This window comes from Oncorhynchus nerka, linkage group LG14 (genome assembly GCF_034236695.1).
Source record: "Oncorhynchus nerka isolate Pitt River linkage group LG14, Oner_Uvic_2.0, whole genome shotgun sequence".
In the NCBI taxonomy this organism is placed as follows: Eukaryota; Metazoa; Chordata; class Actinopteri; order Salmoniformes; family Salmonidae; genus Oncorhynchus; species Oncorhynchus nerka.
The window spans coordinates 38,637,685-38,708,039 of record NC_088409.1 but is presented as its reverse complement, the minus strand read 5'-3'; the positions used below and the strand labels follow the sequence as shown (position 1 = coordinate 38,708,039).

Here is a 70,355-nt window from a genome sequence, read left to right as displayed (position 1 = left end):
TAGGACTATTCACACTGAGATTGAGCAGGTGGTAGGACTATTCACACGCTGAGATTGAGCAGGTGGTAGAACTATTCACACGCTGAGATTAATCAGGTGGTAGAACTATTCACACGCTGAGATTGAGCAGGTGGTAGGACTATTCACACGCTGAAATTAAGCAGGTGGTAGGACTATTCACACGCTGAGATTGAGCAGGTGGTAGGACTATTCACACGCCGAGATTGTTCTCTGAACATTACTGAAGTTTTCTTGTGGTTTTATGGAATTTTTCATAATGTTCTCAGAACAATTTGAGAACATGACTAAATAGAATCATGAGGAAACCTATAGGAAACATTATGCTGAACTACTGAAATTCACACAGAAGAACGTTGTATCTTTAACGTTCTCGGGAAACAATGTGAGAATATGACTTTAAATAGAACCATGAGAAAACCTAAAGGAAACGTTATGCTGAAGTTCTGACATTTCTTAACATTCTCTGAACTATTTGAGAACATTCCCAATTTCAAACGAGTTGGAGAGCATTCTTAGAACATTACCAAAATTGAAATGAAATGTAACCATGTTTGAACATTTAGGACACGTTTTGTTGAAGCAATTTTTTTTTGTCAAGTTCCTTAAATGTGCTGAGAATGTTACAAAGTCAAGCAACTATCCTGCACCATTCCAAGAAGTATGTGGGAAGGTTGTATGCAAAACAACCATAGGACAACCACGCTCTCACCAAGCTCTAAGAAACATATGGTTCTCAGAACGTTGTGTGCTAGCTGGGTCCTTTATTAGATTATATGGGTGCTTTCCAAGAGCACAAACAAGGAGGGTTCATAATAATAACACAGTCTCAAGGACAACGCCAGCTTTACCATCTCTCTGAGCTTCAGGTATCTGTTTTCATATTGCTTTTACATTATCTTTTTTCCCCTTTATCTAATCAGATTAGAAAGACACTCTGAGTGCTGTGTCCAGAGAGCTTCAGGAGCAGAGGAAAGAGTGATATTATATTCAAATAGGAGAGAAGTATAAAAAGGAGGCTGTAGTTTTTTTCCTCTAGCGGTCTGTAGAGCAAACTTATCTTTGTTTGCAAAATGATACAGTTATCGGGATGCAGCTTTGTTCAGGATATTGTTACAGACATATTGTCACACACATGGCAAGAACACTCCTGCTTTTATAGTTTGACTAAAGTCACTTTAGTCAGATCATGGGACTTAAACTGAGCAAATGTCATAGACTCCTCAAGGATATCAAGATGTGCCAACATGTAGACAAAGTGGAGAACAGGTCCTGTAAATTCACACTTTTCCCCTAAAAGCATCTGTTTTATGAATTGCCATCACCCAGAGGGAGAAATCTATTTTTCTCTCTTTCTTTTCCTGATGCTATACTTACCAATTTGTTGAAGTAGCATACTAGAGGGAATATGTCACAATCCCTCGCCAAAATCTGCAACATCCAAGCCATTCATGCGCACGGATGCAAATTTACACAGACACACACAACTGGACTCAGGAACATTCACCTGTCAGGCCACCCTTTCTCAATCCCCTGAGGAAATTTGTGAAATATGAATGAATATTTTTTTCTCCTTCTCCTAGCCTGTCATCGTTCCCTTTCTCACTCTTGCTATTTAGTTCTCTGTGAAGCATTTATTTGGGCTGCAATTTCTGAGGCTGGTAAGTCTAATGAACTTATCCTCTGCAGCAGAGGTAACTCTAGGTCTTCCTTTCCTGTGGTGGTTCTCCATCATAGGGCATGATGTTTTTTTGCGACTGCACTTGAGTTCTTGAAATTTTCCAGATTGACTGATCTTCATGTCCTAAAGTAATGATTGACTGACTGTCATTTTATTAGCTTATTTGAGCTGTTCTTGCCATATCGACTTGGTCTTTTACCAAATAGGGCTACCTTCTGTATACCACCCCTACCATGTCCCAACACAACTGATTGGCTCAAACGCATTAAGAAGGTAAGAAATTCTACAAATTAACTTTGAACAAGGCACACCTGTTAATTGAAATGCATTCCAGGTGACTACTACAAATGATTATACTGTATGTGTCACGCCCTGATCGGTTTCACCTGTCCTTGTGCTTGTCTCCACCCCCCTCCAGGTGTCACCCATATTCCCCATTATTCACTGTGTACTTATACCTGTGTTTTCTGTTTGTCTGTTGCCAGTTCTTCTAGTTTGTCAAGCTTACCAGCGTTCGTCCTGTCAGCTCCTGTCTTTTCCCAGCCTCTCTTTTTCTCGCCCTCGTGGTTTTTGACCCTTGCCTGTCCTGACCCTGTACATGCCCACCTGACCACTCTGCCTGACCCTGTACCTGCCCGCCTGACCACTCTGCCTGACCCTGAGTCTGCCTGCCGTCCTGTACCTTTGCTCCTACTCTGGATTATCCACCCCAGGTCTGCCTTGACCTGTTGTTTGCCTGCCCCTGTTGTCAAACATTGTTACTTCACATAGTCTGCACTTGGGTCTTACCTTGATAGTATGTATAGATAGATGACTACATTACCTGTGGAGTGGCGTCCCAGTTTGAGCATGCGCAGGGACCTCATGAGCCTGAGCAACTGCACCACGCGGCCCATGTTCTCCAGCTCAGTAGAGCCACCGTGCAGAATCTCAACTGCCAGAGTCACATAGAAGGGCAGGATGGCTAGCAGGTCGATCACATTGGGAACGCTACGGGTGAAGCGGCACTTGTTGCGTACGCAGATGAAGCGTAGCACCAGCTCGCCAGTGAACCACACCACGCACACATATTCCAGTGCGTCCACGAAGAAAGGTGTACCCCCGTCACTGCCCCCACTCTCGTCACCGATCCCGTTCCCACCCACATCCCCCAGGTCCAGCGAGATGAGCACAATGTTGACAATGGATACCGCCACGAAGATGATTGACAGCGTGCCGAAGGCGCGTGCCGCTCGTGAAGACTCTGGCTTCTCCAGCAGGTCCCACAGGCGCCGGCGGAGATCTGGGCACGCGGCGTCGTTGAAGTCTTCGTCCTGGCTTTCGTCAGCCTCAGCCTCGTTCCGCATGTCCAGGCTCTCCTTGAGCTCCTTGCGGCGGTAGTAGCGTCCCCGGCAGCAGGGATCGATGCAGAGCTCGTCGATGCCCCAGTACTCAATCTCCTGGAGGAAGGAGAGCACGCAAAGCTCCTCCCTGACATGCAGGTGGCCTGTGCGGTAGAAGTTTATCACATACTGGAAGGTCTGTGAGTTGCGGTCGAAGAAGAACTCATTCTCCAGGAAGTCAGTGTCGTCGCAGAGCTCTAGGGCAGAGTCCCGTGTGGACAGGGCCAGCTTGCCCAGCCGGGTTTCTGGGTGGGATGCCAGCAGCTCCTGGGAGAGAACGTAGCGGCTGCCACCCACATTGATGGTGAAGACGTCCAGTGGGTCGCCACAGACAGGAGGGGGCTCGCTGTAGAAGACGCTGGAGTCTATGGACAGGAGGGAGGTGCTGTCCCCGTAGAACTCAGCTGGGCTGGATGAGCTGCTCATCATGGCGGTCACAGGCCTGCCTGGGGTGGAGGGGAAAACCTGAAGGGCACCTGGAGTGCAGTTGGGTATCAAGGAAAAGGTAAAACACTGAGGTCAACAGTTGTTCAGGTTCAAAAGAGTGATTGGCACCAAAGCCAATTAAGACCACCTAGAGAACAGTTAACATGTAAGTCAGAATCTTCATAATAATTCCAAGAGGAATTCTCTACTCTGTCCCTGCTTGTTCCGTCCCCTGTGTAGCCTATTAGCCTTGTGGCAAGGGAATACATTTTACAGCTTGGCTAGAAGCAGCCATTAGTTATCCCTAATTCTCAGTTAAACTCCTTTTGCTCCCTGAATGAAGGAATCCACATTTCATTGGCTGCTCCTACCAAGAGCATCGTGTCAGACATCAAATGAGTGAGAGGGGGAGAGAGAACGCGAGAGAAAGAGAGGGGAGCGAGAGAGAGGGAAAGAGCCTCTGGCCGTGTCCTAGTTATTCAAAGCTCTTTGTGGAGATTTAAATATTTTAGCTGGCCTACCTAATTAATACAACTAATATTCCTATTCCCGTAATCATTAATTCCCTTTGTTAAGTCTATCTGCTATCTAACATCCTCATGGTGGTTATTAAGTCGCACATATTTAAAAGATAAATCTTGAAAAATTGATATCAGAGCAGTTGATCTGTTGGCAAGAACACAGACACTGTAGAATGTGCTCACCTGTCATGACCGAAAGGAACGACCATATAGTGAAAACATGCTCTGTGTGTAAAAGTGGTGAAGGTGATGATGATTTTCCTCCATTTTAAGTGAAAGGAGGAAGATAATACCTGATATTGTAACAAATCCAAAAGGGTTATGTAATGAACACGAGGGGAGACAGAGAGCTGGTTTCAAGCGCAGGGCGCAGCAGGTGTTTATTGCAAAGGACCACAGGAGGAGGCAGGTAGCTGGGTCCAGGGGCAGACAGAAGGTCATACACAGGGAGTCCAAAAGCGCAACGGTACAGGCAGGGAAAAGGCTAGTAACGTCGTCCGGGAGATCAGGCAATAGGTTGATAACAGGAAATCCGACAGGCTAAGGTACAGGCAGGGAATATGCAAAAGTCGTCGTTAGTGAGGCAGGCAAAAACTATCATACACGGGAGGAGTAAATCACGGGAAAAACAGAGCGTGTCACAAAACAAACAATACCTTACAGTGATAGGGTGCAAAGAACTGAACTAAATAGTGTATGATAATGACATACAGGTGATTATAATTCAGGTGCTTGGGATGTGGAGAGTGAGCTCCATTCAGGGGATCTACGTGTTTGAGAGTGTGAGTTGGAAGCAGACGTTACAGGGCAAACTGTCAATTGCAATTTAAATCAAAAACGTCTGATCCTACCAAACAAGTTACTGAGTATGGAGATATTCTGATTATGTTAACTACATGTTTCTAAGGTCTCTAAATGGCTGTGTGAACAAATACACATATAATGAGAAAATAAAATAAGACGCCAGAATCACGAGTAAATTGGATTTTAGTGCAGGCAATCACGTTAACGAATGTGGTCATTGCAGAAGATATTTGATGAGCATACTGTATCATAACTAGCCGTGATTGGTGCCATAGGGCGGCGCACAATTGGCCCAGCGTCGTCTGAGTTTGGCCGGTGTTGGCCGTCATTGTAAATAAGAATTTGTTCTTATTAACTGACTTGCCTAGTTTAAAAAAAAATACATGACAGAAAAGGCAGGATAAATGGGGGTGTCTAGACAATAACATTGTAAAATGGCATCCTATTATACAATAACTACAACAACATTATATTACTGGCTTAACATCATAATGAAAACGAAATGTACTCATGTTTTTAATTTCACTTGCAAATAAAATAACTACCTACATTTTGTAAGCCTAATGGGTGAGCAGTTTGTATTATGTAATAACAGAGCACCACATGTGTTTCTAATGACAAATAGCTGTAGATATTCTTGTTATTATATAAATCATGAATAAATATGCAATATAAGTTGCTGTCAATTATTTATTACATTGAAATAAAGTATTAATACGTTTTGCATTAAATAGTTATTTGTTGTCAGAGAAATTAGGTTACTGGAATGAACCATCTCTGAAAGATTAGGCTGTACTGTATCAAGAGGACCACCAAACTACAGTAGTAGTCACGAAACTAGCCCGACTAATATAATTTAGCCAATTTAACAACTTAACAAGGGGAAAAAGATTGGTCTTACCTGGCTATATATCGAGAGTTTTCATCTTGATAAAAGGGATGGTTGAGATTTCCATTCTCTCCATTAGCCAAGTTCTTTTTTATACTCTGCGTAAAACAGCCAGTTATGCGTTTTGACACTAGTGTTGGTCATGATTCTTATCTTCTTGCGAGCAGAAGTGAAAAAGAGCCCCACTTACTCGAAGAAAACATGACAAAACTCCGTGCGTTTCAGACAGCTCTATGACCTCAGATGCGCACCGCGCACTCGACCATCTTGGCTCTGTCCTTGTTATTGTGGATCCTTTGGACGTCCCTATCCCTTTAAAGTTGAAATACAAAAATGGTTTAAGGTTATGGTTAGGTAAGGGTTATGGTTAATGTTATGGTATGGAGGAACCAATGATTCCGGATTGTTCTAACCCTTTTAGCTCGCGGTGCTTTTTCAAAATGTTGAGTAGCAACGAGCACACGCAAGGAGTGGCGTTAGGAGCGAACTGTTTTTCTGAATATAGCGCATGCAAATGTCTTATGATGGATCTTTAAAAATCCAATTTAGCCTATTCATATTAGAAACCATTAAAATAAATATTTCATGAGTTTTGAACGCTGGCTTATCATTAATGATATTACGTTATGCAGATTGATATTTCCAGAGAAATGGCATTTTAAACAATTTCACAAAATTGTTCCATCAAAAAAATGTGACCCATCTCAAAGGTTTTCTAACTGCAACACATTTTTTTGTCCATTCAAACATGTCTCTGAAAAGGGGCTCATCTACATGCACCATTGTTAACATCAGCTCATATGCATTTGCAAAAGTCCCCCAATCATTTGCTTTGAATCAGACAAAGCCAGGGGCCCTCCATTAAAATTTCCCCTGCCATTTCAGTTCTTTAATGATATTTATTTTCCTTCCTTGTTTTATGAGAGGAAGCCAAGGAAGAGGAGAAACGTCAAAGTCATTTTTGTAGGATTTTGCTGCTTAAAATATCCACATCTATTTGTACAGATCCAGGACACTATTTTCAAAGGTAGGTTCATGAAATCCCATTTCGTCTCTACTTGTCACAGTTCACCTTCCGTTGACCCCAGAAAGCCCTGGGGTCTTTTCTTCACTTCCCATGACAATTATGGAAGCATTATAAAAGAGTTGCGACAGGCTTTGTCTGCCCCTCCACAGCTCTCCAGACATGCAATTACTGTCCATATATAGGTGGCGCTTCTCACATTGTTCACCCGTGTGCATGGAAAGAAAATGTATAAAACAGGATATAATGGGCCCTAAGTGACATGCAGGACATCAGGATCCAGGTTTATCTGTTCAGTGTCTACCAAATATGATGGTTTCAAGTTCATATGGCTACAGAGTTAATAAACCCAGCAAAGAAACGTCCCCTTTTCAGGACCCTGTCTTTCAAAGATAATTCGTAAAAATCTAAATAACTTCATTGTAAAGGGTTTAAACACTGTTTCCCATGCTTGTTCAATGAACCATAAACAATTAATTAACATGCACCTGTGGAACGGTCGTTAAGACACTAACAGCTTACAGAAGGTAGGCAATTAAGGTCACAGTTAAGAAAACTTAGGACACTAGAGGCCTTTCTACTGACTCTGAAAAACACCAAAAGAAAGATGCCCAGGGTCCCTGCTCATCTGTGTGAACGTGCCTTAGGCATGCTGCAAGGAGGCATGTGGACTGCAGATGTACCCATGGCAATAAATTGCAATGTTCGTACTGTGAAACGCCTAAGACAGCACTACAGGAAGACAGGACGGACAGCTGATCGTCCTTGCAGTGGCAGACCACGTGTAACAACACCTTCACAGGTTCGGTACATCCAAACATCACACCTGCGGGACAGGTACAGGATGGCAACAACAACTGCCCGAGTTACACCAGGAACTCATCATCCCTCCATCAGTGCTCAGACTGTCCGCAATAGGCTGAGAGAGGATGGACTGAAGGCTTGTAGGCCTGTTGTAAGGCAGGTCCTCACCAGACATCACCGGTAACAACGTTGCCTATGGGCACAAACCCACCATCGCTGGACCAGACAGCTGTCGAATCTTTGTTATGTTTATACAAATATTTACACATGTTAAGTTTGCTGAAAATAAACGCAATTGACAGTGAGAGGACGTTTCTTTTTTTGCTGAGTTTATATCAATAGTATACTATTGTGCTATTGAGACTTTTTAATTTATCTGCAGTCCCACTAACATTTATCTAAGCAATTTGAGGGCAGTTTCCAGAAGCACTGTAAACTCTGTACCGTTTCTCCCATTGAAAAGTTACTTGGCACCTTCTGCTGTTCATGAGAGGTATCACCAACAGGGGCGCTGCCAGGGATTTTGGGCCCCATCACCACAGGCCACACCAACCCTGTGCAATTGCTGTCACCACACACCTTCAGAACCCAATCGAAGCCATTCAAAGCTTTAAATAACTCCACCTTTTTGCAGGCTTGCAACTATCTTGTAGTCCAATATTTACTGTACGATATATACTGACAGTGAGCTGTGAAAATATAACACATTGCAGACATGCATGCAACATTCTGCATGCAGTGGAATTCAATATTTGTTCAAAGACTGATACCCTCTATAAGAAATGTACTAAAGGCCATCTTTTACAGTCTAAATTAAATTTTAATGGTACAATTCTTGAATGGAAAATTCTCTTAACATTAATGAATAACTTCAAATAAATAACTTAAATATACATTATCCTATGCAACTACAATAAATTAACATTATCATCTATAGAATGATAACAAACAAAATAATAAAATCAGCAGCAGATTTGTGAACTAAGTATTACATACCAACTGGAAAATAAGCAGCTGTAAAAGTGGAAACTGAAAATGGAAAATAAAAGGGAAATGAAAAGGCCTGATGGTGGCGCTAGAGGAAAGATCAAGTGGTCACCAAATCAATAAGTTTCTTTCACTTGGGGTCTTGATTGTGCACAACATATTTTATGGCAATCCAGCCATTACTTTGAGATACATCCTGTTCTGTCTGGTTCTCAGCCTGTGGGCATCATGTGTGTAGTGATCCAATATCCATGCCATTTAACAGTTATCACTGGCTCTTGCTCAGCCTTACTCACCAAGAGCCCAGCGCCGGGCCTTCTTAATAGCAAAGTCACTGATCAAGTCTTGAAGTCCAGCTTTCTAGCTAACAGACTTTCAATGGACAGCATGGCAAGACTGCAAAGCCTGTCCTGGGACATAATGGACCTCAAATAGTTTAGCAGTTTTAGCTTACTGAAAGCTCTCTCACCACCAGCAACAGTCACAGGCAGTGTGCAATATATAGGTAAAGCAATGCACACTTCTCCAACAATGCTTTGCAGCTGCATCTTCCAAATTGCATTCAGGAGACCAAGAGGGGACAAGATATGGGGGGAAAGTGGCAGCATATACAGTGTTCAGGTGTCTTACTTCATTTTGAAACTCAGGTGTAAGACCTCTGGAATACTTCATGATCAGTGGTTGGCACACAGAAGGGACTTTATCCTCACTAATCTGCCCAACTTTCAGAACAGCAGAAAAGTATTCTACAATTGTTTCAGTGGTGTGGAACCTAGTGTCAAAGTCACTTATGATGGTGTCCATAGCAGTAAAAAAAACACTGTGTTCCGAAACACCGTTGTTGCACTGTCCTGAGCTGTCTCCTCTTGAGAGGTCTCATCATGGAATCTCTTCCTTTTCCTATGGCAGCTGTGTTCCTTGCTAAATTGAGGTGCAACATCCATTTGCGTAGCAATCAGTGTTGCCTCAGACAGGAGAGACTCCCATCCATCTCTAAGAGCCTGCATCTCTTCCTTTAAGGCTCTGATATTGGCTGCCTCTGTGTCAGAGAAATTTTCCTGTCCTCAATGCATTGCAGTACCTGCAATTATGTCAATTGACATGTCATTCAACACAATGCTGCCCACCTCCTTTGGGAGGTTGGGTTGGGAGTAGGGCTGGTTCAGGGGTATGGGGATGGGGAGACAGGGCTGCTGGGCCTGAAGCTGCATCTGTTGGGCCTGGCACCAGGCAGGGGCAAGTGATTTAGTATGAATAGCTTGCTAAAAGTTTGCCTGTATTGATGTTGGCTAAAACATCTCTGGATGTTTACTTTTTGCCAAAAACAAGAAAATAAAAAGAAACCACAAGTTTTATTAGTACATTGTAAATCAAATATTATATTAATGACAATAGGTTAATCATTTAATATTGATTTTTTTAAACCTAATGTTCTAATAATTTTTTAGGGCCCCTCAGTCACAGGCCCTTAGAATCATCCACCCCACCCCCCATATGGCACCCCTGATCACCAAGATTCATATTGTGATGGGTCCATATTTTATACACAACATCAATCATTTTGTATTATTCATTCATTTAAACAAATAATTAGTCCCAAAAGGGTGGTATCATTTACAAAAAAACAAGAGATATTTTAGAGTAATAACTAACTCACACCTCCAGAGAGTATGGACCAGACAGTGATCAGAATTTTGAGCTCCTCAATTCAGTTGGTTTCTCCTCCTCATCGAGTCCGTTTTCAATAGTCCCGCTCTCTGATGTTCTAAGATCAACAAGTACAAATCAATGAGTATGGTGCTTGCTTCAATTCACATACTTCACAATTCAAATATAGACAGCTAAAATGTCTAAAACAGAGGGGTTACCCACATTGTCTTCTCCACGAGTGGGTCTATGTAGTCTTGGAGCTCAGTGTTGAGGGTCTCTGGCAGTAGAAAACACAGCCCCCCACCGATGAAGGGCAGGAGGCCACAGATGAGCATGGGCAGGGCCTGGTGGTACACCTCTAGCAGATGCATCAGAGGGACCAGGATGCCCGCCCCACGGGCACACATGGAGTTCAGACCCACACCATTCTGTCTGCAAGGACGACATGAAGAAGGACATTGCAATAAATGTATCCAAAAGTGGATGAGGATACATTTTGACATGTATACACAGTATGAAGAATGAGGATATCATTCTGCTGTAATAAACAGTATACATTGGGAACGTAACTAACCTTACAACGGTAGGATAGAGTTCAGCAGTATATACATAGACAATAGTGAAGGAGGCTGCTATAGCAAACTTTCCAGTCACTGCAATGACCGTCACCAATACTGGAAGGTCTAAGGGTCAAAATAAGACAGAAATAAGTACCACCAACAGGTATGTTTCAGAATATAACGCCAACTACACCAAGTTCAGGGAAATTGGACGAAGATAAAAATTTGAATGCTACACAGTATAAACACAGATAGGGTAGATGGTTGAGCATTTGCATAACTGGAAACAGCCTTCGGTAGTCACCTTCAGGAATAGCAAGAATTAGGAGACAAGCTGCTCCACCAAAGAAGAGAGTGCCTGCCTGACAGGGCCTCCTGCCCAGGCGCTCCAGGAGGGTGTAGCAGCCCAGGCGAGAAAGAATCTCTGCCAGGCCAAAGATGAACTGGGTCAGGTAGGTGTCCAGGCCAAAATGTCCCACGTTAAGACTCACACCGAAGTAGACCAGGCTGGTCACAAACCTGCCCCAAGGGAGAGTGGGAAAAACAGCTTGTATAAACAAGATGGGGCATGAAGAAATGCACTCCATGCTGGAATGCACTACAATTGTTCTGAATAAATGCATTTAAACAGTATTTTGAATATTGATCATAACAGATGTTGAGTTTGTATTTAGCTACATCATTGGTCACACGAACCAGATGAAGCTCATGGTGAGAGCACGTTTCCTCAGGTTGGGTATCTTGAAGAGGTCCATCATGCTGCCCGTTGTAGACGTGTTCTCAGCCTCCAGCTAGAAGAAGATGCAACTAAATAATCTACACCACAAATGCAACTTCATATATATATTTTTTTACATGTTTACATTCTGTATCCCCAAATGAAATGTATTCCAGTAAGGATGGTTAAATCACCATGTCGAGTAATGACTGGGGGACCTCTCTCCTGTTGACCGCAGCTGCCCTCCGGAGCTCCTGTCTGGCCTCATTCTGCCTGCCTTGAGTTAGTAGCCAACGGGCCGACTCTGGGAGAATCCTAGCGCGTACACACCCACACAATATTGGTCTACAAATCCCCCCAAAATGTGTGGTCATCCAAATATCCATTCCAAAGACATAAATAAGCCTTTGCTTTGATGAGAGGACAAACTCATCCACATAAAAATCTAACCTTACATGAGTATCTGGGGGCAATTTAATCGTTCCTTCCCTCCACCCACACAAGCCACCATAAGGTATGAAGGTCAGGCTCACCAGAAGGTATGAAAGCCACCATAAGGTATGAAGGTCAGGCTCACCAGAAGGTATGAAGGTCAGGCTCACCATAAGGTATGAAGGTCAGTCTCACCATAAGGTATGAAGGTCAGTCTCACCAGAAGGTATGAAATTCAGGCTCACCAGAAGTAGACAGCCAGTAGAAGGACGGGGCTGGAAAGCACCAGCTGCAGGACCCTCCAGTTGCGGACCCCGTAGGCGATCCACGGCAGCAACATCAGCCCCACGGCATAGAAACATTGTGAGAGGATGGTGAAGAGGGCCCGCTTAGATGTACTGGTCCACTCAGCCCCTTCCAAATAGGAAAATAACTATCACACACTACAATAGTTTGGGGCTGTCAGCTCACCCAATAGTCAAACACTGTTTGATGATTGTAGACAGTACAAGGTGTTATATTTTGGCTAATTGAGATTAGAGATTGGAGTTTATGTGGTAAGAGACAACCTGGGAGTATTGCCCCACCTAGCACAAATGTGTTCATGGCAATGCCTGATATTGTCATGCCGACCACGAACCGAAGGCTAATGTAGACATAGATGTTGGGGGAGAAGGCAGCGGCCACTCCAAACAGCAATTGGAAGAGCAGGGAAATGAGGATGGCGAAGCGACGACCAAACCTGCGGGGGTATTTCACATTTTTGGGGTGACCTCTTCACTAAACTTGTGACAATTTAAAAAGTGGGTTGTGTGTTTTACCTGTCTGCCATAGGTCCAAACACCAGGGACCCTATTAGGAGGCCGGTCATGTAGATGGACTGTGATGCCTCACTCACACCTTTGTTGTCACACACCAGGTTAAACTGATGAGAAGGAAAGGAAAGAGGAGAGAATTTAGTTGCCTTTGATGATAAGGAAATAGATGGCTTATTTTCATATTAAAAGCAACATACATGCCTAATCTCACAATATATCAGATACAGTGCATTCGGAAAGTATTCAGACCCAGACATTTTCCACATTTTGTTACGTTAAATCCTTATTCTAAAATTGATTAAATAGTTTTTCCCCCTCATCAATCTACACACAATACCCCATAATGACAAAGCGAAACAGGTTTTTATAAAAATACAACTGAAATATCACATCTACATAAGTATTCAGACCCGTTACTCAATAATTTGTTGAAGCACCTTAGGCAGCGATTACAGCCTTGAGTCTTTGTGGGGATGACGCTACAAGCTTGGCACACCTGTATTTACTCCCGTTCTTCTCTGCAGATCCTCTCAAGCTCTGTCAGGTTGGGATGGGGAGCGTCGCTGCAAAGCTATTTTCAGGTCTCTCCAGAGATGTTAGATCAGGTTCAAGTCCTGGCTCTGACTGAGACCACTCAAGGCAATTCAGAGACTTGTCCCAAAGCCACTCCTGCGTTGTCTTGGCTGTGTGCTTAGGGTCGTTGTCCTGTTGGAATGTGAACCTTCACCCCAGTATGAGGTCCTGAGCGCCCTGGAGCAGGTTTTCATCAATGATCTCTCTGTACTTTGCTCTGTTCATCTTCCCTTAATCCTGACCAGTCTTGCAGTCCCTGCCGCTGAAAAACATCCCCAAAACAGGATGCTAACACCACCATGCTTCACCGTCAGGATGGTGCCAGGTTTCCTCCAGATGTGACGCTTGGCATTCAGGTCAAATAGTTCAATCTTGGTTTCATCAGACTTAGAGAATCTTGTTTCTCATGGTCAGAGTCTTTAGGTGCCTTTTGGCAAACTCCAAGCGGGCTGTCATGCCTTTTACTGAAGAGTGGCTTCCATCTGGTCACTCTACCATAAAGGCCTGATTGTTGGAGTGCTGCAGAGATGGTTGTCCTTTAGGAGAGATATGAGAACCTTTCAGAAGGACAACCATCTCCACAGAGGAACTCTAGAGCTCTGTCAGAGTGACCATCGGGTTCTTGGTCACCTCCCAGACCAAGGCCCATCTCCCTCGATTGCTCAGTTTGGCCGGGCTGCCAGCTCTAGGAAGAGTCTTGGTGGTTCCAAACTTCTTCCATTAAGGAATGATGGAGGCCACTGTGTTCTTAGGGACCTTCAATGCTGCAGACATTTTTTGGTAACCTTCCCCAGATCTGTGCCTCGACACAATCCTGTCTCGGCGCTCTAAGGACAATTCCTTCGACCTCATGACTTGGTTTTTGCTCTGACATGCACTGTCAACTGTGGGACCTTATATAGACCGGTGTGTTCCTTTCCAAATCATGTCCAATCAATTGAATTTACCACAGGTGGACTCTAATTAAGTTGGGAGAAACATCACAAGGATGATCAATGGAAACAGGATGCATTTGAGCTCGATTTTGAGTCTCATAGCAAAGGGTCTGAATATTTATGTAAATAAGGTATCTGTTTTAAAAAATTATTTAAAAAATAAAAATAAAACTGTTTTCGCTTTGTCATTACCAGGTATTGTGTGTAGATTGATGAGGAATTATCTGATTTGATCAATTTTAGATTAAGGCTGTAATGTAACCATGTGGAAAAAGGTCAAGGGGTCTGAAAACTTTTGGAATGCACTGTATCTGTGGATAGAAAAGTGAATAGAGGTTGAAAACAAGACCTAAGCATTGACTTCATGAACAAGTCAAGGCCATTCTTACATAACTAAGGTATAACTCTGATATACAGTTGAAGTCGGAAGTTTACATAGACCTTAGCCAAATACATTTAAACTCAGTTTTTCCACAATTCTTGACATTTAATCAGAGTAAAAATTCCCTGTCTTAGACCAGTTAGGATCACCACTTTATTTTAAGAATGTGAAATGTCAAAATAATAGTAGAGATAATTATTTATTTCAGCTTTTATTTTTTCCATCACATTCCCAGTGGGTCAGAAGTTTACATACACTCAATTAGTATTTGGTAGCATTGCCTTTAAATTGTTTAACTTGGGTCAAACATTTCAGGTAGCCTTCCACAAGCTTCCCACAATAAGTTGGGTGAATTTTGGCCCATTCCTCCTGACAGAGCTGGTGTAACAGAGTCAGATTTGTAAGCCTCCTTGCTCGCACATGCTTTTTCAGTTCTGCCCACACATCTTCTATAGGATTGAGGTCAGGGCTTCGTGATGACCACTCCAATACCTTGACTTTGTTGTCCTTAAGCCATTTTTCCTCAACATTGGAAGTATGCTTGGGGTCATTGTCAATTTGGAAGACCCATTTGTGACCAAGCTTTAACTTCCTGACTGATGTCTTGAGATGTTGCTTCAATATATCCACATACTTTTCCTACCCCATGATGCCATCCATTTTGTGAAGTGCACCAGTCCCTCCTGCAGCAAAGCACCCTCACAACATGATGCTGCCACCCCTGTGCTTCACGGTTGGGATGGGGTTCTGCGGCTTCCACGCCTCCCCCTTTTTCCTCCAAACATAATGATGGTCATTATGGCCAAACAGTTCTATTTTCGTTTCATCAGACCAGAGGACATTTCTCCAAAAAGTACGATCTTTGTCCCCATGTGTAGTTGCAAACTGTAGTCTGGCTTTTATATGGCGGTTTTGGAGCAGTGGCTTCTTCCTTGCTGAGTGGCCTTTCAGGTTATGTCGATATAGGACTCGTTTTTACTGTGGATATAGATACTTTTATACCTGTTTCCTCCAGCATCTTCACAAGGTCCTTTGCTGTTGTTCTGGGATTGATTTGCACTTTTCGCACGAAAGTACGTTCACCTCTAGGAGACAGAACGTGTCTCCTTCCTGAGTGGTATGATGGCTGCATGGTCCCATGGTGTTTATACTTGCTTACTATTGTTTGTACAGATGAACGTGGTACTTTCAGGCATTTGGAAAATGCTCCCAAGGATGAACCAGACTTGTGGAGGTGTACAATTTTTTCTCTCTGAGGTCTTGGCTGATTTCTTTTGATTTTCCCAAGATGTCAAGCAAAGAGGCACTGAGTTTGAAAGTAGGCCTTGAAATACATCCACAGGTACACATCCAATTGACTCAAATTATGTAATTTAGCCTAACAGAAGCTTCTAAAGCCATGACATAATTTTCTGGAATCTTCCAAGCTGTTTAAAGGCACAGTCAACTTAGTGGATGTAAACTTCTGACCCACTGGAATTGTGATACAGTGAATTATAAGTGAAATCTGTCTGTAAACAATTTTTGGAATAATGTCTTGTGTCATGCACATAGTAGATGTCCTAACCGACTTGCCAAAACTATAGTTTGTGAACAAGAAATTTGTGGAGTGGTTGAAAAAATGGACTTTTAATGACTCCAACCTAAGTGTATGTAAACTTCAGAGTTCAACTTTATATACAACAAGTGCCTTCAAGGGACACAGATTTAAAACACAGAACATAGTGATTGATGTCTAAGAGTTTAGGAGAAAATTAGGGACATTATGAAAACGATTGTCAAGCTGCCAAATCAAATAGCATAAACAGAACCAAACTAACTTGGGCTATCTGCACAAAACTGAACTTCTCAACAGGCAGTGCATAGAGTTCAATAGGAGTTGGGCTGGGGTAATGCAATTATTGACCTCATCCCTACCTCTGTCACCAGAGTGGGGTTTCCTTGGGGTGTGTCGTAAACCCACCCATCTGTACAATATATGGTGCTGTTGATTCCTTGCTCTTGAATTGTTTCCAAGTCCAAGTCCACCGGTGTGAACATACGACAGCTCTCATATTCCCCGACATCATTCATTGGAAGTGTGAGATTTTTCTGTTGGTCATAGGTCAATTTGGGTCCACGGGCGAGTATCCAGTCGGTGTTGCAGTGGTGAGGAAAATTCATACCTGTGAAAACTTGGCTGAACATGTGAAAGGCCATGAATATGTTGGGTATCGATATTGCCAACAACAGGCGATTTTGAAATGCTCCAAACTCACCAACTACTGGGAGTATCTTTCCGAATGCAACCATTCTCTTCTCGCCTGGGGTCCTGCATGGAAGACATTGGAAAATGAATCCAAGAAAGCCTACCACTTTTGTAAAATAGGGGCTACCTACCTAAAACTATTAAGGATTCTTTGACCAGTGGTATCCCTTTAGGAGAACCCTTTTTGGTTCCAGGTAGAAAGGTTGGTTCCAGGTAGAAAGGTCTAGGAACCAGAAAAGGTTCTCCTTCAGGGACATCAAAATAATAATTTATGGTTATATATTATATTATATTATATTTAAGGATCATTTTTTAATTGTACACATTGTCAGCTAAAAGCTGAATTGCAGCATACATAGGCAAGTAAGTAAGTAAGTAAATAAAAAAATATGATATGCAGTATACAGTACAATATTACAGTTAAGCAGCACTAAGCAGTCTCACAAAGGCATAGGGATGTTGTAATATCTGTCAATCTGAGTAGGGGGAAGGTTCAGTTTGAGTTTGGATCGGGTAGATCTGCCACTGAATTGGCCTTTCTTCTGAGGTAGCCAGTTGTTGTAATCCTGGGATTTTGCAAGCTTCTGGGCAAAGGATCTGCAGAGATGGGTGGGACCGGACTCCAGGTTGAAGTGGTGATGATGGTTCTTCATGAAGAGCCTTCGGTTCCCTTTTGTGGTAATGTCGGAGATGTGTATGTCCCATTTTAAGTTGGCTTGGAGTGTAACACCAAGCACTTTGGTGCTGGACACAACCTCAAGTGTGTGGCCGGAGATGTATAATGGAGGAAGGTGTCTTGATTCTATGAGGTTCAGGTCATCCACAAAGGCCCAGGAGTTGGATAGGGTACCCTCTGATTTTTATTTTATTTATGCAACCTTTATTTAACTAGGCAAGTCAGTTAAGAACAAATTCTTATTTACAATGACGGCCTACCAAAAAGGCCTTCTGCGGGGACAGGGGCTGGGATTTTTTTTAAATACACACACACACAGGACAAAACACATATCACGACAAGAGACAACACTACATAAAGAGAGACCTATGACAACATAACAAGGCAGCAACACATGACAACACAGCATGGTAGCAACACAACATGACAACAACATGGTAGCAACACAAAACATGGTACAAACATTACTGGGCACAGACAACAGCACAAAGGGCAAGAAGGTAGAGACAACAATACATCACGCAAAGCAGCCACAACTGTCAGTGGGAGTATCCATGATTGAATCTTTGAATGAAGAGATTGAGATAAAACTGTCTAGTTTGAGTGTTCGTTGCAGCTCGTTCCAGTCACTAGCTGCAGCAAACTGAAAAGACGAGCAACCCAGGGATGTGTGTGCTTTGGGGACTTTAACAGAATGTGACTGGCAATAGATGATATCTCAGATAGGGGGGAGTGAGGCCTAAGAGGGTTTTATAAATAAGCATCAACCAGTGGGTCTTGTGACAGGTATACAGAGATGACCAGTTTACAGAGGAGTATAGAGTGCAGTCATGTGCAGTGATGGCCGAATGGTAAAGAACATCTAGTCGCTCGAGAGCACCCTTACCTGCGCCATTGACGTGAGCCACGAAAACAATTGGACCAAGCCGTGTGCCCTGGGGGAGGCCACAGGAGAGTTCTTGGGCCTGGGATAGAGTCTCATGGGATCTTGTAACCTGGCTACGGCAGGAATGGATGTTTCAAATTCATGGCATGATCTGTGGTCGGACAGATAATTGCAAAAGGTGTTTCATTGCAATTGCGTGATCCACAAGAGCAAAGGCCTTGCAGTAGTCTGTCAGGACCCATGTGCTGGAGGTGCCTCTAGTGTCTGCTGATCTGTACAGGCAGTGGGTGGTTGAGCGTCCCTTGAGGCAGCCAAACTGTTGTTTGGAGATGTTCTTTTGAATATCCTGTGTTGCCCATTCAGCAACAAAACCTTCACACAGAAGGGGCGTGAGTGAGATGGGCCGTAGCTGGTCAATCCTCTGTGGATTACTCTTCAGCAGCAGGACTATTGTCTCCTTCCATTGATGTGGACACACTCCTTCACACAGGGAGGTATTGAAGAAGTCAGTCAGGTGGATGGATATTGCAACAGCGACTTCCCTGATGAGTCTGCCACTGATGAGGTCAGGACCTGGGGCTTTTCTGGTCGAAACAGAGAGTCGTTTCCTGTGCATTTCCCATGGTTCAACAGTGGGGAGTGGCATAGCTGACAAAAATGCAGTTAGGTCTGACAGGTTTAGTGTAGGTAATGATGTGGTTACAGATGAAAACTTGAAATTTATAGCATTAGCAATGGCAGAATGGTTGTCTGGGTCGAGCCTGTCAACTTTGATGGAGATTGTCATTTTACTCCTGGTCAGAGATTTATTTTGATGGTACCTGCTTTTTGCTAACCATAACGAGTGTAGCATACAAGTCATAAAGAGTGTACAGTGCATCAAAGATGCAGAATTTTCTTAAAAAAGGTCAAATATGTTATTTCCAGTTACATAAATAAACCTATATTTTAACCCAAGAAAGCAACCTGGCCTTTGATTAATACACTCAGCTTATTATTACTGACCATCAAGTCGACCTAAAATAGTCAGTCTAGTGTGGGATAGAAGAAATCCCATTCTGAAAAAGCACTAATATTGTGAAATAGCCCAAATGCAAGTCGTGTCATCAAGTTTAAGGCCTACCTTTACCAGGTGAATCCCTTGCCTGGCCCCCGCTATTTTGCCCGCTCAACAGGGTAAAGGTGGTAGCAGCACGAAGTACTGTACAGTGTAGTTAACTGATGAATTGACGTGTCAAAATGTTCTTGAGGGAGTTCTATTATCCTGAGCCGCGTAGCAACGGTCAATGGCCCGTGACGCGACCGGGCAAAAGCCGTGAGGGAGGAGCGCCAGTTTCAACTCGAACAGTAATCTGCGCCAATAGATCATGTTGTCAACAAGGTAGCATGATGCATCGTCCAGAAACATAAACACATCTATTTTCCATAAAATATGTATTAGAATTTTCAAAGTAGTTTTCAGTGGGAAGGCAGATAAAGCGTTTTTAATCAAAAACAATCACTTTTGCATGTAAAAAAACAACAACAATATACTCATTACTCCATGTGCTTATGGCCGGTTCAAAACAACTGTGAACTCGGAAAAATACAAGGTCAAATCATGACGTCAGTGATATTCAAATCGGAAAGTCTGAGCTCTTGAAAGAGGTCCGAGTTCCCGCTGACCATTCAAATAGATTTTTCCCAGTTGGAGTGCATTTTTTCGTTCTTTTGAACGCGCATTTTGAGCCGACTTCGCTGCGGACTTTGACGGGGCACCCGGTTGACCAATAAAACCAGGGAAATACGGACTTTGGATGTTAGATTAGTCCTAATTGGCTCATTTCTAATATTGTGTGGTTTAGTTTAGTCATGGTCGACTAATTTCTAATGTTGTGTTGTACGTCATCTAAATGATTGCCCATTGACGCCCACACTGCAACAAACCCGCCATTTGGAACCTAATCCAATTCTGTTTTGGTGACGAGGTAAAGTATTGAGTATATTGGCATACTGTAATAGTTGGCTATAGATTTCCAATGAGCCAGAATGGTCATATTAAGTATCATTGTAGCGATAAAACAAATGTCAGCAGTTAGACGCATTCAGTAACTAAAAAGAACTGGATGGCTGCTACGTTGACAAGAAGACTGAGCTAACCGCGGTAGCTAGCCAAGTCAGGCAGCACCAGCGGGAACGTATTGACTTTACTAGCTAACTATCTCGTTGATATGTTTCTATCTAACACCGTCATTGTTAATACAACGGGTTAGTAAATATCTAGATAGCTAGCTAGTTTTCAGTCTGTGTGGTGGTAAACTTTGATACATGGCGTATAGTTGGCTAGCTAGCTAACGCTCTGTTCAAAACAAACCTGCGCGCCAAATTATGTCTCCGGGCGCCACACTGCAAAAAGTTAAACACCACAAGATTGAATGGAACGTACTGTTTTAGCTGGCTAGCTATGTATACTTATAATGACAACTATCTGGTGGTGGGTAAATTGTGATTGATTGTAATTTTAACTAGCTAACGTTAGTTTTTGTTGTATTGTTTGTGCTTGCTAACCCATAACATCTTAACTATCTAACAATGTTCTCAGACATGACATTGTCAAGTCCGATGGAAAGTTGTTGACTATCTAACGTTAGCTTTATGTTTTTAGTTATGTTATTCGCGTAAAAAGGAGGGACTATAGTCAGGTGCTTCTCCAGGGATATCTGGCTAAACTGATGGTGGAACTACTTTCTTCCCAAAACAGGGCAGCAGATGTTACAAAGTGCACTGACATGACTGAAGCAATGGATGAAAAGGTTTGTCCCCTGTCGGATGAGGTAGAGAAAGAACCAAAGGTTGAAGACCTGGCGGACTCACCAGAAAAGGCCCAAAAACCACGGAATGAAATGAGTAGAGACATAAGTATGATAAGTCAATAATATTTATGAACCCGTTTTGCTCAATATAGACCTACACTATTAATTTATAGTTCAGTACAGGTATCTAGCTAGTTATCATCCCTCCTTTACCTTCCTCAGCTTTGCATGGGTCCGACTAGTTAGTTATTGCATGCACAGAGGCCTGGTTTGCTACAGTTGATGAAGCCAGCAGCACTGAATTATATTTGACCTGTTATGTTCTTCTTGCAGCTCTATCTCAAATAGTTGAAGGGAAGAGAGAGAAAAAGATGGTGCAAAGACTTGATTTCCAGGTTGCAAAACCTGCGAAGGTGCTGAAAGTTGAAAATGGTAAGATGGAGCATCCTCAGACATGCCTATCACCAAAGGCTATAGATGTGCACAGAGAACTTTTCCAAAGTTTTGTTGACATGAGACAGAATGAAGTCTGTAAATATGTTCTCATCAGTCTCGTAGTCTATTGGGATGCAACTGTATCATGTACCAGCCCCGCTGGGATCCCATATAATGCTCCCACCACCATTTTGCCCTCAGTAGTCAGCTCATTATTTAACAGTACAACCTAATTTTTTCACTCCCTCTCAGGTGGCGGAGATAAATTAGGAGACATTGCGAGAGTGAACCACCACCTCGGAAAGCTGAAGGTTCCAGATCTGAAACCTCTTCATACAATACTCTTTGATATGCCAGGTAAGGTAAGTGTATCTTACACTTTTTTTAAAAGCTGAGTAATGTCACAATGGACACCCCTGTGTGGGTAAAACAACTCTAGAGTTGTTAGTCGGTTGTGTCATTATTGATGGTTCTTTCCTCAGATTGCCACAATGAGGAAAAATATGCGGCTGTTCAATGGCTTCCCGTTCGAGGTTGACAGTGAACCCTATATAAAGAAGAAGGAGAGGATGATGAAGTAAGAAGGAGAGGGGGTTGCGCAGTTAGGACTTGTGAAACAACAATAGTAGCATATATACTGTACCAGTCAAAAGTTTGGACACGCCTAGTCATTCAAGTTTTAAAAAAAAGTTGTTTTACTATTTTGTAATGGCGAACACATCAACTATAAAATAACACATCCAATCATGTAGTAACCAAAAAAGTGTTAAACAAATCAAAATATATTTGAGATTCTTCAAAGTAGCCACCCTTTGCCTTGATGACAGCTTTGCACACTCTTGGCTTTCTCTCAACCAGCTTCATGAGGTAGTCATCTGGAATGCATTTCAATTAACAGGTGTGCCTTGTTAAAAGGTAATTTGTGGAATTTCTTTAATGTGTTTGAGCTAATCATTTGTGTTGTGACAAGGTAGGGTTGGTATACAGAAGATAGCCCTATTTGGTAAAAGACCAAGTCCATATTATGGCAAGAACAGCTCAAATAAGCAAAGAGAATCAACAGTCCATCAAGAACTTTGAAAGTTTCTTCAAGTGCAGTTGCAAAAACCATCAAGCGCTATCATGAAACTCTCTCTTGAGGACTGCCACAGGAAAGTAAGTCCCAGAGTTACCTCTGCTGCAGAGGATAAGTTCATTAGAGTTAACTACACCTGAGAAATTTAGGCCAAATAAATGCTTCACAGACTTCAAGTAAGACACACCTCATCAACTGTTCAGAGGAGACTGTGAATCAGGCCTTCATGGTCCAATTGCTGCAAAGAAACCACTAAAGGACACCAATAAGAAGAGACTTACTTGGGCCAAGAAACACAAGCAATGGACATTAGACCAGTGGAAGTCTGTCCTTTGGTCTGATGAGTCCAAATTTGAGATTTTTGGCTCCAACCGCCATGTCTTTGTGAGACTCAGAGTAGGTGAACGGATAATCTCTGCATGTGTGGTTCCCACCTTGAAGCATGGAGGTGTGAGGGTGCTCTGCTGGTGGCACTGTCTGTGATTCAAGGCACACTTAACCGGGATAGCTACCACAGCATTCTGCAGCGATACGCCATCCCATCTGGTTTGGGCTTAGTGGCACTATCATTTGCTGGATCAGATGACCTGGCCCCCACAATCACTTGACCTCAACCCAATTTAAGATGGTTTGGGATGAGTTGGACCGCAGAGTGAAGGGAAGTAGCCAACAAGTGCTCAGCATATGTGGGAACTCCTTCAAGACTGTTGAAAATACATTCCAGGTGAAGCTGGTTGAGAGAATGCCTTGACAGCTTTGCACACTCTTGGCAAAGGGTGTCTACTTTGAAGAAATATATTTTGATTTGTTTGATCTTTTTTGGTTACTACATTATTCCATATGTGTTATTTCATAGTTTTGATGTCTTTACTACCATTCTACAATGTAGAAAATAGTGAAAATAAAGATAAATCCTTGAATGAGTATGTGTCCAAACTTTTGACTGGTGCTGTATATATTTTTTACCTTTATCGGGGAGTCATACTGAGACCACGGTCTCTTTTAGAGATGAGTCCTGAATTAAATAAATGACAGAAAATACAAACGACAACATATAAATGCAAGCAGACAGAAACACGGTCATTATAAATGAACATTCATCTGTAAAAAGGTCCTCAATCAGCTTTCTGAATTGCACTAGAGGCACCAACACATCCAATTTTAGAACATTTTGAAGATTGTTCCACAAGGTGCAAGAACTAAAAGCTGATTTACCCAACTCAGTAGAGACCAAAGGAATTTCCAGAGTTAACCATCCCTGAGACAGGGTCAGGTAACTTGTCTAAAGTTGAGTAATTATGTTTGGTACAGTGGACTTTTTGTTTATAAATGAAAATAGCAATGTATCAACCTACGTAACTTGACATCAGAGGGCCAATCAACTTTCTGGTAGAGAATGCACTGATGAGTACTATGATTGTCGCCCGTAATAAAGTGCAGTGTGCTATGATAAACTGCATCTAACGGCTTTAATGAAGTAACATGTTTAAACATTTATCTGTGGGTCAAACGTACTCTATTGCACAATAAACAAGCAAACTAATAACTAGTATTTGTGTGCTCGGATTCAGGATAACATGCGTAAGGTTGAGGACCATCTGTAAAGTGTTGGACCTGGAGAAGGGTGGAAACCAGTCAGTCCTCATCGACAGGATCATGACATTCCTCATGAGTCCCAGAATATCAGGAAAGGTGAGTTAAAGGTCTTCTTTATTTATTTATTTTAAACTGTCTTTAACAGTTTTCATGTCGTGACTGCTCTTTAGCTAGATACACATTTCTTGAGTTTGTTGTCTTGTCAAACAGAATACAAAATCCTTCCCATCTGCAGCCTGTGATCTCAAAGAGGAAGAAGAAGTCTAAGAAGAATATCTCAACCAAAGACTCTAAGAGCAAGACCAAGGCTAAGGCCAAGAGTATATCCAGCAGCCCCCGGAAGGTCAAAGCAGAGAGCAAGTCCAAAGCCATCGTTACTGATTCTAGCAGTGATGAGGATGATGACTATGACGACGACGAGCAAGGAGTCACAGTAGAACAAGATGAGTCAGACGCTGAAAAGAAGAGCGAGAAATTGGGAAAGCGGGAAAAGGTGACGACCGATGAAGATACCGACGATTCTGAAGACTACGACGATGAGGTGAGGAGAACTGAAATGTTGTAATGTAAACTGATAGGTATTGTCCATTGGAAATGTGTATTTTCCCCTATTTGGTCTTGGACAATACTAGTGCCACTATATAAATATTCTAGAACTGCAAAAGGGAACGGTCAACCTGTTCTGTCACTCACAGATTAACCACAAAGTCCCTTCTCTCCTACCAATCAGGATCCCAAGTCAAATCCAGCAGCCAAGGGTAAGAGAACACCTGCCAAGAAGCGCGCGCAACCAGCAAAGAAGGCAGCTCCTGCCAAAAAGAAAACAAAAGACTCCGACCAGTCTGAGTCTGATTCAGACAAGGATGATGAAGATGAGAAAGACAGCGAGAGTGAAGTTGAGAAAGTGAGATTCTTCTGTCAATCTGTCTCTGATTCTGGATTTGCTAAACTCACAGCAAGTCTTGTCAATACAAAAGTCAACCGTTTGGGTTTGTGTTCATATTTGTATGTAATTATGTAACAGGTCATGTCTATAATATCTGGATAGGGTTTTTACCCATTTGTCTTTATCTTAAACTAATGGAATTAACTCATGGATTGACTTGTCCTCAGCCAAAAAAGAAACCGTCAGCTAAGAGGGCAGCACTGGCTAAGACTAAAAAAGCAGACAGCAGCAGTAACAAACAGAAAAAGACTGCCAACAAGGGCAATGGTAAGAATATGTAGATTTACTTTTATAGCGTGTTTTATGTGTCATTGGCAACCTGTAGCCTAATGCTTATTGTTATGTTTTTCTCTGCTTGTTTTCCTACATAGCAGCACTCGACAGCTCGGATGACGATGAGCCGTTGATCAAGATGATCAAGAAGCCTCCTACAGATGAGCAGCTAAAGGAAACGGTGAAGAGGCTGCTGAAAGACGCCAACCTGGAGGAGATGACCATGAAGAAGATCTGCCAGAAAGTATGTTTGCTTCTCAAATATCTGATTTGATATCACAATGTTGGTTGGTTTACCTGTAAAAGTCTCTAACGCAACAACTTCTCTGTCCCAGGTGTATGACACATACCCAGAGTATGACCTGACCAGCAGAAAGGACTATGTCAAGCAGACAGTAAAAACGGTGAGTTACCTGTCCTCCCTTGGTGTTCTGGAATAGCAGCTTGCCTTATAGACTACTCAAGTCTGTCAATGTCATTACCCCCCCACACACAAAAAAGGTGCGTGAATGCTTTTCAATTATGTTTTATCTGTTGGCAGATGGATTTCTTTGTATAACCATCTGTTTTGTTCTTTGCAGCTGATTTCCTAAAGAACATGGGAAAAGGACATAAACAGTCCTTGTGACAAATAACTGTGAATGTTCCAATGCTGGAGAAGGATATAATCAAAAGAATGTGCCTACCTTCTTAGAACTGCTCAAACCCCAAGTTTTACTTCGTTGTGTTTGTTTTTATTTCAATCCTAATGTTTTTATGTTTCTGTATTATGTCATTTCCAATTTGACTGCACACTTCTCTTAGGTCATATGTAACATGCTACTTAAGGCTTATGCATTTGAGTCATTGCTTGTTAATAATCTGTGCTTTGTTAATACACTTTAACTTTACAGTTTTTCTACTGATCCCAAGCAAAGGGTGTTAGGCTAAACGAACAGTGTTTTAGAGCTTCAAGGTTGGTCACTATAAATGGAAACATGTCCTCAGGCAATGCATGAATTCACACAGTTTATTTTAAATGTATTTCCTGAATTGGCCAGTCAAAATGGAGTACGGGTCCTCACTATAGCTATCCACTGCCTTTGCCTTCTGCGGAGGATTTCAAATCTTTCCCTCTGGTTTTGATGCACATAAAACAGCCTTATAGCAACAAGGCTGGGGTGTATTCACTAGGAACCGAAAAGGGAGGGCCCTACTGGAATTTGACCAATAGAAACTCTGGTTTTAGTAAGTATGCGATTTCTGTTGCAAAACATTTTGGACTAATAATTCCACTCCTTTTCCATTCTCCCTAGACATTTTGTGTGATAGTTTTGCATGGCAAGCTGTTCAATTGAGTTTTGAAAAGTATTTATTGTCATGGTCAAGTCTTCAAACATATTCCTTGATTGCATTTATAGGACTTCATGTTTTTATATGTAAATGTGTACATTTTGTTAATCATTCTCTTTTGATGAGATCCTGTTTTAGTCCTTAATTTGTCTCTGTATGCAGTACAGGATTCTGATTTATGTAGGTACCTTGCTCAATGAAGAGTTGGATCTTTTTAGGCAATGTACCTTTGACAAAGTAAGTCATTGAATGAAAATGTCTTCCAATGTTCTGCATATAAATTTACATCAGATTTTCGAACGAACACTTGTCTATCTAGTGTTATTACTAAGGCGGTAAACAGTCACGATATTGGCCCTGTTACGGCGCATCAAAACAATAATGTCATGTAAATTGTAACTGCCTGACTGAGGTACAAACAATATTAGTCAGTACTATCTGGAATCCATGGGATGTTCCTACGTGCGTGAATGGGCTGAGGAATGGCTCGAGGATCCCGGATAGCAGGGACTAAATAATACTGCCTGTTTTCAAGGGGATCAAAACAGTATTATTAAACTGGGTGGTTCGATCATGGAATGCTGTTTGACTGACAACTGTGGCATATCAGACCGTATACCACGGCTATGACAACATTTGTTTTTACTGCTCTAATTGTGTTGGTAATCAGTTTATAATAGCAATAAGGCACCTCGGTGGGTTGTGGTATATTGCCAATATACCTCGGCTAAGGGCTGTGTCCAGGCACTCTTCGTTGCGCCTAAGAACAGCTGTTAGTTGCGGTATATTGGACATATACCCCCCCTGGCCGTATTGCTTAAATGTATCATTGGGAAATTGTGACTATTAATAATGAGTCACTATTTATGACGTAAGGTGATTTGTAGCTAATTAAGTCGTCAGTCTGCGGAAGGGTAGCCTAGTGGTTAGAGCAGACATGGGCAAACTACGGCCCGTTAGGCTTTTTAATCCGGCCCGCCGAATTTGTCCAAATTATAGTAAAAACCTTTTTTCCCCTTTCCCTGCAATGCCCACGTTTCCCCAATAGATGGCGCACTCAAAACACCATTGACCGTTGTTGGAGTGGCGCGTATTTCTCTTTATTTCACTTTAATTTTCACTTCGTTTCACGTCACCATTAAGCCCTTCTGTGAAAATGAGCGGACCAAAGAGAAGGAAAGTGGACAGCGAATGCCGAGTGTTTAATAAGGAGTGGACAACAAAATACTTCTTCACTGAAGTCCGATCAACGGCTGTATGTCTGATATGCCAAGAAGCTGTTGCGGTTTTCAAAGAGTACAATATCAGCCGTCACTTTGCCACGAAGCATGCAAACTATGCTAGCAAGCAGTCAACACAAGAACGGGCGGCTACTGCTCAGAGGTTGGCAGCTAATTTACAGAGTCAACAGAACTTTTTTCACCGACAAACTGCAATTCAAGAGTCAAGTACCAAGGCAAGTTATTTGCTGGCATTCAAATTAGCAAAGGCTAGCAAGCCTTTCTCCGAAGGCGAGTTTTTGAAAGAGTGCATGGTAGAGACAGCAGGTCTCTTGTGTCCGGAGAGCAAAGCCAAGTTTGAAAAAATCAGTTTCGCACGCAGGACAGTGACTCGCCGCGTGGAACTGATTGACGAAGATATAGTCAGCGAGTTAAACAAAAAGGCGGAGTGTTGGACTAGTAACCGAAAGGTTGCAAATCTGTCGTTCTGCCCCTGAACAGGCAGTTAACCCACTTCCTAGGCCGTCATTGAAAATAAGAATTTGCCTAGTTAAATAAAGGTTAAATAAAATAAAAAAAATGTCTATCAAGCCCATTGAGCAGTTAATACAATGTGATTTATAGATTAGTCAGCTTCGCCTTTAAAGTCTGCTTGTGACTGAAAGTTGACAGATTTAAGACTACTAATGATGCCTACATTTCAGGGAAGCTGGTTATAGTTTGTGTGCTCTTATTGGACGCAAGAGAAGATATCCAAGCGTGTGGATTGGCCAACTGAACACATCAATGGCGATGGGAAAGACCGACGATGTAACCCTGTAACAAACTAGTATCTTAGATACCGTCTCTGCATTGTAACGTATTGTAGCACTTGCAGTCAATACGAAGAATACATGCAGCTACACATTTGGTTTCTTTCGATAATGACAATTGTGTTATAATGTATATATTTTGAGCGAAGGAACACACGAATTATGGTTTAGTCAGTAATGTATTGTGTGTGCGTGAATGTGTATGATCACGTGTTTAATGCGACCGCCTTCAAGACTGGTTCAAACTCGTATCTATCCACGGACGACAACCTTATTGAAATTCACAAGTCACTGCAGCAGTTTTGCTTTGACTGACAGAGCGAGACAGCATTCCACTTGAAACCTCTTGTGAACAAAGATATTCTCGTGCTATGGGTAGTTTCTGTCTCCTAAGAAGTCTGTGTCTCCCCCGCCAGGTCGGCCTACCATTGGTCATGCATAGGCAATACAGCCTCGATATTTCCGCTCAGCTTCTCCGAACGCAGGGCTATGTGAACGGGCAATGGATCAATGCTCCCTCTACCTTCCCAGTGCTGGACCCAGCGACGGGGGAAGAGATTGCGAAAGTCGCCGACTGCGGTCCAGCAGAAGCTAAACTAGCTGTCGACGCAGCCTACAAGGCATTCTACTCCTGGAAGCAACACACAGCGAAGGTATGCCTCTACTTTAATTATGCTGAAATACCGTTGACTTGACAGTTGACGATCCGCAATTCTGTGAATAACATCTTGATATTTTTTTCCATCATCTACCACCGCTTTCCCGACATTTCCCAGTTGCATGAAATCAGTGTGACAGCTGCTTTCCCTAACTATTGTGACTAACATGCATGTTAGGCAGAATATATTAACCTAATAGACAGTCAACGTGCGCAATTACATATCTATTACAAGCGTCATAGCCTATACCCCAGGGTTCATTGTTTTGGGGCCTGTAGTGTATGCTCAATAATAGCCTGGCCAAATAACTACTTGGCCCGCAAAGTAGCCACTCCAGGTTGCAGGGCTGTTTTTTTTTTACTGTCGTGTCCGTGAGTGATTATGCAGTTATTAAGCCAACTCACTCACTGCCATATTAATACTTCACCAAGCGTACATCACTAAGCAGGGAAGGAGCCTTGAGAGAATATCAAAGTCTGACTCCAACATCTTATACTGTAGTTTGGGGAGATTCCTGCTCATGCCAGTTTTGTCTTTGATCTGGTAAAGATGTCCTCATTGTACTGGTTTTCTGTCCATGCAGCCAACAAACACCCCCTCCCCTTCTTTTCACTCACCCCCCCTCTGTCCCATTTTCGTCTTGCAAATAAATGCTCTGCTGCCATGCATGTGAAGCAATGCTTCAGTGCGAAAGGGACTGAGTGAGTGGAAAGGCTACAGCCAGAGGCACCACTCACCATCAACACCTCATTAACTTTCAATACACAGCACACATTGTTGCATCAAGTTCCATCTCTGTTATCAGGAGCTGCTAGTTTCAGGGAGCGCTAATAAGACCAGACAGGGTCCTCCAGATTCTTGTGGATCATGCAACTTACTGATTCCATGATCTGATTTTAATGTTTTCTTCCTTAGGAAAGAAGTGTCCTTCTACGGAAATGGTACGATCTGTTGACGTTGAACAAGGAGGACCTTGCTAAGCTGATCACCTTTGAGTGTGTGAGTATTGTTTTGCTGTCCGTGTAATGATTTGTATTTCGTTCTGAGTAGTAAACCACTTGTGTGTTCTGCACTTCTTAGGGCAAGCCCATGAAGGAGTCCCTGGGGGAGATTGCTTACGCTGCCGGCTTCCTGGAATGGTTCTCTGAGGAGGCACGCCGTGTCTACGGGGATGTTGTGCCCTCGGCTGCCAAGGACCGTAGGATCCTTCTGCTCAAACAGCCTGTGGGCGTGGCCTCAATCATCACTCCGGTGAGCTGTAATGCTTCATCCATCTACTATATGTCAGGGATGTCCAACTTCGGTCCTGGAGAGCTGAAATTCTGTAATGCTTTTCACTTCCTGCGGAGCACCTAATCTAGCCTCCCCCCACAGTGGAACTTCCCCAGTGCCATGATCACCAGGAAAGTGGGTGCTGCCCTGGCCGCGGGCTGCACCGTCGTGGTGAAACCTGCCGAGGACACACCCCTCTCTGCCCTGGCGCTCGCTGAGGTCAGTGCTTCTGTTTCCACAACACCACTCACTGTGGCTGGGTCCCGAATAGTGAGACACTTCATTTGTCTAATTCATATGTTTACTTTTTGTGTGTGTAAAGCTGGCAAGTCAGGCCGGGATCCCAGCGGGGGTGTTTAACGTGGTTCCTTGCTCCAGAGAGAAGACCCCCTCTGTTGGGACGGTCCTCTGCACAGACCCCCTGGTGGGGAAGGTCTCCTTCACTGGATCCACTGCCACTGGCAAGGTATGGACACTGATCTAGAATGGCTTCAGAGTTAGCTTAAACAATCCTGAAAATGCAATATACATTTCATGTTAGTCTTAAATATTGTAGGTGGATAATTTTTCCATGAAAAGGCCTGTGATCTTCCTGATAACTCCTCGCTCATCCTCAGATTCTCTTGAAGCTCGCCGCCGACACTGTCAAGAGGGTTTCAATGGAGCTGGGTGGCCATGCCCCCTTCATTGTGTTTGACAGTGCAGATGTGGACAAGGCTGTGGCGGGAGCCATGAACTCCAAGTTCAGGAACTCGGGACAGGTACTGAAATAGAAGTTATCGTAAAACAAATCATTTTGTGTCTACTGGGGGAAACTGAAATGCACCATATCGAAATGTTGCGTGTCATTCTAAAAATGGGTGTCTTAAGTCGTTGCCTAACCTCCATGTCCCTCAATGTGCCCTTTGACCCCGTAGACATGTGTCTGCTCCAACCGCTTCCTGGTCCAGAGTAGGATCCACGATTGCTTCATAGAGAAGTTGGGGAAGGCCATGGATGCAGAGCTCCGTCTGGGCCACGGCTCTGACCCAAACACCACCCAGGGACCTCTCATCAATGTCCGTGCCTCTGAGAAGGTAACCTGGTTCCTTCTGTCAAGTGGGTGTTTGTATTATAGCTATACTATAACTATTATCTGCATGATATTGTTTATATTCTGATATGTTACATAACCTTAATATATCCTATGTCTCTCCCAGGTGGAGCACCAGGTAATGGATGCAGTGTCGCGGGGGGCCAAGGTGCTAAGGGGGGGGAAGCGTCTGGATGGCTCGTTCCATCAGCCCACTCTGCTGGCTGATGTCACCACAGAAATGCTGTGTACCAGAGAGGAAACCTTCGGTCCTCTCCTGCCTGTCATCAGGTCAGTGGAGCTAGGAGAGATCAGACAACTCAATCACAATTGAAGAGTGGATGGATGCTAAAATGGAAGCTAACTCAAGTTGTTTGTCTTTTCCTTATGACAGGTTTAGCACAGAGGAGGAAGCACTTGCCATTGCCAATGCATCTCATGTGGGTTTAGCAGGTGAGCTAAACATTATTGTATGCACCTTGCTGTCATGTCTGAAAACCCCTCAAACCTATAATTATTATTTTAATTTGACAGAGCCTGTCTGATTTACCGATTCTATTACTCTATTTCATGTTCTGCTCCCCCCCCCAGGGTACTTCTTCTCCCAGGATGTCAGTCAGATATGGCGGGTGGCGGAGAATCTGGAGGTAGGCATGGTGGGGGTGAACGAGGGTCTCCTCTCCACCCCAGAGGCCTCCTTCGGCGGGGTCAAGCAATCAGGCCTGGGCCGTGAGGGCTCCAAGTATGGCATCGAGGAGTACCTGGACGTCAAGTACATGTGCTTTGGAGGGCTAACCCCCTGAGGGAACACTACACCCCCAACTCCTGGACTTCCCCAAGTAGGAAGTGGTGAATTTGGGAAAAGGGAGGATTCTTAGGCTCTAGTAACAGTTACTTACTCATATTTAACATAAAAAACAACAATGGATGACAATCATCAAATATGATTCCTTCACAAATTATTGTGATTCTGATCCTGATCCTCATTGAGAGCCTTCATCACTGCCGAGAAATCCACGTTCCATGCTCTACATGGTTTCCTCTCCTTATCCTCTCTGACCACTGGCCTATACGAACTGGTGAAGGGAAAGCAATATGGTGACAACCCAAACCAGTTATCCATGTTAGTTAAAGACCTAGTGCAGTCTAAAACATGAATTGCCTGTTTTTTATATATTTCCACATTAAGGTTGAATCAGTTTTGTGAAAAAGGTGATCAAGCCCTTTTTTAGTTTAAGAGCTGTTTGGAAAGACCGCCTGAAGTTATTGCCTGCCTGGTGATATCACCAGATGGTAAATTGGTTAAAAAACCATTAAGAAAGAGTTCCAAACCTCTCTGCCAATAACCACTCATTTTCAGTTTCCCCCTCCTCACTCAGGCCACTCCTAGCCAATCTTAGCAAAATTCTTGTTTGAGAAATTGCTCTTTGCTAAGAAGCTATTTTTGTTCCTTTGTTTTCAATTAAAATGTTTGAAATCACAGTAAGGTACTTGTTACCCAGATATTATTTGATGTTGAGATAAAAACTGCATTGGAACTTTTTAAGGGTAGTAATAGTATTTGGACATAACCCAATAGACGTCTCCAACCTGTGGGATCCCATAACGATTTGGACCTTTAGGGCTGAATCAGATGTTGAGATACAAATGAACAAATGTGTGTTCTCAATGTAGGATTGGGCCCTTAATGAGAAGCACTATATAACTTGAACTTGAAGCCTAGCATAGAGTTGGGTAGATTTAATAAGCACATCAATTGCAAATACTGAGATTATTGATACGCACAAGGGACTTAATCTGTTTTTAATAGGAAGATTATTTATAATTTGGCTATTTTCTAGAAAAGGGAGCTTGGCTGTATCCAGATCCCAGCTGTATTAGATATGTCACTTGATAATAGTGTGGTGAAATTATGAATTACACTATTTTGGTATCTGTTGAGGAATAGCCTTGTTGGGCTAAGCAGTTAGAATGAAATGTACTGTGTAACATCCTCTGTAAATAGTTAACTGTCCTAACTACTAAAAACTATTGTATACCATGCCACTACATTAGTACAGGTTATATTGTCGTTGGTAACTAGTCTTCCCACGTACAATATATTATCCAGTAGAGCTGCCTTTGATATTCAGACAGTTTGTACCACCTATGTTCTGTATCTGAACCTGCAATGTAAATGTTGTAGTGTTCTCTGAAACTGAAGTAATGTCTCTTGCCAAACATTGTCAAACAAGTGCCGTTTGAATAATTTTACCAATTCTGTTGTCTGGTTGTGACACTCATTGTAAAAAATATTTCTAGTACTTCAGAAAATGTAAAATAAATGACTGTGTTACTTTGTTTGTCAAACAATATCAATTGGTTTACGTTAGATCAGTGTTTCCCAACCCTGGTCCTCCAGTAACCCCAACCGTACACACTTGTTGTTGTAGCCCTGGACAACCATCATTCAACACATTGAGGGCTTGATGATTAGTTGAATCGGGTATGCTTGTCCAGCGTTGGAATAACAATTTGTGCTGTCGAGGGTACTGGAGGACCAGGGTTGGTAGAAACTGCCTTACATCTTACTACTAATTTTGGACAGGAAAGAAAATGACACCGAATTCAGAACACTGTTCATTGATTTGACGCATTTAACTTTCTGTAAAAACATTGGTAGCTGTAATTAGTTAAGTAAACAGAGCAAATACCAAAAATTGGGTGGTGTAATGGGAAAAAGCCATGAATATAACATGGCTGTTAGCGTTTCTGTCCATATTGGGGAAATATCTCCCCAGTCCCTTATGGGAAGAAAAATGTAAAGCAACCATTGGACATGCTTATGTTGGTTTAATGTCAAGTATTTGATCCATTCCATCAATGGCTACCTGTCCTGCAAAGTAATGTTAATTATCAATTCCATCTGTCCTCTTCTTAATCCTTAAGCTGTGTGTCCTAATTATTTGCCACTATACTCATGTAATCAGACATTCTCTGACAGTGAATGAGAGGGGGGGGAAATCCATCATTACGCAAAGGAATTAATGATTGAAAGCATGTTACCCACCATGTTCAAGTTAGATAATAGATCTTGCCAAGGGAAGGAAGAATGGATGCATTACCAAGTACTTGGATATAATAGGGTCTCTGTTAGCCACAGGCTTATAGTGCATTTTGGCACCTTTATGGCTTGTCCCATGAAATGGCTGGTTATGTTTCTTCGGGCCCATTTATAAGACGCATTATGCTTATTTAGCATAAAGAAGCTTTAAAATGAGAAAGATACCAAAACTATACTAGTTTGGAGGACAAGTGTGCTAACTCAAAACAGTAGGTCAAATACAATATAATGCTGTGATGTATTGTGTCAAAGTCCAAGACACTCATAGAGATCACAGATAAATTGAGTTTGATTCTGATTAAATGATTCACGAGTAGCATCACAAGATGGACTTTGGGTACTAAACATAAGAATTTAGACTTTTCCATCTAGCCATTTTGACAAATCCAATTTGTCAAAACATTTACAGGAGAGGCGTCAGATGCTCACAACCAGGGTTGGGCTTGTCTCCATTTCCTACAAAATAATTACAGTAAAAAAACATTGGATAACAAGGCAAAGTTAAAGGTCAGTAGTAGTCGGTAGACTAGTATGCATAATGGATAGTTGTATGTACATTCACCAATCTGGTTATCTGTAGAAGTATGTGAGGCCACAGAACCTCCTCACAAAGAGCACCTTCATCCTTAGTGTCAAATTATTCAAACCGTCTGTATGCATGTAAAGTTAATGCTACTGTTAGTTCCCAGAATCCAGGGATGCCCAACTCTACTATCCTACAGCCCTTGGATTTTCACATCTCCCTGGTGCTGAGTTGTCATAGAAAGTACACATCTGGTCGAAACCAGTATTTGAATAGAAGACGAGACCAAAAACAAGCAGACACTATGGCACTCGAGCTGTGCACCCCGGCCATAATCCCAAGAGTGGGTTTCCCTCATGTTGTACAATAACCACCCCAGTTCTGTGTGTTCCTGCTCATCCGTAGGTGTTCCCGTTGCGGGAAGCCTGAGCATTGGTCCGGTTTCTGCTCCGGACCGGTCGGTCCGGTGTCCTGGTCACTGTCCAGCTCTGACATCATGAGGCTGGAGTTGTGCTCCGTGCTCCTGTGTTTGATGTCTGAGAAGGGGACAGACCAGGTAGATCACGGCAGGGTCACCAAAAACAGGAAATGTTTGAAATGTGTTGAATGAAATATAAGACACTTACTGTATTTGGGCCTCAGCTCCATTTTCTCCTGTTCGTCCATGTTGTCCAGTATAGTGTACTTGGTTTTCTTCCCGACCTTAGTGCGCCTCCTCCTAAACAAAACACATTTCTATTCAAGTTCAAATGCAGCCTTTAAAAAAAAATTCAATATCAAATCATTTCCGGGTAACAAATACCTTACTGTGATTGTTTTCAATTCAAATAGTCTAAAAGATACAAAAATAGTTTCTTAGCTAATAGCCATTTCTCAAGCAAGATTTTCTAACTGGGGAGGAGAAAACTGAAAACTCGCTGTTATTGGCGGAGAGGTTTGGAGCTCTCTTTCTTATTGGTCTATTAACTAATTTACCATCAGGTGATGTCACCAGGCAGGCCGAAACCCCATCCAACCAAAATGTGGTCTTTTCATACAGCTCTTATACTAAAATGGCATCATCATAATTTTCACAATTTCACAGTATTATTCCAACCTCAGTGTGGATATACTGTATATATACAGTACCAGTCAAAAGTTTGGACACGCCTACTCATTCCAGGATTTTTTTTTTTTTTTACTATTTTCTACATTGTAGAATAATAGTGAAGACATCAAAACTATGAAAAAACACATGAAATCATGTAGTAACCAAAAAAGTGTTAAACAAATCAAAATATATTTTCAATTTGAGATTCTTCAAAGTAGCCACTCTTTGCCTTGATTACAGCTTTGCACACTCTCGGCATTCTCTCAACCAGCTTCACCTCAACCAGCTTTACATATGCTGAGCACTTGTTGGCTGCTTTTACTTTCACTCTGCGGTCCAACTCATCCCAAACCATCTCAATTTGGTTGAGGTCGGGTGATTGTGGAGGCCAGGTCATCTGATGCAGCACTCCATCACTCTCCTTCTTGGTCAAATAGCCCTTACACAGCCTGAAGGCGTTTTGGGTCATTGTCCTGTTGAAAAACAAATGATAGTCCCACTAAGTGCAAACCAGATGGAATGGCGTATCGCTGCAGAATTCTGTGGTAGCCATGCTGGTTAAGTGTGCCTTGATTTAGAAATAAATGTAAATTACAGACAGTGTCCCCAGCAAAGCACCCCCACACCATCTCTATGCTTCACGGTGGGAACCACACATGCAGAGATCATCCGTTCTCTCCTACTCTGCGCCTCACAAAGACACAGCAGTTGGAACCAAAAATATCAATATAAATCTAAATATATTTGAGATTTTTCAAAGTAGCCACCCTTTGCCTTGATGACAGCTTTGCACACTCTTGGCATTCTCTGAACCAGCTTCATGAGGTAGTCACCTGGAATGCATTGCAATTAACAGGTGTGCCTTGTTCAAAGTTAGTTTGTGGAATTTCTTTCCTTCTTAATGCGTTAGAGCCAATCAGTTGTGACAAGGTAGGGGTGGTATACAGAAGACAGCCATATTTGGTAAAAGACCAAGTCCATATTATGGCAAGAACAGCTCAAATAAGCAAAGAGTTCATCATTACTTTAAGACATTAGGTCAATCTGGAAAATTTCAAGAACTTTTAAAGTTTCTTCAAGAGCAGTCACAAAAACCATCAAGTGGTTTGATGAAACTGGCTCTCATGAGGAACACCACAGGAAAGGAAGACCCAGAGTTACCTCTGCTGCAGAGGATAAGTTCATTAGAGTTACCAGCCTCAGAAATTGCAGCCCAAATAAATGCTTCACAGAGTTCAAGTAACAGACACCTCTCAACATCAGCTGTTCAGAGGAGACTGCATGAATCGAACTGCTGCAAAGAAACCACTACTAAAGGACACCAATAAGAAAGAGAGACTTGCTTGGGCCAAGAAACATGGTATTAGACACACCTTGATTTTCCAAGATGGTGTAGCAGTCGGGCGTGTGTTTTGTCTTGTCACGTGTAAATATAGTTTTATATATAATTTTCCTCGTTTTCTCTTGTATATACTTAGCATATATTTTAATCTCACTTTCCATCTACGGACTGAATATACTCTCCTGCAACCCGCCTTACCCAATGTGGTACGGATCTGCTATTTTTATACTTTAGAACCGGAACCCACATCAGAAGTTAGCCAGCTAACTAGCTACTAGCTAGTAGTCAGTTAGCCACTGCCACTGTTAGCCACTGCTTCACCGTTAACTCGGACAACAGCCAGCCTCAGCTCGCTCAATACCTGCCAGTCTGCACAGTGCGATATCAACCCAGAGCATATCAGACTGCTTTTTCTCTACCAGATCTCCGGATTCCTACCGCAAGCTCTGAACCTTTACACCGGATTATCGCAGCTAGCTAGCTGCAATCCGAGTGGCTACTCCTGGCTAACGTCTCTGTCCCAAAGCAAGCACCAGTTAGCCTTGAGCTAGCCTCGAGCTAGGCCCATCTCCCGGCTTGCCGAAGAGATCCACCAGCTAATTCTTGAGCTACAATACCTCTTATGCCAATTGGCCTGGACCCTTTACTGCCAACACGGAGACCCGCCAATCCATCACGACTGGTCTGCCGATGTAATTGTCCGAGGTGGTTTCAACGAGCTCTTCCATTGCGACATCGCCGAAGGCCCGTCTGCTAGCCCCGGCCCGCTATCTGTCTGAATCGCCGTGTCTCCAGCTCGCCTAGAGTAGTAGCGACTACTGAATCGGCTCCCTGACTCACCTATTGCTACGCATTGGGCCCTATGATCACTCGGCTACACATGCCTCTCCCTAATGTCAATATACCTTGTCTATTGCTGTTTTGGTTAGTGATTATTGTCTTATTTCACTGTAGAGCCCCCAGCCCTACCGAATATGCCTTAGATAGCCCTTTCGTCCCACCCCCCACACATGCAGTTACCTCACCTGGCTTAACTGGTGCCTCTAGAGACAAAACCTCTCTCATTGTCACTCAATGCCGAGGCTTACCTCCACTGTACTTACCTCCATCTGCTCCTTTCACTCTGTGTTCTGAATGCACTGGATGACCAGTTCTTATAGCCTTTAGCCGTACCTTTATCCTACCCCTCCTCTGTTCCTCTGGTGATGTAAAGGTTAACCCAGGTCCTGCAGCCCCAAGCACCACTCCCATTCCCCAGGTGCTCTCATTTGTTGCCTTCTGTAACCGTAAAAGCCTTGGTTTCAAGCATGTTAACATCAGAAGCCTCCTCCCTAAGTTTGTTTTATTCACTGCTTTAGCACACTCCGCCAACCCTGATGTCCTAGCCGTGTCTGAATCCTGGCTCAGGAAGGCCACCAAAAATCCTGAAATTTCCATCCCCAACTACAACATTTTCCGACAAGATCAAACTGCCAAAGGGGGCGGAGTTGTAATCTACTGCAGAGATAGCCTGCAGAGTTCTGTCAAACTTTCCAGGTCTGTCCCCAAACAATTCGAGCTTCTACTTTTAAAAATCCACCTTTCCAGAAACAAGTCTCTCACCGTTGCCGCTTGTTATAGACTCCCCTCAGCCCCCGGCTGTGCTCTGGACACCATATGTGAATTGATTGCCCCCATCTATCTTCAGAGTTCGTACTGTTAGGTGACCTAAACTGGGATATGCTTAACACCCCGGCCATCCTACAATCTAAGCTATCTCAATCTCACACAAATTATCAAGGAACCTACCAGGTACAACCCCAAATCCGTAACCATGGGCACCCTCTTAGATATCATCCTGACCAACTTGCCCTCTAAATACAACTATGCCATCTTCAATCAGGATCTCAGCGATCAAATCAAATCAAATGTTATTTGTCACATACACATGGTTAGCAGATGTTAGTGCGAGTGTAGCGAAATGCTTGTGCTTCTAGTTCCGACAATGCAGTAATAACCAACAAGTAATCTAGCTAACAATTCCAAAACTACTACCTTATAGACACAAGTGTAAGGGGATAAAGAATATGTACATAAAGATATATGAATGAGTGATGGTACAGAGCGGCATAGGCAAGATACAGTAGATGGTATTGAGTGCAGTATATACATATGAGCTGAGTATGTAAACAAAGTGGCATAGTTAAAGTGGCTAGTGATACATGTATTACATAAGGATGCAGTAGATGATATAGAGTACAGTATATACGTATACATATGAGATGAATAATGTAGGGTATGTAAACATTATATTAGGTAGCATTGTTAAAAGTGGCTAGTGATATATTTTACATCATTTCTCATCAATTCCCATTATTAAAGTGGCTGGAGTTGAGTCACTGTGTTGGCAGCAGCCACTCAATGTTAGTGGTGGCTGTTTAACAGTCTGATGGCCTTGAGATAGAAGCTGTTTTTCAGTCTCTCGGTCCCAGCTTTGATGCACCTGTACTGACCTCGCCTTCTGGATGATAGCGGGCTGAACAGGCAGTGGCTCGGGTGGTTGCTGTCCTTGATGATCTTTATGGCCTTCCTGTGACATCGGGTGGTGTAGGTGTCCTGGAGGGCAGGTAGTTTGCCCCCGGTGATGCGTTGTGCAGACCTCAATACCCTCTGGAGAGCCTTACGGTTGTGGGCGGAGCAGTTGCCGTACCAGGCGGTGATACAGCCCGACAGGATGCTCTCGATTGTGCATCTGTAGAAGTTTGTGAGTGCTTTTGGTGACAAGCCGAATTTCTTCAGCCTCTTGAAGTTGAAGAGGCGCTGCTGCGCCTTCTTCACGATGCTGTCTGTGTGGGTGGACCAATTCAGTTTGTCTGTGATGTGTACGCCGAGGAACTTAAAACTTACTACCCTCTCCACTACTGTTCCATCGATGTGGATAGGGGGGTGTTCCCTCTGCTGTTTCCTGAAGTCCACAATCATCTCCTTAGTTTTGTTGACGTTGAGTGTGAGGTTATTTTCCTGACACCACACTCCGAGGGCCCTCACCTCCTCCCTGTAGGCCGTCTCGTCGTTGTTGGTAATCAAGCCTACCACTGTTGTGTCGTCCGCAAACTTGATGATTGAGTTGGAGGCGTGCATGGCCACGCAGTCGTGGGTGAACAGGGAGTACAGGAGAGGGCTCAGAACGCACCCTTGTAGGGCCCCAGTGTTGAGGATCAGCGGGATGGAGATGTTGTTGCCTACCCTCACCACCTGGGGGCGGCCCGTCAGGAAGTCCAGTACCCAGTTGCACAGGGCGGGATCGAGACCCAGGGTCTCGAGCTTGATGACGAGGTTTGAGGGCACTATGGTGTTAAATGACGAGCTGTAGTCGATGAACAGCATTCTCACATAGGTATTCCTCTTGTCCAGATGGGTTAGGGCAGTGTGCAGTGTGGTTGAGATTGCATCGTCTGTGGACGATGGATAATGGATAATTGTGGATAATTGTGTAGTTTAGAGTGTGTAGTTTTAGAGCGATTATCTTAATTTACCGAGGTTAGCTAGCCAGCTATTTGTCGTCCTTAACGTAGGAGACACTGCTAGCTAGCCAACAGCTAGCCAACGTCTACCGAATAGAACTTCCGCACTCAACAACCCGGTCGCATTCCGCTTCGCTCCACAGGTAGTATCACATTTTCATTTCATTTCATTACAGTACAACGGTTTGATTTGTTTGATCGTAGCTAGCTACATAGCTAGCTACATAGCCGTCTTTGTATCAAAGATAATTGTGTAGTCTAGAGCGATTTTCTAGGTTAGCTAGCCAGCTATTGTCGTTCTTTTAACGCAACGTAACGTAATCAACACTGCTAGCTAGCCAGCTAGCCCCCGAATAGCAGCACTGTAGAAACTTTTACACTCAACGGAACGACTTGATTAGTGTAGTGTCAACAACGCAGCCACTGCCAGCTAGCCTACAAAGTCAACAACGCAGCCACTGCCAGCTAGCCTACTTCAGCAGTACTGTATCATTTTAATCATTTTAGTCAATAAGATTCTTGCTACGTAAGCTTAACTTTCTGAACATTCGAGACGTGTAGTCCACTTGTCATTCCAATCTCCTTTGCATTAGCGTAGCCTCTTCTGTAGCCTGTCAACTATGTGTCTGTCTATCCCTGTTCTCTCCTCCCTGCACAGACCATACAAACGCTCCACACCGCATGGCCGCGGCCACCCTAATCTGGTGGTCCCAGCGCGCACGACCCACGTGGAGTTCCAGGTCTCCGGTAGCCTCTGGAACTGCCGATCTGCGGCCAACAAGGCAGAGTTCATCTCAGCCTATGCCTCCCTCCAGTCCCTCGACTTCTTGGCACTGACGGAAACATGGATCACCACAGATAACACTGCTACTCCTACTGCTCTCTCTTCGTCCGCCCACGTGTTCTCGCACACCCCGAGAGCTTCTGGTCAGCGGGGTGGTGGCACCGGGATCCTCATCTCTCCCAAGTGGTCATTCTCTCTTTCTCCCCTTACCCATCTGTCTATCGCCTCCTTTGAATTCCATGCTGTCACAGTTACCAGCCCTTTCAAGCTTAACATCCTTATCATTTATCGTCCTCCAGGTTCCTCGGAGAGTTCATCAATGAGCTTGATGCCTTGATAAGCTCCTTTCCTGAGGACGGCTCACCTCTCACAGTTCTGGGCGACTTTAACCTCCCCACGTCTACCTTTGACTCATTCCTCTCTGCCTCCTTCTTTCCACTCCTATCCTCTTTCGACCTCACCCTCTCACCTTCCCCCCCTACTCACAAGGCAGGCAATACGCTCGACCTCATCTTTACTAGATGCTGTTCTTCCACTAACCTCATTGCAACTCCCCTCCAAGTCTCCGACCACTACCTTGTATCCTTTTCCCTCTCGCTCTCATCCAACACTTCCCACACTGCCCCTACTCGGATGGTATCACGCCGTCCCAACCTTCGCTCTCTCTCCCCCGCTACTCTCTCCTCTTCCATCCTATCATCTCTTCCCTCTGCTCAAACCTTCTCCAACCTATCTCCTGATTCTGCCTCCTCAACCCTCCTCTCCTCCCTTTCTGCATCCTTTGACTCTCTATGTCCCCTATCCTCCAGGCCGGCTCGGTCCTCCCCTCCCGCTCCGTGGCTCGACGACTCATTGCGAGCTCACAGAACAGGGCTCCGGGCAGCCGAGCGGAAATGGAGGAAAACTCGCCCTCCCTGCGGACCTGGCATCCTTTCACTCCCTCCTCTCTACATTTTCCTCTTCTGTCTCTGCTGCTAAAGCCACTTTCTACCACTCTAAATTCCAAGCATCTGCCTCTAACCCTAGGAAGCTCTTTGCCACCTTCTCCTCCCTCCTGAATCCTCCTCCCCTCCCCCTCCTCCCTCTCTGCAGATGACTTCGTCAACCATTTTGAAAAGAAGGTCGACGACATCCGATCCTCGTTTGCTAAGTCAAACGACACTGCTGGTTCTGCTCACACTGCCCTACCCTGTGCTCTGACCTCTTTCTCCCCTCTCTCTCCAGATGAAATCTCGCGTCTTGTGATGGCCGGCCGCCCAACAACCTGCCCGCTTGACCCTATCCCCTCCTCTCTTCTCCAGACCATTTCCGGAGACCTTCTCCCTTACCTCACCTCGTCATCAACTCATCCCTGACCGCTGGCTACGTCCCTTCTGTCTTCAAGAGAGTTGCACCCCTTCTGAAAAAACCTACACTCGATCCCTCCGATGTCAACAACTACAGACCAGTATCCCTTCTTACTTTTCTCTCCAAAACTCTTGAACGTGCCGTCCTTGGCCAGCTCTCCCGCTATCTCTCTCAGAATGACCTTCTTGATCCAAATCAGTCAGGCTTCAAGACTAGTCATTCAACTGAGACTGCTCTTCTCTGTATCACGGAGGCGCTCCGCACTGCTAAAGCTAACTCTCTCTCCTCTGCTCTCATCCTTCTAGACCTATCGGCTGCCTTCGATACTGTGAACCATCAGATCCTCCTCTCCACCCTCTCCGAGTTGGGCATCTCCGGCGCGGCCCACGCTTGGATTGCGTCCTACCTGACAGGTCGCTCCTACCAGGTGGCGTGGCGAGAATCTGTCTCCTCACCACGTGCTCTCACCACTGGTGTCCCCCAGGGCTCTGTTCTAGGCCCTCTCCTATTCTCGCTATACACCAAGTCACTTGGCTCTGTCATAACCTCACATGGTCTCTCCTATCATTGCTATGCAGACGACACACAATTAATCTTCTCCTTTCCCCTTCTGATGACCAGGTGGCGAATCGCATCTCTGCATGTCTGGCAGACATATCAGTGTGGATGACGGATCACCACCTCAAGCTGAACCTCGGCAAGATGGAGCTGCTCTTCCTCCCGGGGAAGGACTGCCCGTTCCATGATCTCGCCATCACGGTTGACAACTCCATTGTGTCCTCCTCCCAGAGCGCTAAGAACCTTGGCGTGATCCTGGACAACACCCTGTCGTTCTCAACTAACATCAAGGCGGTGGCCCGTTCCTGTAGGTTCATGCTCTACAACATCCGCAGAGTACGACCCTGCCTCACACAGGAAGCGGCGCAGGTCCTAATCCAGGCACTTGTCATCTCCCGTCTGGATTACTGCAACTCGCTGTTAGCTGGGCTCCCTGCCTGTGCCATTAAACCCCTACAACTCATCCAGAACGCCGCAGCCCGTCTGGTGTTCAACCTTCCCAAGTTCTCTCACGTCACCCCGCTCCTCCGCTCTCTCCACTGGCTTCCAGTTGAAGCTTGCATCCGCTACAAGACCATGGTGCTTGCCTACGGAGCTGTGAGGGGAACGGCACCTCAGTACCTCCAGGCTCTGATCAGGCCCTACACCCAAACAAGGGCACTGCGTTCATCCACCTCTGGCCTGCTCGCCTCCCTACCACTGAGGAAGTACAGTTCCCGCTCAGCCCAGTCAAAACTGTTCGCTGCTCTGGCCCCCCAATGGTGGAACAAACTCCCTCACGACGCCAGGACAGCGGAGTCAATCACCACCTTCCGGAGACACCTGAAACCCCACCTCTTTAAGGAATACCTAGGATAGGATAAAGTAATCCTTCTCCCCCTTAAAAGATTTAGATGCACTATTGTAAAGTGGCTGTTCCACTGGATGTCATAAGGTGAATGCACCAATTTGTAAGTCGCTCTGGATAAGAGCGTCTGCTAAATGACTTAAATGTAATGTAAATGTTAAATGTGGACCTATTTGGGCGGTAAGCAAATTGGAGTGGGTCTAGGGTGTCAGGTAGGGTGGAGGTGATATGGTCCTTGACTAGTCTCTCAAAGCACTTCATGATGACGGAAGTGAGTGCTACGGGGCGGTAGTCGTTTAGCTCAGTTACCTTAGCTTTCTTGGGAACAGGAACAATGGTGGCCCTCTTGAAGCATGTGGGAACAACAGACTGGGATAGGGATTGATTGAATATGTCCGTAAACACACCAGCCAGCTGGTCTGCGCATGCTCTGAGGGCGCGGCTGGGGATGCCGTCTGGGCCTGCAGCCTTGCGAGGGTTGACACGTTTAAATGTTTTCCTCACGTCGGCTGCAGTGAAGGAGAGTCCGCATGTTTTAGTTGCGGGCAGTGTCAGTGGCACTGTATTGTCCTCAAAGCGGGCAAAAGTTATTTAGTCTGCCTGGGAGCAAGACATCCTGGTCCGTGACGGTGCTGGTTTTCTTTTTGTAATCCGTGATTGACTGTAGACCCTGCCACATACCTCTTGTGTCTGAGCCGTTGAATTGAGATTCTACTTTGTCTCTATACTGACGCTTAGCTTGTTTGATTGCCTTGCGGAGGGAATAGTTACACTGTTTGTATTCGGTCATGTTTCCAGTCACCTTGCCCTGATTAAAAGCAGTGGTTCGCGCTTTCAGTTTCACGCGAATGCTGCCATCAATCCACGGTTTCTGTTTTGGGAATGTTTTAATCGTTGCTATGGGAACGACATCTTCAACGCACGTTCTAATGAGCTCGCACACCGAATCAGCGTATTCGTCAATGTTGTCGTCTGACGCAATACGGAACATATCCCAGTCCACGTGATGGAAGCAGTCTTGGAGTGTGGAATCAGATTGGTCGGACCAGCGTTGAACAGACCTCAGCGCGGGAGCTTCTTGTTTTAGTTTCTGTCTGTAGGCAGGGATCAACAAAATGGAGTCGTGGTCAGCTTTTCCGAAAGGAGGGTGGGGCAGGGCCTTATATGCGTCGCGGAAGTTGGAATAGCAATGATCCAAGGTTTTTCCAGCCCTGGTTGCGCAATCGATATGCTGATAAAATTTAGGGAGTCTTGTTTTCAGATTAGTCTTGTTAAAATCCCCAGCTACAATGAATGCAGCCTCCGGATATATGGATTCCAGTTTGCAAAGAGTCAAATAAAGTTCGTTCAGAGCCATCGATGTGTCTGCTTGGGGGGGAATATATACGGCTGTGATTATAATTGAAGAGAATTCCCTTGGTAGATAATGCAGTCTACATTTGATTGTGAGGAATTCTAAATCAGGTGAACAGAAGGACTTGAGTTCCTGTATGTTGTTTTGGCCACACCACGTCACGTTAACCATAAAGCATACACCCCCGCCCCTCTTCTTACCAGAAAGATGTTTGTTTCTGTCGGCGCGATGCATGGAGAAACCAGCTGGCTGCACCGTCTCCGATAGCGTCTCTCCAGTGAGCCATGTTTCCGTGAAGCAAAGAACGTTACAGTCTCTGATGTCCCTCTGGAATGCTACCCTTGCTCGGATTTCATCAACCTTGTTGTCAGGAGACTGGACATTGGCGAGGAGAATGCTAGGGAGTGGTGCACGATGTGCCCGTCTCCGGAGTCTGACCAGAAGACCGTTTCGTTTTCCCCTTTTTCGAAGTCGTTTTTGGGGTCGCCGGCTGGGATCCATTCCGTTGTCCTGGCTGAAAGGCAGAACACAGGGTCCGCTTCGCGAAAGTCATATTCTTGGTCGTACTGATGGTGAGTTGACGGTGCTCTTATGTTCAGTAGTTCTTCTCGACTGTATGTATTGAAACCTAAGATGACCTGGGGTACCAATGTAAGAAATAACACGTAAAAAAAACTAAAAACTGCATAGTTTCCTAGGAACGCGAAGCGAGGCGGCCATCTCTGTCGGCGCCGGAAGTCTCATCACTGCCTCATTGACTGCATCCGTAATGGGTCCATGGTCAAACGACCCCCCCCCCCACCTTAAATAAGCATGCTCCATTCAAAAAATGTAGAACTAAGAACAGATATAGCCCTTGGTTCACCCCAGACTTGACTGCCCTTGACCAGCAGAAAAGCAACCTGTGGCGTTCTGCATTAACATTGAATAGCCGCCATCCAAATCCAGACAGCTGATGTTCTGAAAGAGCTGCTAAATCTGGATCCCTACAAATCAGCTGGGCTAGACAATCTGGACCCTCTCTGAAATGATCCGCCAAAATTGTTGCAACCCCTACTAGCCTGTTCAACCTCTCTTTCGTATCGTCTGAGATCCCCAAAGATTGGAAAGCTGCCGCGATCATCCCCCTCTTCAAAGGGAGAAACACTCAAACTGCTATAGACCTATATCCATCCTGCCCTGCCTTTCTAAAATCTTCGAAAGCCAAGTTAACAAACAGATCACTGACAATTTCGAATCCCACCGTACCTTCTCCACTATGCAATCTGGTTTCCGAGCTGGTCATGGGTGCACCTCAGCCACGCTCAAGGTCCTAAACGATATCACAGGGTTCAATTCTCGGGCCAACTATTTTCTCTGTATATATGAATGATGTCGCTCTTGCTGCTGGTGATTCTCTGATCCACCTCTACGCAGACGACACCATTCTGTATACATCTCGCCCTTCTTTGGACACAAACCTCTAAATGAGCTTCAATGCCATACAACACTCCTGCCATGGCCTCCAACTGCATTTAAATGCTAGTAAAACTAAATGCATGCTCTTCAACCGATTGCTGCCCGCACCAGCCCGCCCGACTAGAATCACTACTCGGGATGGTTCTGACTTAGAATATGTGGACAACTACACATATTAGGTGTCTGGTTAGACTGTAAACTCTCCTTCCGGACTTACATTAAGCATCTCCAATCCAAAATTAAATCTAGAATCGGCTTCCTATTTCGCAACAAAGCCTCCTTTACTCATGCTGCTCCCTCTCTAACTTTAAGCATCAGCTGTCAGAGCAGCTTACCGATCATTGTACCTGTACACACCGAATCTGTAAATAGCACACCCAACTACCTCATCCCCATATTGTTATTTATCTTCTTGCTATTTTGCACCCCAGTATCTCAACTTGCACATCATCATCTGCACATCTATCACTCCAGTGTTAATGCTAAATAATGCTAAGTAATGCTAATGCTAAGTAATTATTTTGCCTCTATGGCCTATTTATTGCCTTATCTCCCTAATCTTCTAGATTTGCACACACTGTACATAGATTGTTCTATTGTGTTAAAGATTGTACGTTTGTTTGTGTAACTCTTGTGTTGTTTTTGTCGCACTGCTTTGCTTTATCTTGACCAGGTCGCAGTTGTTAATGAGAACTTGTGCTCAACTGGCCGACCTGGTTAAATAAAGGTTAAACAAATCAAAAATGTAAAAAACAAGCAATGGACATTAGATCGGTGGAAATCTGTCCTTGTGTCTGATGAGTCCAAATTTGAGATTTTTGGTTCCAACTGCTGTGTCTTTGTGAGGCGCAGAGTAGGTGAACGGATGATCTCCCCATGTGTGGTTCCAACCGTGAAGCATGGAAGAGGAGGTGTGATGGTGTGGGGGTGCTTTGCTGGGGATACCGTCTGTGGTTTATTTCTAATTCAAGGCACACCTAACCAGCATGGCTACCACAGCATTCTGCAGCAATACTTCATTCCATCTGGTTTGCACTTAGTGGGACTTTAATTTGCTTTTCAACAGGACAATGACTCAACACACCCCCAGGCTGTGTAAGGGCTATTTGACCAAGAAGGAGAGTGATGGAGTGCTGTATTAGATGACCTGGCCTCCACAATCACCCGACCTCAACCAAATTGAGATGGTTTGGGATGAGTTGGACCGCAGGTGACTGTCACGATGAAGACAATGACCATGAAGAAGGACAGGATGAAGTAGAGAACCTGCCACTCTGCCAAACAGAATAGAGAAAGGACTGGCACTGTGAATGTAGTATCTCACAGCAGACGGGGCAAACAAGTATGTCGTCCTCTCAGGACCGATGAATGAACATAGCTCACCACAGTTGCTCTCTCCAAAGATCCGGCGAATGAGGTTCTCTGTCCAAAAGGGGTCACAGACACACTCCTTGGTTATTGGGTCACATCCGTCCCACAGCCCGAGCAGCAGAGCAAGCACACTGTGTGGGGTGTGGGATGAACACCAATACACAAACGGGATCAGCATACACCACGGCAGAGGACAAAGACAGACAGCTTTCTTAGTCACCAAGTGATGAGATCTAGTCGAATTTAATCTCTCATGTAATATAATCAGATATAGTCTATAATGTTGTTATAACATTGTAACAGGCTTTGATATAATATGGTATGATAAGGTAAGATGGGTGCTTTGTATGCATTTTCTGCATTGGGCAATACCTGATATCTGAGTGTCCCCATAGGCCCCTTAGGTGGATGCCATTGTCCAGGACGTGGAGCAGTGCGGCCAACTGTCTGAGCACGGTGTCCTTCTGTGACACACTCACCTGGGCCAGCGCTACCAACATCTCCACCTCCACCTCCTCACGACCACCAGGGTCTGTGGACACACACACTGTCTGAGAACATTCCCACTCTGACAGAACACACATATGCTGTACGTGCTGTTCAGCTCTTCCTCCTAATGCTCGTCATGGTGGCTGTGGCGGTGCTGCTGCGTCCCTGGGTGTCTGTGACACGCAGCTGGAACAGATAGGTCCCCTCCACCAAGTTGGCCAGGTACAGGGAGGCCTGCTGCTCTGAACCATACAGCACCTCCTGGGGGAACGGCAGGACAGAGTAGTTCCTACCTTAAAGTAATTCCTACTTCCTACCAGTTTAGCTAACAGCATATTACAAGTTCAAACTATATTTACCGTATACCTAAGTATCAAGACTCCTCTCACTCGCCCCAGCAGCAGGGCTCTGACTGTCCCGGACAGAGGAAGTCCACCGTGGCTGGGTCACCATCCGTCACTGAGCCTCTGAGTACCAGGGAGTTGTTGGGCAGGGCTCGGGTGTGGCTGCCGCTGGCATGTGCTACAGGTGGAAGGCTTCTGGCTGAGGGAGGATGGACAACAGGCTGTAGATGAATACCATCATGTTCAACCAGCCTGGGTGATGTCTCATCTTGTTTTGAACAGATTTGCTGTGTTTGAAGCATTGTGTGTTTTCTTAGCAGGTTGACGTTTATTGTCATGAATTATTGTTAGGGTTAGGCATTAGGGTTAGCAGTGTGGTTAAGGTTAGGTTTAAAATCACATTTGAGTACTTTGTGTCTGTGCCAGCTATAGGGACCACTCTGCAGAGCTGCCTCCAGTACATGAGTCATCCCAATAAATGCCAACCTGTGTTTTCTTACCCTCTTGAACCCTGACTGTGAGCAAGGCACTGTCTTTCAGCCCTTCCTGGTCACTCACAGTCAGACTAAATGTATAGCGGCCCGCTCTGAGGCTCGTTACTATGGCTATGGGCTTGTCCACACCTTGTGTCCTTGACCCTGGAGGACCTCTACAAAACAACACAGAAAATGACATTGTAAGAAGGCTCTTCAGCTTGTTCTTCATATCTTTATAGACTTTTATGGACTCAACCTTTGACCTATATGAACAGTGTTGGTACCTGATGGTGTCCCAGTGGTAGCTGGTGACGGCGTGGTCATCAGTGCTGCTGCTTCCGTCCAAGGTGACGCTGGTCACTGGGAGGGTCAGCTGCCTGTTAGGACCCACTATAGCCACAGGGGCTCCGTTTGACACCTTGACCTCAGCTATGGGGGTGCTTTTGTTCTCTATGGGACAGAGCAAAACAGGTAATTTGTTGAAACATGTCCTATTCATGTTTTGATACCCTTGGCTTTACCTTTGGTTTACTACTAGGTGGACTAAGGTAAAGTAATGCCTGAAGTTAACTGCCTGAGGACAATCCAATGCTGTAGAACATATCTGATACTCTGTTCTAATCTTAATACCGTACTGTCCTTATGTCATTTACCTGTCTTCTGAGTGACAGAGGCACTAGCAGAGGGGGTAGCTGCAGTAGGGTCATCCTGCCTGTGGGCCAGGGTAGCAGCAAGGCCAGGGCTGGAGGTGAGAGTGACATGGCTGGGGTAGGGCATTTGGTCATTCTCCACTGACTGAATGACTTTCACTGTAGCCATGGAGGAGTCTGACAACCCGGCAGAATCTGTAATGGTCAACCTGGAAAAAAATCCAGATGAATCCAGCTACTCTTGTAGCTTGTATTGTGGTTGGTGGGGAAACATTGATGGTAATGGCTTACCCAGTATCTATGTCACGTTTCCATGAGGCTACATTTAAACAGAATGTCAGCTAAGGTTTTTTATAGGGAAGATATAACTATCTGAAGGCAGAAAACCTTTGGTCCTGTATTATTGTTAGTTAAACACCAACTATGATTAATAGAGACGGTGCACTGTAACTATCAGTGCAGTCTGACCTTTGTTCCATGGTAGAGCAGCATACCCAAACTATTTGATTGATTGATTCATTTCACTATTTGAATTGCAGGCTTGAATTGACTGGGATGAAATTGATTTGGACCCTAAGTTTAGGCCACAGAGGTCCTATCCATACCTGAACGTGTACTCCCCAGGGGCAAGGTTGGATAGGTTGAGAATCTGTGTGTCCGAGAAAGCTCCAAGCTCTATGGATGGACCTCCAACCTGCTCCCAGTGATGGCTGATGATCACTCCATCATCAGAACTCTATATGAGGGACCATCAAACACAAGATAGTCATAATATAGGCCAAATCTATTCTGTAAACGGATGCACATGATATCTCATTAGGTGGGTGCTTGATAGAATTCACAGTCAAATAATTGGATAGGACCTGCGGACTCAAATTCATCAACAGATTTACATACGGGCTAACGTTATTTAAATACAGCAGTAAGACATTGTTTCGACCCAAAACAGATCTTCATCCTCGATTGAAACATTGTTTTTGTTTCACATCAATAAATGTTGGAGCATTTGAGTGTGCATGCCCTAATGGCTCTTAGTCCAGTATTTTGATATTAGACTAAACTCCTTGATCTGTAATGTTCATTCATCTGTCTGATACTACTGCTCTGGTGACAAGAGGAAGACTCCCCTCTACTGATTCATCAACACCATGTCCAGCAGCATCTCAACATCCACAGGGGAACATTTCTTCTTTCCATTTCTCATTTATGGGGGACTGTCATGATGATAAATATTAAGATAATACATGAACCCAACAGCTAAAACAAATTATTTATTGAGGTTGTTACAAACTTGGAAAAGAAAGAACACACTGATGCAAAAACCATTTCTCGATTGAATGAATATGGTCTTACATTTACATTTTAGTAATTTAGCAGACACTTATCCAGAGCGGAATACAGGAACAACTAGGGTTAAGTGCCTTGCTCAAGGGCACTTGGTTTCTCAAATGATTGCCTCGCCTGGTTCACCAACTACTTCTCTGATAGAGTTCAGTGTGTCAAATCGGAGGGTCTGCTGTCCGGACCTCTGGCAGTCTCTATGGGGGTGCCACAGGGTTCAATTCTTGGACCGACTCTCTTCTCTGTATACATCAATGAGGTCGCTCTTGCTGCTGGTGAGTCTCTGATCCACCTCTACGCAGACGACACCATTCTGTATACTTCCGGCCCTTCTTTGGACACTGTGTTAACAACCCTCCAGGCAAGCTTCAATGCCATACAACTCTCCTTCCGTGGCCTCCAATTGCTCTTAAATACAAGTAAAACTAAATGCATGCTCTTCAACCGATTGCTACCTGCACCTACCCGCCTGTCCAACATCACTACTCTGGACGGCTCTGACTTAGAATACGTGGACAACTACAAATACTTAGGTGTCTGGTTAGACTGTAAACTCTCCTTCCAGACCCATATCAAACATCTACAATCCAAAGTTAAATCTAGAATTGGCTTCCTATTTCGCAACAAAGCATCCTTCACTCATGCTGCCAAACATACCCTTGTAAAACTGACCATCCTACCAATCCTCGACTTTGGCGATGTCATTTACAAAATAGCCTCCAATAGCCTACTCAACAAATTGGATGCAGTCTATCACAGTGCAATCCGTTTTGTCACCAAAGCCCCATATACTACCCACCATTGCGACCTGTACGCTCTCGTTGGCTGGCCCTCGCTTCATACTCGTCGCCAAACCCACTGGCTCCATGTCATCTACAAGACCCTGCTAGGTAAAGTCCCCCCTTATCTCAGCTCGCTGGTCACCATAGCATCTCCCACCTGTAGCACACGCTCCAGCAGGTATATCTCTCTAGTCACCCCCAAAACCAATTCTTTCTTTGGCCGCCTCTCCTTCCAGTTCTCTGCTGCCAATGACTGGAACGAACTACAAAAATCTCTGAAACTGGAAACACTTATCCCCCTCACTAGCTTTAAGCACCAACTGTCAGAGCAGCTCACAGATTACTGCACCTGTACATAGCCCACCTATAATTTAGCCCAAACAACTACCTCTTTCCCAACTGTATTTTATTTATTTATTTTGCTCCTTTGCACCCCATTATTTTTATTTCTACTTTGCACATTCTTCCATTGCAAAACTACCATTCCAGTGTTTTACTTGCTATATTGTATTTACTTTGCCACCATGGCCTTTTTTGCCTTTACCTCCCTTCTCACCTCATTTGCTCACATTGTATATAGACTTGTTTATACTGTATTATTGACTGTATGTTTATTTTACTCCATGTGTAACTCTGTGTCGTTGTATCTGTCGAACTGCTTTGCTTTATCTTGGCCAGGTCGCAATTGTAAATGAGAACTTGTTCTCAACTTGCCTACCTGGTTAAATAAAGGTAAAATAAATCAATAAAATCGACAGATTTTTCACCTAGTCGGCTCTGGGATTCGGTTACTGGCCCAACGCTCTTAACCACTAGGCTACCTGCCACCCCAGCTATATAGTATTATATGTAAACTATTCAATTACAAGATATCTGAAACAGATAGCTTATTTTGTTTTCAATAATACAGTAATTGTTCATTTATAAGGCATTTAGAAGTAGAATATACACGCCACGATGGAAATAGTTTAAATTCAGCTTGTAAACTGAAATCAGCATTTTCCCCACATTTCATGTATCTAAGTCAGAGGAGAATCACTGGGTCCAACGTGACAGAGGCCTACATGTCAAATCGCTGGTCTCCAAGGGGAAAAGCCTGGTCACAGCTCCCTCTCTTGGCTCAAAGGGAAAAGCCGCTCACAGTGCTACTGGTGACCTGCACCACCCGTCAAAGCCCCAAAAGGCTAAAGTCCTATATTAGTCCATCCTGCTTGTTGACCCCATCAACCCCAATGAAATCAGGATGATCCTGAGGAAGGTTGGTTGTCTAGGCTCATCTCAGATGGCTGTGTCATGTCCTAAGCTATCCCAGCGGGCCTCACAGTGTCCAGTCCTGTCCCAGAGTGCTGTGCAGCATGTGGAAGGCAGTGCCTGTCAGGTGCCTGGCCACATTTCCTTCCCACTGACAGAGAAGCAGCTGAACAACATAACAAAGAAAGAAATGAAAAGATTGGAAGAAAAAATATATATAAATAAAAAGAAAGGACCTGGAAAAGAAATGGAGCAAACTGCAGAGGCCTAAAGTGATCCTCAAGCTGCGACGAGGTGAAACCCGCCTTCGGAAGCAGCAGACTGAAGTCAACAGCCAGCCAGATGGAAGGGGGCTCTGCAAGTACGTAAGATAAGGTGTCTATCGACAAAGTACAGAAGAGAGCAGCCAGCCAGATGGAACGAGGAGAACTCCAAATCCAAACGCTTCTTCAATATCCCTCCCAGCCAGAAGAAGTCTAGAGTCATTAATATTTACTCATATGCATTTGCACCCAGCCACGTAGCCAATCACCATACACACACAAGCACTAACAACATTTGCTTTTAAGTTTAGGTTTGCAGCATCTATTAGTTTGAAAATACACTTTTACATTAACCACACACAGTGTGTAGTATTTGTATTCATATCAGTCTGTTTTATGGTACATCAGAGCTGTGACTGATCATTCATTTGATATATATTTATCTTTAATAGGCCTACTCTAAAAGTAAATAGTAACATTATGGTAAGGTTAGTCACCATCCAAAGCCAACTATTTCATACATACGGCTGATGATGGTTGAAAGTGACACGACCTGGGTTACTGGGAGGGTGACGGCTTTGGGGGTCTGGTTCCTTCTCGCCGCTGTAAAGTAAGAGATATTCCATCCATTAGGACTGTCAGCCATGTGTGACTGCTGTGTGCCCTTTCTAATTAATCCAGGATATAAACTTCAGCTCATGCTTGTAAAAACCATTGTGTTTGTGACTGTACCAGTTTGGGTCTCTGGGCCGACGGGGGCTACCAGTTCCACTGTGTCCCTGGGCAACGTTTGCTCTACAGGATTTTCAGATTATACAGAGACAAGCGATTGAGAATAAAACAAGAAAATATGAGATAGAAACAGGTTATGTAACAGGGGGAACAAAGAATATGAAAGACTACCTACAATCACCAATTAAGGTTAAAAAAAATCCAATGAACAGAAACATATTGCACTACCTGTCTGTGTGGTCAGGGGTACAGTACTGGACAGATGAGATGGGGCTTTAGTAGGATGGGAAGTCTTTATTTGGCTCAGTTGGGAGGAGTGAACACTGTCATTCTGTGGTTTGGGCGTGAATGTTGGCCCTGAGCTGGCCAAGGATGTGTTCTGTAGTTCACTATCATACAAAGAAAACAACAGCAAATACATTACTATTTGTATTAGTAAAACAAGACTTGTTAATAAAGAATCTGTATTGCAAATTCCCAAATTAACCCTCTCTCCAAATCACCCTCCGAATCCCCCTCCTGGGAATAGCTGACAAGCCTACATTAGTAAGAGAAGCTATGTGGATTACAGTTGGATTACAGTATGTCCTATTCTCAAAGGATATGTGAAGGTCAGGCGCGCTAAGTGAATGTGACTACAGAGCAATTGAGTCAGCAAAATGTCACTGTAATAACACACACACACACACACATATATGCAGACTGTCAGCTGGGTGACCGTTTATCATACCTCAGGGAAGTAACCCTATTTAAAATGTCCCAGCTGTTTTACAAGATATATTTCCAACTATCTGCCTTAATTTAGACAGACTGCTTTTTCATGTCCAGTTTGTCCACTAATTGTGAGCTAAATCTAATCACTGTATTGGATCTATGTAACCCAGTATCATTTCCACCGTGTCCTGGCAAACATGTGGTCCTCATACGGCCTGAAACCCTTTCCATGCCATCATTTTTTGTTGCGTTATGATTCCTGCCCATTGTTTCATCTGAAACGTACTTTCTTGTTTTCAGGTGTAGTGCCAGACGTGGGGTCACTGGGGGGTGCCCCCTGGTTGATAGTCGCTCCAGTGGAAGGACTGGGCAGGCTGCTTTCAGCCCCTTCTGTTGCAAATCCCAGCCCCACTAGCCTGCCTTCACTTTCCGATAGGTTGAAACCATCCCTCCCTTCCAATGCTGCAGGCCAATCTAGAAGATCCCCACCATTATCCTCAGGGCCAAGTTCACTCTCAGGGTATTCCAAACCCATCCCACCTGGGTCATCAAAATCCATCTGGGGCCCATCTATCTGGGGCTAGGTCATTCAGTGCCTCCACGTCCCCAGAGGAGCGGGGCCTCCAGCGACTGGGGTAGGGCTCCCCCCTGACCAGAGACTGGAGCAGCAGGGTCTGGGGGGGTCCTCTCTGCAGGAAGGCCATATAGGAATCAGCTCCAGGTCTCTGTCTGGGATGACAGTTCTCCCTCTGCTGGCAGCTGAGGATGTAGCAGCGATGCTCAAACAGCCAGGCCAGGTTACATCCAGGCAGATCACAACAGGCCCCGGCACACTGCGCCAGAGATGACACGTCCGGCACCCGCAAGATATTGCTGCTCCTCAGGGCCGGGGAGACCACAGCCTCTGAGTAGGTCGCACCCTGCCAGCACTGTGACGCCTCTGCAGCTATGGTACAGAGCACAGAGATATATGGTCAAACAGCTTTTGCTTATACTTTGCTTACATTTAGTAGTAAAAGTCAGCAATACAATCAGCTTGTTTCACAGTGGGAAGAGTTGCCTTCCAACATGCTCCACTAAGGCATAAACCAGATGGAACCATTAAACAGAGGAAAACTAGCATTAATTATTCAGTGATCACTTCACTGATACTGTGAGCCTAGGTACATTTAACATTTACATTTAAGTCATTTAGCAGACGCTCTTATCCAGAGCGACTTACAAATTGGTGCATTCACCTTATGACATCCAGTTGAACAGCCACTTTACAATAGTGCATCTAAATCTTTTAAGGGGGGTGAGAAGGATTACTTTATCCTATCCTAGGTATTCCTTAAAGAGGTGGGGTTTCAGGTGTCTCCGGAAGGTGGTGATTGACTCCGCTGTCCTGGCGTCGTGAGGGAGTTTGTTCCACCATTGGGGGGCCAGGGCAGTGAACAGTTTTGACTGGGCTGAACGGGAACTGTACTTCCTCAGTGGTAGGGAGGCGAGCAGGCCAGAGGTGGATGAACGCAGTGCCCTTGTTTGGGTGTAGGGCCTGATCAGAGCCTGGAGGTACTGAGGTGCCGTTCCCCTCACAGCTCCGTAGGCAAGCACCATGGTCTTGTAGCGGATGCGAGCTTCAACTGGAAGCCAGTGGAGAGAGCGGAGGAGCGGGGTGACGTGAGAGAACTTGGGAAGGTTGAACACCAGACGGGCTGCGGCGTTCTGGATGAGTTGTAGGGGTTTAATGGCACAGGCAGGGAGCCCAGCCAACAGCGAGTTGCAGTAATCCAGACGGGAGATGACAAGTGCCTGGATTAGGACCTGCGCCGCTTCCTGTGTGAGGCAGGGTCGTACTCTGCGGATGTTGTAGAGCATGAACCTACAGGAACGGGCCACCGCCTTGATGTTAGTTGAGAACGACAGGGTGTTGTCCAGGATAATGCCAAGGTTCTTAGCGCTCTGGGAGGAGGACACAATGGAGTTGTCAACCGTGATGGCGAGATCATGGAACGGGCAGTCCTTCCCCGGGAGGAAGAGCAGCTCCATCTTGCCGAGGTTCAGCTTGAGGTGGTGATCCGTCATCCACACTGATATGTCTGCCAGACATGCAGAGATGCGATTCGCCACCTGGTCATCAGAAGGGGGAAAGGAGAAGATTAATTGTGTGTCGTCTGCATAGCAATGATAGGAGAGACCATGTGAGGTTATGACAGAGCCAAGTGACTTGGTGTATAGCGAGAATAGGAGAGGGCCTAGAACAGAGCCCTGGGGGACACCAGTGGTGAGAGCACGTGGTGAGGAGATAGATTCTCGCCACGCCACCTGGTAGGAGCGACCTGTCAGGTAGGACGCAATCCAAGCGTGGGCCGCGCCGGAGATGCCCAACTCGGAGAGGGTGGAGAGGAGGATCTGATGGTTCACAGTATCGAAGGCAGCCGATAGGTCTAGAAGGATGAGAGCAGAGGAGAGAGAGTTAGCTTTAGCAGTGCGGAGCGCCTCCGTGATACAGAGAAGAGCAGTCTCAGTTGAATGACTAGTCTTGAAACCTGACTGATTTGGATCAAGAAGGTCATTCTGAGAGAGATAGCGGGAGAGCTGGCCAAGGACATCTTAGCTCTCAACAATATCATCTGATAACTGAGGGAAAGGCATCAGCTGCTTTCTTTGTGTCACTGAACACAACACAGTGGCGAGTGTACGATAATGAACAAATGGACTCAATAACAGAAAACGTAATTCTTCTGCTGATCTCATAAGGGGATATTGAGTGCACAAGCAGATCCTGGTAAACATCACCCAAATATACTGCCACTCTTAGAATGAATCAATAAGCTTTTTGGAGGTACTTAAAGGGCACATTTGGGTTCATTATCCTGTTACTAATTGTTCATTTTAACCCGGGAAAAGCATCTCTCAGTGAAACCATTGTCTTTTTAACACCCTGATCTGTTTCACCTGTCTTTGTGATTGTCTCCATTCCCTCCGGGTGTCGCCCATCTTCCTCATTATCCCCTGTGTATTTATACCTGTGTTCTCTGTTCATCTGGTTTGTGAAGTCAACCAGTGGTTTGCCTCAGCGCCTGCTTTTCCCAGTCTCTCTTTTTCTCACCCTCCTGGCTTTGACCCTTGCCTGTCCTGACTCTGAGCCCGCCTGCCTGATCACTCTGCCTGACCCTGAGCCTGCCTGCCGTCCAAACATGACTGTTGTTTGTTAACTTTATGAATCCTACAATACAACATAGAACACACAGCACAAATATTCATTTAACATTAGGTACAGTCACAAGAATGTCATTTTAAAGATGGCCCCTAACCTTCCACATAGTGCAGGATGAGACAGAGAAGCAGGTGAGCTCCTGTCTGCATGATGCACCGGACAGACTGATCTAAACCTGGAACACAGAAGGAATCAGAAACATTACACATTGTCCCAGATAATAATAATACTAATAATCACATCACCTACTGTATCTACCAATGACAACTTTGATACTAACAAAAGCAACATGGATTCTCCTACCCACAGAGAATGACCGTCAGTATCCTCCTACCTCATGTTGAGTGGATGGTGTGTGACTCAGTGTAATGCCACATGCCACCTTGGCAAGGATGACACAGCACCGCTCTCTGCCCATACCTCCCATGGTGGACTCTACTGGTGGTCACCTGTTACTGCTGTCACCCTGCTGTGCGCTTACTGTGTAGGTAAACAATTATCATATTTATGTTGTTTCAGCTAATTGTTAAGGGTAGTGGTTAGGATAAAGTGTTATTCTAATATAGGGTTAAAGATCAAGGGTCACTGTATTTGAACTCAGGACAAAGCACTGCATTTGAACTCAGGATTGATCCCATTATCTGGGCTTTTGTATACCATGCTGAGAAAGTCACTGAATATACTGACACCATAGAAGGCTCTGAATAACTAATGAAACAATAAATTACTTAATCATGAGTAACCCTAACATATTGGTCATGTGTGGTCGCACTAAAATACTACATCCAATAAAGTCAACAAGCTGATTTCCTTTACTTTCTCCCAATCCCCTATATTATAAAACGCTGTTTCACCACCAAGGACAGCGACTACCCTCGGCGAGAGAGGTAGTGGAGAAAAAGGGGGCCTTTGATATTGAAGCAACCAAATTCTTTCTAGACTGGGGTCTGCTACATTATTCTAGAAGCCAACGTCATTAGCCTACTAACCTCACGGTTGTTGAGAGGATAACATGGTTCGACTGTGTAGCCTACTACAACAGGATATCGAATTGAAATAGACACTACCGAGCAAGCCAGAGCAGTTCAAATATTCAAAGCAGCCCTCCGGCACTGTTACTGCTCATACCTGTTACTGCTCATACCTGTTACTGCTCATACCTGTTACTGCTCATACAGCACTTGCGAAAGATGTAGCTACACGTGAGACACTCACCAAGGATGAAGGGTGCAAAAATGTATCCAAATAGCGTTAGAAGTGAACGTCGTTGTTCCAGTCGAAAAGACAAATTAGGGGGTGTAATTTCTACGGCGCTCAGACACTGTGCAGTCGAAATACGCTTAGCTCGGCTCGGATGCCACTGTCTTGTTCACGCCAGATACTGTACCATCCTTCTCCGCTGTTCCCCTGCTGCTGTTACCAGTAGACATCCTTTGTAGCTCTTTTGGGCGCATCCGGCTGGGTGGTGGTGTGTCTCGAGGGGCAATTTGATCTGCAGCTGAGCAAAATTAGTGCGCACTGATATTCGGGGAAAGGATGCTCATGTCATGATGCTCATGATGCTCATGTCATGATGCTCACCATCACTGCCTGGCCTCGGTGGCTTGCCTTCCATGCAAGGGGATGGGGACGAGATATCTTCAATATACAGTACCAGTCAAAAGATTGGACACACCTACTCATTCAAGGGTTTTTCTTATTTTTTTAAACTATTTTCAACATTGTAGAATAATAGTGAAGACTTCAAAACTATGAAATAACACATGGAATTATGTCTGCTAAATGACTTAAATGTAAATGTAAATGTAGTAACCAAAAAAGTGTTAAACAAATCAAAATATATATTTTACAGTTGAGATTCTTCAAAGTAGCCACCCTTTGCTTTAATGACATCTTTGCACACTCTCTGCATTCTCTCAACCAGCTTCACGAGGAATGCTTTTCCAACAGTCTTGAAGGAGTTCCCACATATGCTAATCACTTGTTGGCTGCTTTTCTTTCACTTTGCGGTCCAACTCATCCCAAACCATCTCAATTGGGTTGAGGTCGGGTGATTTTAGATGCCAGGTCATCTGATGCAGCACCCCATCACTCTCCTTGTTCAAATAGCCCTTACCCAGCCTGGAGGTGTGTTTTGGGTCATTGTCCTGTTGAAAAACAAATGATAGTCCCACTAAGCGCAAACCAGATGGGATGGCGTATGGCCGCAGAATGCTGTGGTAGCCATGCTAATAATTTGTTTAACTCTTTTTTGGTTACCACATGATTCCATATGTGTTATTTCATAGTTTTGATGTCTTCACTATTGTTCTACAATGTATGAAATAGTAAAAATAAACAAAACCCCTGGAATTAATAGGTGTGTTCAAACTTTTGACTCGTACTGTATACTGAATAATTTAATGTTGAAGATAACTAACCTTATGGGTATAGGCATATTATACATATACGCCATTATCAACATTATACCTATTATTATTATTATATCATTTGATACTTGTTTTAATCCATATATTTATTCGATGTTCAAACAGGACTATCAACAGAGTTGGTACAGAAATGACCCCCCCCCATTGAATAAATAAATACATAAAGTACAAGCGAAACAACAACAAACAATTATAACACCTATTATTATTATTATTATTATTATTATTATTGTGCGGCCCTTGTCTGGACACTTTCAGTTTCACCCAGTGACTGCATGGTTTCTCCCGAAAAGGGGCGTATTTACGGAGAATCGAAACCAACATTTTCCAGTCTGAACTTCTACTGCAATCCATGGTCTGTCATGAAAATAGTTATATTTATTTTATAGTCTGAATTTGAAAATCTGCATTACTATATAGCATGTAGTGTTAAGTAAGCAGCCTAACTTACACGTCACCTTATTTGGAAAGGACCTGTAGGCCTACTCTGTCAGTTGGGAGTAAGTGGAGCTGAATGCAGTTTTTGTTCTCATGGTTGTGTAAAAGTGAAAAAGTGAACAGAGATGGGGGACAAGAAACAAGACTCAGTGGAAAGGTAAGTGACAAGCCAGATGTGTTTACGATAGGTTATAGGCTCTGTCGGGGGCACGGTGTGATAACACCTGGTATGTGGTGGGTTTGATTCCTGCACGAGCCACATACAGCACTGAATCATGTTAGCGATTGTTAGGGTTGCGTAAATTCAAATCTGGTATCAGGATAAATATAACAATGAGTCACCGATTTTATACTATGTATATTAGCTAAGTAATAAATGGCAAATGCAACTTTCGTATATACGGGCTCACTGTAATACCACGCAGGGCAGAACAGAGAACTGACAGGATGTATGTAAACAGTATTCTTTATACTGTGATAGACAGTTCCAACCCGTCTGTTGGCCTATCACAGTAGAGACTGGGCGTGGTTTAAACTTGCTCAGCCTATTGCAGGCGCTCAGGCTGGTCCCCGCCTCTTGGTGCTTCTGTTGATAGATGTAACTTGCTTGTGAAGAACATCCAGGCTCTCATGCTCCATACCGTTATCTCGCACCTGGCTCCTGTTATCTAACAAAAGACCGCTTGTTCTCGCAACACCCCGCTCTGAATGTGCCCCCCTCCCAACTCATTTGAACAGTTCCTGTCTTCATGCTTCTCTGTATTTTTCCATCATGAGAAAGTCCCATGGCCCTGATACTTTTAACAATGTTTCAAGTCAGCTATGTTGCATAACACATACATACATCCACACAAGCCAACAGCAGATAATATTCAATCATATATATGGTAATGGCTATAATGTAAAACACAGGATCCAACACGATCACTTTGGATTAAAGAAAGCACCTACTAAATCAGAGGCCATATTATTAAAGGTGTCTGGCATTTTGTAAAGTCAGTCTATTTTCCCATTCATAATTGATTAATACCTCTCTTGTGATCCTCTTACGATACCTACATAAACAGGCCAGCAGATGGCAATAAGAACCAGACGAGTGACTCCCTCCAACAGGTTACAGCCCCTGGAAATTCCAAGGGGAGAAAGAAGAGAGGAAAGAAAAAGAGGAGTGCCAAGAAGATGGAGGACAAGGAGGGAGAGATGGACAAATTTGCCCCATTGCAGTCTGTCCTGGTTCAATCACAATCAGTGGAATCTAGCCCAGCCCAATCCCCATCAGTGCAAGCTGACCCACCCTTAGGGCAATCTAATCGAGAGAAACCTACACCAGAGCAACCTATCCCGGAGCAACCCAAACCAGAGACACCCAAACCAGCACAACGTAACCCTGCCCAACCACTTACAGGGCATCAAAACCCAGCCACACCCCCTTCAGCGCTACCCAATCAAGCCCAACCAGAGCAACCCAATCCAGTGCACCCTAACCTATCCCAACCACCTTTAGACCATCTCTCCCTAACCCAGTCAAAGGACCAGCCAACTGAAGCCCAACCACATCCAGATCAGGGTCCTCCAACCCGGTTATCCACAGATCAGTCATCTCCACAACAGTCTTCACCAGATCAGGCAGATCCGTCATCTCCACACCAGTCATCACCGGATCAGTCATCTCCAAACCAGTCATCACCAGATCAGTCATCTCCACAACAGTCATCACCAGATCATCCAGATCTGTCATCTCCACATTTGTCATCACCAGATCCGTCATTTCCACACCAGTCATCACCAGATCCGTCATCTCCACACCAGTCATCACCAGATCAGTCATCTCCAAACCAGTCATCACCAGATCAGTCATCTCCACAACAGTCATCTCCACAACAGTTATTACCTAAACATCCAGATCAGTCATCACAGTCATCTCCAGACGAGGACAAACCTAAGAAAAAGGGAGATCCAAACAAACTTTCCCTTCTGACCTGGAACATAGATGGCCTGGACCTGAACGATATCAAGGAACGTCTCTCAAGGCTACTGGACTACCTAATCAAGTGAGTCACATCAACACACAACACATTTCATCATATAGTTTTTAGGATGAGAAGTTTGTGTGTCATTCCCGTAACCCCCACTGCGTGGAGAGAACTGTGACCAATAGGAGGGAGACAGTCCTCACAGTTAATGAGATGAAGTCTGTCCTAGGTTCATCTTCGGCACAATTTTCTTATTCACTTTTGTCACAGAGTAAATTATTTTTACCCTCCCTTTTAAAACTGCACATATGAAACTTTGTTTTCCATCAAAAACAATGTTCTTTTTTTTCACTAACTGCCTGGTCAAGTCACAGAACAGAATGATATGTTTACGAGTCATTAAACAACATCTTAAGTAGTGAAATAGCATTGTGTTGATTTCTCATGTTCTTTCTCCCTTGAAGGTACCACCCTGACATTGTGCTACTGCAAGAGGTTATTTCACCAATTTACCAGGTTTTACAGCAGGTTCTGAAGCCGTATCATGTGTTGCCGGGTAAGCAATAACATTATAAAAATGATATTTCTTTAATAATATTTTTTTAAATAATCAATCTCTCAGTATGACATCAATGCTATTGTGGATTATATGACTGTAATTATGTACTGTGTTTATGGTTATCCTTCCTGTGTTATGTTGATATGGTTCATCCCAGGTAGTGACAGAAGCTATTTCACTGCCATACTGCTGAGGAAGTCCAGAGTTCAACTTCTGGAGAGTAGCATAGTGAATTACCCTACCACAGAGATGAGAAGAAATCTGCTTATGGCCCATGTAAGAACACTCTCTGTACCTTGCGTTATCTTTTCCTGTCATCTCTCATTCCATCAAATTTCATTAAGTACTAGAAAATGTGCACAGATATTCAAGTTACACGTGCAGATCTCAAGTTACGATTCTGCCCTTACTCAGTGTCTCTCTGCTCTCTCTGTCGTGGACCAGGTTTCTTTCCTTGGCCATCCATTGTGTGTGATGACGTCCCACATGGAGAGCATGAAGCCCCAATCCCTGGAACGCCAGAACCAGCTGAGGACGGTGTGGAAGACAATGAGGGAGCAGCCCCAGGACCACAGCGTCATCTTTGGGGGAGACACCAACCTCAGGGACTGGGAGGTGAGACAGAGAGAGGGAGCGATGTGTTTGACATGTACATCATGTGTGTATGTCTGCAACGTGTCTGTGTGTGCTTCCAGGTGAAGAACCAGGGCGGTCTACCCGAGAACATCTGTGACGTATGGGAGTCCCTGGGCCAGCCGGAAGACTGCCGGTACACCTGGGACTGTGTCACCAATGACAACAAGGACCTCCCTTTCCCCGCACGCCTGCGCTTCGACCGCATCTTCCTGAGGCAGGCCGGCGAGGGGTCAAAGGTCAGCCCAGATGGCATCACCCTGGTGGGCCTGGAGAGGTTGAATGACTGTCAACGCTTTACCAGTGACCACTGGGGTCTCCTCTGCACCTTCGTCATAAAACCACTCAGTCAAGCAACACCTGAATGATAAAAAGGGAACAGTTAGCTGTCCATGTCATGTCAACCTGGAACAGCATAGAAGTCTTTGCCCATCTTCTTTATGTACATTGGGAGATTTTGAGATTTTGACCTAGGATAGAGCAGGATTATGGGCACAGCAATAGTGATTAATGACTTCAATTTCTATGTTTGGCAACTGCTGCTGTTCCAAGGCACACTTTTAATTTATCCAGCCACATATTTGTCTGTGCCAACAGGTTATGTACCCTATTCAAAGGCACATTCATACTGTCTTTGGACAGAAACTATATTGGCTATAACTATATCTGATATCACTGTTTTAAACATCACAGCATCAAGCCAATTTCACAATAAACTCATTTTGTTCCAGACAGTAATTATTTGTATTTGTAATTATTACACTTCTATATGACTTTCTATGTCATTTTAATTTGCAAGGCTGTATTGTTTTAGAGAACAGTTGATTAACTTGCTGTTACTGTAACAGATCTCTACCATTTTGCACTCACAAAGTGAACGTGTTGTGTATTAAAAGCCTTATCCAACCATTCAGTAAAAATAGCACAGAAGAACCCCATACCAAACATTTTCCTACTCCAAATGAATGAAGTTAGTTCTGATTTCTCTCCACTAGAGGTAGCTCTGGCCATATCCCAAATCCACTCACTGCGCCAGACACTGAGTGACCTCCAAAAATAAACTCCTTTATCGCATTAGGGATAAAGCCAGCCCTATGAATAACACCTGTCTAGCCCTGATATCACCACCCCAACAGAGCCACCCTCACCGTGAGAGAGAGAAAGCGTGGTGCATTCATTCATGAAACCGGTGCTTTGTCAATGGTATCCATTGTGGCATTAAGATGCCAAATCAGACAGGAGAAAATACAGACAAAACATTTACATTTAAGTCATTTAGCAGACGCTCTTATCCAGAGCGACTTACAAACAGACTTCAAACAGTTTTTGGGACTACATGACCACATGTATGCTCTTTCCTGAGCAGCTGGTCTGGTTGAGACTGACGGTATCTAATAGATGTTCTGTCTTGACTGTTTCTTTAATGCTTCTCTCCTTTCTTGGCCTTCTCTATTACTGATAACCTCAAGAATGAATGCTCCCTCATTGAAATGCCTTGAACATTTTGCCATCAATAATGTGCATCAATGGGTATGCAAACGTAGCAGCTGACTCATGTATTTTTTAGGGAGGGGTTGGTCGCAAGGCTAATGATTTGTTTTGACAACCATAGATCTTTTCTTTATATCGCTGATCATATATTTATTGTGTTAGCGTGTGCGTTAGGGTGACTTTCTTCACAAAGTGTGTGAGTCTGTGCTTTTGAGTAAGTGTGTGTAGGCATCTTTGTGTGCTATTATGTGCATGATTGTGTATGCGCGCATGTGTGTGTGTGTGTGCGCACTCACGATTGTGTGTGTATGCATGCGTGCGTTTATATACAGTCATTGGTGTGTGTACGTGTGTGTGTGTGTATGTGTGTGTGTGTGTGTGTGTGTGTGTGTGTGTGTGTGTGTGTGTGTGTGTGTGTGTGCTTGCGCACGATTGTATCGGTTTGCTGTGGCTTTCTGTTCCTGCTCAGGTTGTTTCCTGAGTTATCTCCCCTAGGACCAGTGCACCCTCTTGTCTGTTTTAGATGGATGGCAGTATCTTCTGTAGGGGGAGAAATGGGTGAACAGGGCCCCAGTGTTTTCCTTTGGAAAATGGATTGGGAGCTCATTTTTGCAGCAGTTTAATCCGAGCCGAATGCAAATATGTCGGCACAGTCTGCCCGGAAATTAGGAGAGATGGCAACCTGTCAACGTGAGGAATTATTTGTTACTGGCGTGGCTTCAGCGAGCGGGCTAGCTTACATGTATATAAATGCACCAGCGCCTTCTCCGTTAACATCCTCAGTAAAGAGCCTGTCAGTCAATCAGCCAGGTGCATTCTGGGACAGTAGCCAAAAATAGGTTTATTTGTTATGTTCTGGGGAGGTACAGAGGATGACCTGGAAAAGGTGCAAATCCTCTGTGTGTTGTTAGACATCACAGTCATTCTCTCATGTGATGATACTGTCTCTAGGAATGAAGACGAAAGCTGGTTGAAACGATCATGTCTATTTGTTTTATTTTCAAGGTTGTAACCTGACCAAAGAGACATACTGGCCTGTAGTATAACATTCAATTATCAATTTTGACAGTGTCATTATTCATGCAATTATTACGCTTATCCATAGAAATATCTATGTCCACTTTCTATCTACTTACAATTAAACATAGTGTGGAATATGATTGACATAGTAATTATCATGCAATCATCTTGCTGAATATTAAAATAGGGGGTCAAACAACAAAGCAAAAACATGGTCAATTTGCTTTTCTACTGTATCAGAGACTAGGGCCTTAGAATGGTTCATATTGGTCATATGTTATCATGTATTGATATTCGCTGTGACTTTAACATCATTCTCAAGGTCAGTCTCATGAGGCACTGTACTGTTCCTTCCAGGATTCAGCAGTGTGCGGAGGCTTTCTCCTATACACTACAACTCCCTCCCCCCTTCATGTAGTGCTGTGGACAAATGTAGTTCTAATTCCTGTCCAAGGCAGCAGTCTTAAGACAGGCCTCTAATGAAGAAACAAATGCCTGTAATATGTCTCTGTCACCACCTCTTTGTCCTTTCATTGTAGTCCACATCCTCTTCCTCCTCTCCTCTCTCCCTTTTTCTCTTTTCTCCTCCCTCGCTCCAACTGATTTTCATAATCAATCGCTCCCAATCTCCGCTGTGCAGTAACTGAAAACCATAACCTCCCCTCTGTCCCCTTTCACCGATCCTGTCAAAGTGTTTCTTATTTTTAAAGTGCCTGTCTCAGCAGCTTGGTGCCCCATTGGTTAACCTCTCTGACCCAGCCTACTGATTTTGCCGGGGGTAGCTGATTCACAGGACGGGTACACAGGAAGGGGTTACATAAGCACTTCCTCTCCTACCACTGGCAGCCTCTCATTCAGTGTGTGCGTGTAGAGCACATTTCTGTACCCTTAAAGCTAACAAAGGTCAATAAATATGTCTGATGTGTTTTTGGACTCGAGAAACCGATACAGTTGTGATGAATTCTGAGTTTTATTTGTAAACATAGACATGAGAAGAGGTGACATACCTTTCTCTGTTCTTACTGTACAATTGAGTCAAACCATCCAGTCTAGGCTGTAACCAGAAAGTAATGGCCCTAGGGTACACTGTAAGAAAGTGTGACCTTCTCTGACCCGCTTTGATGCATGGTCAATCATACTAATATGACTGTCATTTTGTTCTCGGGGGGGGGGGGGATGCTGTGTAATAGTATCTGATCGATAGTAATCACATTTAAGTTTCAAAAGAGGTGATAGAAGACCCTAAGAGGTTATTAAGGGACTTTTCAACCCCCCTATTGGAGCTCAGTCCATGTCAGATAGCATATGTGTGAAATGAACTGGGGTCATAAAGGGGTCGTATTAGTTTGCACCACTGGCTAGCTGCAGGAGGAACAGTGGCCTTGCTTTTCACTCTGCCATAGTGGTGTGGCAGTGGCAAAACACTGGCGGAATGGGGGAGGAAATGTTTTGGAACTGTAGATGTGTGAGTGGTCAGAGCTAGAAGGATCAACAAAGGGTCAATTGTTTTCCAGCAGCAGAAATGCTGAAACAACTTCACACACACATCTCATTTCAGAGGCCCCCCAGGCTGGCCCCTTTGATGTTATACTCAGTCTACCGTACATATCTGTCCTATCGCCGGAGATTGCTCGCCTACACTTCCTTGTCATGCCTACCTTGACATGTTAAGACATACCCAGTAGATCATTTCACATTTCCTCACCATCAGCTGTTGAAGACAGGTCTAATCTTCCAGCTGACATATTTTGGCCTGATAAGCAGGACCTGTCAATAAGGATAATCGTTTAGAGGTGCCAAAGATAACAACTTTGAAGAGAGGAGGTTAGGGCGGACTTAAAGATCAGAAAGTAGATATCATTGCAACACACCCACAGACACCCTAAAGCTTAGTTAAGGATTTTATATGAAATGTGGGATTTGATTTAATCCTTCCGCCAAAGGTACCTGTAGTTGGTATTTCATCTCTCTCTGTGTCAAAGGTGTAGCGGAGGTCAACTAGTCGTAGACGGATAAGCAACTTTGGATTTCCTCAGTACAGGGCAGTGTTATTACTTTAGTTCTAGCTCTCAGCTAGCTAAAACTTATCTGGTGGCTCTAAGGCAGCACATTTTGATTTGGTTTAATTTATTTGACAATTTGAAAACACAACTGAGCTGTGTAAGTGGATACACAACGTTTAAGATCATCACAAACAAGTTTGCAACTTATTTCCATTGTGGTCCTTACATTAGCATGTTGATATTGGACTTATGCTGGCAGCCAATGGCACCAGCAGCCAAATATACCAAATATACCTTATTTTTAGGTAAATCACCATAAATGAGAACGATTTGTCATATAATGCCACTGAACCATCTGCCTATTACCAAGCCTGATGTCATTACCAA

The 70,355-nt window shown here is 44.1% G+C and overlaps 5 protein-coding genes, 1 long non-coding RNA gene and 1 pseudogene across 7 annotated transcripts in view; 3 read left to right on the top strand and 4 right to left on the bottom strand.

Annotated features, from left to right (window-relative positions):
• Positions 1-3,510, bottom strand: part of kcnv1 (potassium voltage-gated channel modifier subfamily V member 1) — a 6,479-nt gene extending 2,969 nt beyond the window's left edge. The window contains exon 1 of the mRNA XM_029681526.2: positions 2,523-3,510. Within this exon, the coding sequence (XP_029537386.1) occupies positions 2,523-3,510 (988 nt within the window). The remainder of the gene's footprint in view (positions 1-2,522) is intronic.
• A 4,852-nt stretch (positions 3,511-8,362) lies between these two features.
• Positions 8,363-17,000, bottom strand: LOC115142045 (solute carrier family 22 member 13-like). Its single transcript, XM_029681525.2, has 10 exons — positions 16,522-17,000; positions 12,718-12,821; positions 12,484-12,638; positions 12,142-12,310; positions 11,659-11,779; positions 11,443-11,537; positions 11,051-11,265; positions 10,761-10,869; positions 10,409-10,618; positions 8,363-10,301 (listed from the first exon to the last, which is right to left on the bottom strand). The coding sequence occupies exons 1-10, from the start codon at positions 16,894-16,896 to the stop codon at positions 10,223-10,225; spliced, it is 1,632 nt and encodes a 543-aa protein (XP_029537385.1). The 5' UTR covers positions 16,897-17,000; the 3' UTR covers positions 8,363-10,222.
• Positions 17,001-20,067: 3,067 nt separating this feature from the next.
• LOC115141006 (protein DEK-like) lies at positions 20,068-27,167 on the top strand. Of its 2 annotated transcripts, none has more exons than XM_029679567.2 (12): positions 20,068-20,381; positions 21,155-21,312; positions 21,540-21,638; positions 21,894-22,003; positions 22,124-22,218; positions 24,288-24,408; positions 24,548-24,853; positions 25,043-25,216; positions 25,426-25,525; positions 25,633-25,775; positions 25,867-25,935; positions 26,113-27,167. In XM_029679567.2, exons 2-12 carry the CDS (start codon positions 21,183-21,185, stop codon positions 26,122-26,124), a joined length of 1,359 nt encoding a protein of 452 aa, XP_029535427.1. In that variant the 5' UTR covers positions 20,068-20,381; positions 21,155-21,182; the 3' UTR covers positions 26,125-27,167. The 2 variants fall into 2 exon arrangements, with proteins under 2 accessions (XP_029535427.1, XP_029535428.1); XM_029679568.2 differs by having other exon boundaries at positions 20,070-20,381; positions 25,630-25,775.
• An 837-nt stretch (positions 27,168-28,004) lies between these two features.
• LOC115141004 (succinate-semialdehyde dehydrogenase, mitochondrial-like) lies at positions 28,005-34,233 on the top strand. The gene is made up of 11 exons (XM_029679566.2): positions 28,005-28,319; positions 29,312-29,548; positions 30,470-30,553; positions 30,635-30,805; positions 30,929-31,045; positions 31,149-31,292; positions 31,444-31,587; positions 31,744-31,902; positions 32,026-32,189; positions 32,293-32,351; positions 32,490-34,233. Exons 1-11 carry the CDS (start codon positions 28,020-28,022, stop codon positions 32,699-32,701), a joined length of 1,791 nt encoding a protein of 596 aa, XP_029535426.2. The 5' UTR covers positions 28,005-28,019; the 3' UTR covers positions 32,702-34,233.
• A 482-nt stretch (positions 34,234-34,715) lies between these two features.
• On the bottom strand, positions 34,716-49,498 carry LOC135559647 (uncharacterized). Its single transcript, XR_010458459.1, has 3 exons — positions 49,191-49,498; positions 36,151-36,242; positions 34,716-36,060 (listed from the first exon to the last, which is right to left on the bottom strand). It is a non-coding gene; the product is annotated as an uncharacterized LOC135559647 (long non-coding RNA).
• A 280-nt stretch (positions 49,499-49,778) lies between these two features.
• LOC115142225 (dyslexia-associated protein KIAA0319-like) lies at positions 49,779-59,849 on the bottom strand (annotated as a pseudogene).
• A 2,302-nt stretch (positions 59,850-62,151) lies between these two features.
• Positions 62,152-66,192, top strand: LOC115141003 (tyrosyl-DNA phosphodiesterase 2-like). Its single transcript, XM_029679564.2, has 6 exons — positions 62,152-62,446; positions 63,357-64,340; positions 64,727-64,818; positions 64,979-65,097; positions 65,266-65,436; positions 65,517-66,192. Exons 1-6 carry the CDS (start codon positions 62,415-62,417, stop codon positions 65,820-65,822), a joined length of 1,704 nt encoding a protein of 567 aa, XP_029535424.1. The 5' UTR covers positions 62,152-62,414; the 3' UTR covers positions 65,823-66,192.
• The last annotated feature ends 4,163 nt before the right edge of the window (positions 66,193-70,355 follow it).

Excerpts from the sequence above, each read along its gene's own strand:
- LOC115141006 (XM_029679568.2), top strand. The coding sequence starts at position 21,183 with ATGACTGAAGCAATGGATGAAAAGGTTTGTCCCCTGTCGGATGAGGTA. Across the intron at positions 21,313-21,539 it reads TGAAATGAGTAGAGACATAA|CTCTATCTCAAATAGTTGAA; the intron begins GTATGATAAGTC and ends TTCTTCTTGCAG. Across the intron at positions 25,776-25,866 it reads TGAAGAAGATCTGCCAGAAA|GTGTATGACACATACCCAGA; the intron begins GTATGTTTGCTT and ends TCTCTGTCCCAG.
- LOC115142045 (XM_029681525.2), bottom strand. The coding sequence starts at position 16,896 with ATGGTTGCATTCGGAAAGATACTCCCAGTAGTTGGTGAGTTTGGAGCA. Across the intron at positions 12,639-12,717 it reads TTTGGACCTATGGCAGACAG|GTTTGGTCGTCGCTTCGCCA; the intron begins GTAAAACACACA and ends ATACCCCCGCAG. Across the intron at positions 12,311-12,483 it reads CATGAACACATTTGTGCTAG|GGGCTGAGTGGACCAGTACA; the intron begins GTGGGGCAATAC and ends CCTATTTGGAAG.
- LOC115141003 (XM_029679564.2), top strand. The coding sequence starts at position 62,415 with ATGGGGGACAAGAAACAAGACTCAGTGGAAAG. Across the intron at positions 62,447-63,356 it reads AAACAAGACTCAGTGGAAAG|GCCAGCAGATGGCAATAAGA; the intron begins GTAAGTGACAAG and ends CTACATAAACAG. Across the intron at positions 65,098-65,265 it reads GAAATCTGCTTATGGCCCAT|GTTTCTTTCCTTGGCCATCC; the intron begins GTAAGAACACTC and ends GTCGTGGACCAG.
- LOC115141004 (XM_029679566.2), top strand. The coding sequence starts at position 28,020 with ATGAGCGGACCAAAGAGAAGGAAAGTGGACAGCGAATGCCGAGTGTTT. Across the intron at positions 31,046-31,148 it reads CTGCCCTGGCGCTCGCTGAG|CTGGCAAGTCAGGCCGGGAT; the intron begins GTCAGTGCTTCT and ends GTGTGTGTAAAG. Across the intron at positions 31,903-32,025 it reads ATGTCCGTGCCTCTGAGAAG|GTGGAGCACCAGGTAATGGA; the intron begins GTAACCTGGTTC and ends TGTCTCTCCCAG.